Consider the following 57,261-nt stretch of genomic DNA (forward strand, 5'->3'; position numbering starts at 1 on the left):
GCAGTGTGTTTATTTTGTGTTTCTCAGACGGCCAGCAGGGCGGGGCTGTGTATGGGTGCGTTGGGGGCTTTAACGTCTCACTTTGTTTTGCAACTATATTTGGGCCGGGCTGCTCCGCCTGGAGCAGCGAGGGGAGTAGTGGACGGCCGCCGCTCCGCACGCCTTGTGACCTTTCAGCCAAGCCCACGCTCAAACCCCCGCCGCCGCCGCCGCCGCCGTTCCCGAAGGCCAGACCGGCCGACTTCAGCGCGGGGTCCGAAACATTCCCCACCACACCCTGAAACTGCACTGCCCCCCCTCCTTCACCTGGCTCCTGTGTATTACTAATACCCTGAGAACGGCAAACCACACACACACACACAGACACACACACACACACACACACACACACAGACACACACACACACGGCTGCCTGTCTCTCCCCAGTGGGCTTGTGTTGTTCGTTCAGTCATAGAAACGTGACTCCCTTCTTGGGAAATCCAACTATTTGTCATTTTCGCTCTGTTCTCGTTTAATACGGCCAGGAGACGGCAAAAAGGAAGAAGTAGGGGTGGCGTTACGCAGAAGAGTGAGTTCCGAGCGTCCCTCTTCGCTCCGGTTGCTTGGTACATCAGCATAGCGGGACCGGATGTTTGAGGGAGGGGAGGCATCGGCAGCTTGTGTCAGTAAACTGGAGGGCCCACGGCGGTGCAGTGTTTAGTCTAGCAGGGGCCGCAGGAGCAATTAACGGCCTACAGTGTCGCGGCGTTTCCCCGGGGTTTTCACCCTCGCCGCCTCCGCTGCACAGTCCTCCCTGTAGGTCCTCAGACAGCTGCTTTTTCCCTTCATTTTCCACAACGATACCTTAGAAAACATCCTTTTAGTTACACATAGACCCCCACTTAGTCATTAACACCCACGGACCCTCCACATTTTAACATTTTGGGGTCTCCAATTGTAAATATTTTCATTGTTGTCGAATACTTATAGGGAAACATACGCTATATGGACAAAAGTATTGGGACACCTGGCCATTACACCTACAGCTTTTATGACGCCCCATTCTAAATCCATAGGCATTACTATGGAGTTGCCCCCCCCTGTGCAGCTGTAACAGCTTCCACTCTTCCGGGAAGGCTTTCCCCAAGATTTGGGAGTGTCCGTGGGAATTTTTGCCCATTCATCCAGAAGAGCATTTGTGAGGTCAGGCACATGTCGGACGACAAGACCTGGCTCGCAATCTCTGTTCTAGTTCATCCCAAAGGTGTTGGATGGGGTTGAGGTCAGGGCTCTGTGCAGGCCAGTCAAGTTCTTCCAGACCAAACTCACCCAATCATGTCTTAATGGGCCTTGCTTTGTGCACTGGGGCACAGTCATGCTGGAACAGAAAAGTGTCCTCCCCAAACTGTTCCCACAAAGTTGGAAGCATAGAATCGTCCAAAATGTCTTGGTATGCTGAAGCATCAAGATTTCCCTTCACTGGAACTAAGGGGCATAGCCCAACCCCTGAAAAACAACCCCCTACCATTATCCCCCCTCCACCAAACTTTATAGTTGGCACAATGCAGTCAGGCAGGTAACGTTCTCCTGGCATCCACCAAACTCAGACTGGTCCATCAGACTGCCAGACAGAGAAGCGTGATTCATCACTCACCAGAACACGTCTCCACTGCTCCAGAGTCCAGTGGCAGCATGCTTTACACCACTCCATCCAGTGCTTGGCATTGTGCTTGGTGATGTAAGGCTTGCATGCAGCTGCTTGGCCATGGAAACCCCTCCATGAAGCTCCTGGCACACAGTTTTTGTGCTGATGTTAATGCCAGAGGAAGTTTGGAACTCTGCAGTTATTGAGTCAACAGAGCGTTGGTAACTTTTACGCACTATGCGCCTCAGCACTCGTTGAGCCCGCTATGTGACTTTACGTGGTCTGCCACTTCATGGCTGAGTTGCTGTTGTTCCTAAACGCTTCCACTTTTCAATAATACCCCTTACAGTTGACCGTGGAATTTCTAGCAGGGAAGATATTTCCAGAACTGACTTATTGCAAAGGTGGCATCCTATGACAGTACCACACTTGAATTCACTGAGCTCTTCAGAACGACCCATTCTTTCACAAATGTTTGTAAATGCAGACTGCATGGCTAGCTGCTGGATTTTATACACCTGTGGCAATGGGTCTGAATGAAACAGCTGAATTCAATGATTAAGAGGTGTGTCCCAATACTTTTGTCCATATAGTGTAACTAGCCATGGCATAGAGGGGGCAATGATATTAAAAGTTAAATCTATTATTGGAAAAGTCAGTGTTGCACACTCTCTGATTGGGGCGGTTTCTAGTTATTTCAATGATCTTGAGTCACAGACACACGTGTAAAAATCCTCGTGCCATAATCTGTATGTCTTTATGCATGCTCATAATCTGTACGCTTTGGTGCATACCGTAATCTGTATGTCTTCCTGCATGCTCATAAACTGCATGGTGCAGTCCAATTATGGTTTTGTTGGACCTGGTGGGACTCCACAGCTCGATGCACAATTTACATTTTTACTGTGATAGTGAAACCCTGATCAAATTCCTCCATGTCACATTGGTCCAAGTAACCTACATAGAGACAAAGAAATCCCTCGGCAACGGCACGCCCCACTTCAATTCACAAACGCTAAACTAGATGGCCCTTTCGTTTTCTGACTGTGGCTACAGTGGAGTCAGCAGGGACACAAATTGCTCCTGAAAACAAATAATGCCGTCTCGGGTGTCTCGAGGTATATTTGCACACACTCAGGTGTGCTAAACTGTCGCCCAAGGGCTTACAATGCAACACTGAGCCTGTCGACACCGGCTCGAAACAAACACAAAGGAGCCATTGAAATGGGAGTTTTTCTCAGGGAATCGATACTTGCCTGACCTCTGGAAGTGAGCTCTTCTTTCAGAGATCAAGGGGAAAACAAATCCCATATTTAGCTCGACTTAAGTCAGGCTTACGCATGGACAAGGGGAGGCTGGGGGTCATCTGGAAAAGCTCAGGACTTTGCGGCGGTGGATCGGCCGGGGGATTTTTAGGTCACGGGGTCAAATCCTGTTCTCTGAAATCTCTGCTCGTTCTCTAACGTCACAGGACGTATGATGTCATCGCGGCGGGACAGCCAGAGGCCGGAGTGTGTCTTTAATGTGCTCATGCACGCAACAGCTCGGTGGTGCACATGAATAAACATAGCCAGCTGAACTGTTCCACTGCCTGCCGCCAGCCAACAGCTAGGCATTGGGCTGGAGGGGGTCGAGGGGTGGGTCGGGTAGAGGCTCGGATTGAGGAACTGCTCATTTCAATCAAACAGGTTTAGAAATAATATATTTCCATGATAGAAAGAACACGAAACGTACACAGATTTTAGAAGTGAGGCCAAACAGGAGACCGTAAAGGTGAACAACATCATCCGCAGCTGAATGTTGTGCAACTTTTCAAAAGCGGTAACAACAAAAGCATTTATGGCTGCATGAGAAATGAACTCATCTATTTTTATTTTTTTCCAAATATTTTCAGCTGCTGATCAGATTAGAATTGCCACACATCACACACACACTCAGACAACAGACACATGGCATGGTATTTAATTGATAAGAAGAGAGAATCCTTTCTGTACGATACAGCTGAGGCCTTGTTTTAATGAGGGTTACTAGACTTGCAGGAGGGGAAAAAAAAGCATCCCTTCATGCATATTCACACGCGTGTGTGCATGCAGATAGACAAACTGTGCAGGCAGGTGAAAAAAAATTCCTATGAACTTTTAAGGGGAAACATGACTTTCAACTAATTCAGCCGCTAACACACTCGGCACAGCTATAAATGTGAACACAACTAACTGCAGTAGGTGGAAGTCTTACGTAAATCTGTCATCATTATTCAACACGTGTGATACCCCTGAAAGGCAACCTCATAATTACCCATTCACCTTCGGTTAAAACCCGGTAAGAATTTATTACGCTGAAACCAGCAACCGAGGCACGCCCGTAATGACTTTCTGTAAAGCTGCTGGGCCCCTTCATGTAGAAAGCACCCAGCGGTCCCCTGCTCAGAGCTGTCTATACCGCCGTCAAACATCCACAGGCAGGCAGGCAGCCAGATAAGCAGCAAATTGCCAGTCATATGTCACTGAAACACACCTGATGTGCCATTACACTGTCCAACCTTGATGGGAGGCATGCAGCTGTGATGTGGAATAGAACAAACAGGGATTTTACTGGAGTTTCAAATTGTAGGCTGTCATGTTTCTTTCACACTTGCATAATTCACCTCTGCCGGTTCTCAAGGGAAGACACCAGTGTGTTGCTTAACGTCTGCCACAAGCTGCACGCACTGCCAAACCGATATCAGGGCAGAAAAGAAGGAACGAATGAAGGAAACCAAGAAAGTAGCACGCCCTCGTTGTGCTACTAAATGCAGGCGATATCCACTAGCAGTGACACGGCTCCTCTGAGAGTCGCCTTACGGGTGGACCTGGGGGCAATTTGTTGATTTGAAAGTCCCAGCTAAAATCAGATGTCAAGCAGGATTAGGATTACCGAAGGGCTACCGGGCCAAAACAAGCTGCGTGGCCAGATTACCTGTCTACCTTGGCTAATTATAATGACCGCCACCGTCCGATGACGTCGCTTCCCTAGGCTAATCAGAACGCCAACAGGTTATGTCAGCGATGTGACACCCAATATCCAGCTACCGTACCTGTTCTATTTCTAGGTACCGCATGTTCATGAATTTATGATTTTATTTGCTCGATTGCTAGCGACTTTAGTGGACACCGGTTTGAACTCGATGATAAATGATCATGAAAAGGCCTTCCAGCGAGAGCGATTTTCCCAGGTGTGTGCTGACGGGAGGCCTACGCTTTTCACAGCATTAAAAATGAACCAGGCTTCTTGATAATGGTCGATGAAATCTCGGGTTAATTGTGGATCATGAGGTTGGGGGGGGGGACGACAACTTTAACACTATCCGATTAGCTGTTTACATGGAAGTGATGCTACACTTCCTGTTGTTTTGTTGGGCGGAAGTAGTTCACCAAGTTGTAAACGCACATTAGGTGGTCGCTCTTCTATCCATTTGTCATCAAGCCTTTCATTGCTTTGTTCGTGGTATTGCAGGGTGCAGTGGTAGTCCAGAGAGGGCGCGACTACCTGTGGTATCTGCGCCTGAATAAAGGGTAGCCATTTGTGTACTACTTCCTGCACTTCCTGCTGCATCTGTCCTAACCACAATACAGTTGCTGTGCTGCCTGTTCCTAGCACTGGCATCTCGGATGTGCAGGAGATTCTACGCCCTAACTTGCGCAATGCATCTCTCCCTAATGAGATTGACTGGAGTGCTGTCTGATATTAATATAAGGATGTGTATTTCTTGATTATTCGCAGCTAGGGATACCGATTCTGTGGTGGGAATCAGCTGCACCTTACCCGAGAATCCAACCGTCCTGACAAATTCTCCAGACCGGGGGGAGATGAGAGGCATAGGATTGTGAGACACAGGTGTAGGCGGCCCCTGTATCTGTCATCATTGGTGTATTTTGCCTTCAATTTGAACCTGCAGCATTGGTTCACTATCAGCTCCCCTTGAGATCATGGGCAGCTGATTCCCCCCCATTGGATCCTCTGGGCACCCCTGGTACGGGCCCTGCTAAACATTGACAGGTCCCGAGGGGGTCTCCTGTCCTGCTGTGGTGCTTGTGGCCATGGTTGTGTGGGGCATTCGTTTCTCAGATGTCCTATCTGTCTGCATCCCCAGCAGGCCTTCGGTCCATTGTTGGGTTTTCTTCCCGGCCTCCTTCCTCGGGACGGTCCTGCGTGTCCTCTACCCCACCGCCCTTGGTATCCTCTTGAATTGGGAGGTTGTTGATATATGACCATTGGAGGATGTTGCGAGGCTTGTATCCATTTTCCTGCTCCCTCATGCAGGTCAGGGAGTTTGTTAATAAGACCATCCATGTCCATTAATGTCCTTGGAGTGTATGCATGACTCTCCCTTTTACCAACATAGCGCCACTTTCTCCCCCCTCCTCAGGAGAATGACGACTCCAGGCAGAGGGGTCCAGTCCCAACAGCCCAGCCCCCGCTCCACTATCCGATTAGCTGTTTGCATGAAAGTGATGCTACACTTCCTGTTGTTTTGTTGGGCGGAAGTACTTCGCAAAGTTGCAAACGCGGTGTTGGAGAGTGATGACATCCGGGTTGTTTTGTGACTATACAGAGACCAGTTCCCAGATCTGCTTGGACAACAACTCTGTATTGGTGCTGCAAACCACATACCACTACATGTTACTGTTACCCTGAAGCCAGGTTTCCAAAACACTTGGGTTTCTGGGAAAATTACATGGCAACCCTCTGAGACTGGACACTAGCGTTCAGCCATTTCGCCGATCAGCTGATGGTTAGAAATGAACGCCAACGCCAAGTGATCCCATGAGCCAAGATTGGTTTCCAGGCAAGAGACTGGTAGGATAGACACACACTCACATACTGGTCACATAAATATCCTGTGTTTGGATTGTGGTTAACTTGCTCCCTAAACACAGTTTACTGACACGATCTGCCTTTAGACCCAATAGTCATCTGGCTAGGTGGTCAGAGGACAAAAATCTGACCTTTATCTGGCTTTAGTTCACACAGGAAAACTAGCCAGAGGGACTTGCTCTTCAGAAGGGAAATTTCTGGTTATGCAACGGTAACATAGCACGTAATTGTACAAAAATGTTCAAAACAACAGTAAAAAAGATCCAAGTTGAAAAGGAGGAATGTTTTTTCCTGTTTTGCAACACCTTTGTAATCATACAACCATCATAATGCAGTCATGTAACCATAGTAATTTTATTTATCTAAATATTCATCCATCCGCCCACCTTTCTTTACCTGCATAATCCAATTCAGGGTTGCATGTGGCTGCAGTCTATCTCAGCAGGCTCTGAGCATAAGGCCTGGAGGTGAATGATGACCTACATATTGGTTGCCCCCCCCCCCCGCATTTATATAGCACTTTTCTAGTCTACCGCCCACTCAAAGCACTTTACAATGTATGTCTCACATCCACACACACCGAAAGTGGAGGCTGCCATGCAAGGCACCAACCTGCTCATCAGGAGCAGTAAGGGGTTCAGTGTCTTGCCCAAGGACACTCCGACACGCTCTCTAGAGGAGCCGGGGATCGAACCGGCGACCTTTCGATTACCAGATGACCCGCTCTACCTCCTCAGCCATGCTGCCCAAGCCATTTGTCATCGTTTGACTTCTGTCACCACAAATAAACTGAACTAAACATAATCAGTCAACAAGTCTGAAAAGGTGCAATCTGGGATGAAAACCAAGGTGAGCATGATGTGTTTGGTTTTACACGGCGGTAACAAAATGTTGTATCAACTGTATTTCTATTGATTCACATTTGCGTTGAATACAAATATTTAGGTAGTAAGTTTCTCATGCGCTGCAAAAGTCATGCAAGACCGAAGTCACACCCACAGGAGTGTGGCTGTGAGGGAGTGAGTTTGCAGGCACATGCTTGCCTTGTGCAGTGTGAGTGCCAAGACAGCCTGGGGACTGTTTCTATCAGTTTTCGTGTCTTGCATGGGGGAATTTTGTGGGTACTTTACAACACAACGTGCACACGTTTTCCTATGTCTGTATAGACATGTGCACAGTCCAACTGGCTGAAAATCGTATTTGCTCTTCTTTCTGTGTGTTTTTGCGCGTCTGTGGGTATGTGCTGTATTTGCGTGCACATTTGTCTCACACTGTGGGTGTGTGAGTTAGCAGCTTGAATGCAGGAGGCCCGGGGCTGTGCACAGTGAACAGAGGGCTGTGAGGCAGTTTTGGAACATGCCAATGAGGCCAGCCAGCAGCAGTACTGCCTTACAGCACACAGCCAGGCCATGCAGACCCTGCCACCCAACTGTAGGGGGTCACAGGTGAGCTAACCTGTGAAAATCACATTATATCTGTCATTGTTTCGTTAATAATATTAGTAATTATAATGAGGAGAAAATGAGGACATAAAGCTTTTTGCATGAATTGTGCTACCTCCCACATGAGACAACTCAACCCAAGGGTGTGGATGTGTGTTATGACTGGCGAACAACACGTTTTATGATAACTCCATGAAAGTCAGTGCAATCTTCTTATCCATTGTTTGGCTGTGTCTACGTTGAATTCAAGAGCTGATCTGAATGGCCAAAATGTGCTTTGGAGAACTACAACTGTGACCTACTGAGACCGAATGGGCTCCTGAAACTGGCGATTTGAAGCTGCTGATGCATGTTAGACATGCATCAGCAGTCTCTACATTTCCCAGCACCCTGATGTCTGACCAGGTCTACATTTCTCAAACTCTTGGCTATATGTCTTCATTTGTCATAACTTTTCGAGACCTGGGGAAGCAAAAATTTTCCCCCCTTCTTCTCCGTAGAATAGAGCATGGAAACCCTGCTCACAGATTCCAGCCTAGATGAGCCTAGGGTTTTTTTTTGAAATTCGACCTTATAGCTTCTCCCAGAGGTTGATTCAATCCACCATGATCTGGAACAATTGTCTGTGAGATGGTGAATTTGCTGCTTAATTAGTTGAGAAAATGAGGAAATGCATCTTCAGTTAGTTATAGCTGATGCGGAACAGTCACACCCTTGTTAGCCAACAGAGGGGCTGCCACCTCGCATTCGGTCAACCGAGCCAGTGGAGCAGAAGAGGGAACATCGCGTACCAAAACAACCTTCAGATACAGTTGGAGGACATCGGCTGTGTTTTGGATGGGTTGGTAATGAGGATACCAACTGGACACACAGATGACCAGCCACCCCAACCTAAAAACCCAAACCCAAACTGCCAGCCCTGGTACTGTACTTCCATACCGGAAAGCTAGCGTCACAGAAAGCCAGACGGTGTGATGTCATATACAATAGATGAATTCGTTAATAACCCCGCTCTGTTTGTTTCTGACTCGTTATATCGTTCACTTGTAGGAAAATAACACAGCGACAAACATTATGTTCATGTTTAACGTCAAACCTATGGAAATGACAGCAAGCTTTTATGATAGTGATATGAATTTCAAAGTACTGTAGTACAAGTAAACATTTAGTTGACACTACTGCCCCGTTCTGTTCAACCAGAGTAACTGCAATAATACCCCCCCCCGAACTCAAACTGGGTGGCTAACACCGCAATAACTTTTTAACTTTTATCTGCATAACTGAACATTATAAAACAAACGTGATTCAAATGAGCCAGTGCTGAAACTAGAGCATACTGAGGAAAAGGTCCTGTGATGGCTTCATCCGTCTCTTTAGCTCCTCTATCTGTCTCTGCATGTGGTCGATATCTTCAGAAATTTGCCTGAGCAAAGCAGATTGAGTTCAGTATTTACTACCCACAGTTCAACTGAAACACACTACATACAAAACTGTGTGAAAAGGGTTGGACATGATTTGCATTAACTTCTTCATAAATTATTGGGTGACAGATAGAAAATAAGGTAAATTAAAATCAAAATATCATAATCATGAGGATGCAAGGCTATGTGTGTGTGTTCATATAATTCTCAATGTGTGTTTTAAATTCCAAACTAAGGTTTTGATGTGAAGTGTGTGTGTGTATATCTACTACTACTACTACTACTACCACTTCCGGCTGCTCCCGTTAGGGGGCGCCACAGCGGATCATCCGTTTCCATTTCTTCCTGTCCTCTGCATCTTCCTCTGTCACACCAGCCACCTGCATGTCCTCCCTCACCACATCCATAAACCTCCCCTTCCTCTTCTCCTCTTCCCTGGCAGCTCCATATTCAGCATCCTTCTCGCAATATACCCAGCATCTCTCCTCCACACATGTCCAAGCCATCTCAATCTTGCCTCTCTTGCTTTGTCTCCAAACTGTCCGTGCGTGTGTGTGTGTGTGTGTGTGTGTGTGTGCGTGTGTGTGTGTGTATATATATATATTTTTTTTTCTTTTCTAAATAGTGAAATAGTGATAAAACCAGGGTCCTCCTAGTAGGTACTAAATCTACTTTGGCAAAACCTGATAGTTTTTCTCTAACTATTGGCAATTCTACAGTTCCTCCATCGCCTCAGGTTGAGTCTGGGTGTCATCTTGGACAGCACATTATCTTTTGAAGCGCATATCAACAATGTTAATCGGTCTGCATACTTCCACCTACGCAATATTAATTGTCTTCGCCCGTCACTTACATCTAACAGCACTGCCATACTCATTCCCACCATGGTTACATCCCGTATTGACTACAGCAGCTCTGTCCTCTTTGGTCTTCCCCCCCAACTAGCTTCATAAATGTCAACTGGTCCAGAATTCAGCTGCCTGTGTCATTTACCAGAACTCCTTCCATAGAATATCACTCCTGTTTTTCAGCAACTCCATCGGCTCCCTGTTAAATACTGTATTGACTTCAAGATCCTACTTCTCAGCTTTAAGGCCCTTAATAACCTAGCTCCTTCGTATCTTTCTGAACTCCTTCATATCCACTCCCCCCCCCCGCACTCTCAGATCCTCTTCTGCTCTCCAACTCACTACACCATCAGCCCGCTTGACTACCATGGGGTCTAGAGCCTTCAGCCATTCTGCCCCCTGCCTATGGCTCTCTCTCCCACAAGACTTTCACAACACTGACTCTCTTTCAACCTTTCAACATCCCATCTCAAAATGTACCTTTTCAAACTGGCATATTCAGTCTGATCCACACCTCATTGAGTTTTGTGCAGATGATGATTTTATACTTCTGTGTTGTATTAACTTTTTATTGTCTACCCTGCTTTGTTTAGATTTGATGCTGTCTGATACAGTGCTGCTTGTTTTTAACTATGTTCTGTATGGTGACCTTGAGTGAAAGGCGCCCACAAATAAAACGTATTATATATATATAGATATATATAGACATAGATCGACATAGGTACACACACACACACACACACATATGTGTTTGAGATATGAGTGTGCAAGTTTCACATAAACAGTTGAACTAAAACACTTTATCATATGGCCCTTTGTGCATTTGTGATGAAAGCTGCTGCACCAGTATTTGATGGTGTGTAATTAGGATCATGATTATTACCTGTGGTTGGCTTGGGCCTTGTTGAGTTGACAGTGGAGCCGCTTTACGATCGCCTCATGACGCTTGTTCTGGATCTTAGAGAGGTGAAAATCATACAAACACGCGTCCGTTTAAAGAGCTGACATATAAACAGGTAGAGAAGTTATGGTTTCATACAACAGAACAGCTCAGGGGTAGAAAAGTTCTTCTCTCTACATACCTCTATATCTTTCTTTATCTTGAATTGAGTGTCAAGCTCTTTAAGGAGCTTCTCCTTTCTCTCAGCCACAGTCTTCCCCAGGACCGAGATTTCTCTTTGCAGATCCTCAGTCTCCCTCTATTGACAAACATGAATGCAAATGCAAAGTACTGTACTGGATTTAACAGAAACAGAAGTCAGAATGAGGAACTCTGAAAACACAATAAAAGTGGACCATGGTAGATCACGGCTGACAATGAATGAATGAATGATAATTGTGCACCGAAAACTGACAGCTTTCAGCCAAAGGCATGACTGGAATTACTATTATAATAAAGTAGGTCATTCGCTCTGTACTGACACCTTTTCCTGCGGTACAGCTTTGTCATTTGGGTCTTCTAAAGCTTCTTTTCTCTGTTTCAGCATCCTGAACAGTGCTCTCTTCTTCTCCAGCTCCCCGTGGACCTCTGTTTGGCTTTTCGCTTGCAAGGCAGCCACCTTGTGACCCTCCATCTTTTTCCGGTACGTGTTGTACCTGGCTAGCACGATACGGGCGTTGACCTCCTCCTCCTCTATATTAAAATGCAGTCGTGTGTTGGCGTCAGAAACGGATACCAAGCGCGACTGCAGGACCTGCGCGTGCTGCTGCAGATGTTCCAGCTCTCCCTCCAGGGTGAGGATCTGCCTGACTCTGGATTTCAGCTGCAGCTTCACCTTCTCAGCGCTCTTCTCCATGTCTGATAAAACAGTCTTGAGAGGGAGGAATGCACTGTGTAAAGTAAAACAATTGCCCCCCCCCCAAAAAAACAACATTTGGTTCCAATGGGGAAAAAACTAAATTAATAGTCAGACTATAATTATGCATGCTCAATAATCCAGGTAAGAACGTCACAGAAAGTTGAATCAGTTCATCTGTACACAACGTTTATTGAGAGAAACGTGTCACGTTTCATCACTCAGTGATGACCTCTTCAGTCTCAACTGACTGCAGGTATCCCCACCCTTATAAACAATACAGTGGCATAATGACCGAAAACAACAATCAGTTTCATTTGCAAATTGCCGTAACCATTAACTTGAGTTACAATGGCCATGTGTACTATTCAGAGGATTGGGGAATGGTTACAATCACAGCACTGTAACATGGCGATAGATGTACTTTTAGGCCTCCCCACCCTCCGTTCAGTGATGATCGTTCCCTCTTCACATAGATGGCCTCTTTGACTCCTCGTTCAAACCAGCGTTCCTCCCTATCAAGGATGTACACATCCTCATCCTTGAAAGAGTGGCCACTGGCATGTAGATGGGTGTAGACTGCGGAGTCCTGGTCTGACACATTAGCTCTTCTGTGTAGTGCCATCCTCCGGCGATCCTCCCGGCACTTGACAGCATACAATATATTGCTGTTTGTGCCGGGGGACCCGATCCTTGGGGTGGACCAATTTCTGGCACAGCGTGTTTGGGGGTTTGAAAGCATCTGAGACGCAATGTTTGGAAAATACACGTCTCAACTGTTCCGACACTCCCAATACATATGGAATCACCACTGGTTTACGCTTAGGCAGCTGTTGCCCTTCTCCTCCCTTCAATCGGCTGGTCCACTGTTTGGGTGTTTTCCTGGCTTTGACAAATGCCCAGTTAGAATAACCACACGTCACCAGGGCCTGTTTAATGTGGGATTTCTCCCCTTCCTCTGTCGCTGTGTCGGTGGGGACACTGTCAGCTCAGTGGTACAGCGTCCTGATGACTCCTAGTTTGTGCTCCAGTGGATGATGAGAGTCAAACCTGAAGTACTGATCAGTACGTGTTGGTTTATGGTAAACATCAACAATCAAATGTCCCCCATCACCAATTGAAATTTCACAGTCTAAGAAGGCTGACCTGTCATTTTTCACATCCTCCCTGGTGTGCTTGATGTGGTTGTCCACAGAGTTAATGTGGTTGGTGAAATGTGGTACATCCTGAGATTCAGTTTAAACCCAGGTGCCCTCCACAAATCTCAACCAATGGCTAGGTGGTGTCCTAGGACATCAGAGCCCTCTTTTCCACTTCCTCCACATACAAGTTGGCCAGGTGAAACTGGGAACACATAGCACACACATGCCTCTGCCTATAGTACTGCCCCCTGTATGTGAAGTATGTGGACTGAAGACACAGCTTCAGGACCAGTCACACTTGGTCAGTGTTCAGGGTGGACCTATTGCTAAGGGTGGGGTCATTTTGTAATTTCATACGGACAACCTCCACAGCTTCATCAAAAGGAACACACATGAAGAGAGACTTAACGTCATAAGAGACCATTGTTTCATCCCCCTCCATAATGACGCCCCTCACCGTCTTACAATGCTGTGATTGCAACCATTCCCCAATCCTCTGTGAATAGTACACGTTGCCATTGAAACTCTAGTTGATGGTCACGGCAATTTGCATATGAAACCGACCGATGTTTTCGGTCGTTATGCCACTATTGTTTATAAGGGTGGGGATACCTGCAGCAACTTGAGACTGAAGAGGTCACTTAGATGAGGGTTGAAATGTTTCCCTCAATAAATGTTATGTCCAGATGAACTGATTCAACGTTCTGTGAAAAAGACTGGAACATCACACTCAAAATCTCCATCAATGCATCCATCTCAATTAATATTCTTTAGGTATATTTTTAAGTAGGTTGTCCCACCATGTCTATTCAGTAAAAGGGAAAGACTGTCGGGGACGATCTCTTGCCACTTGACCAGCATTGCCAAAGCGATCAGAATTATTGAATAGCCAGGACAAATAGTGTAGCTGTGTATACACTCACAAATACTGTCTTAATCTTGCCAGTTGGCTGTACATGTCTACATGACAATATTACAGTTTTGATTAATATAGGCAGGTTATGGCAGTACAACTGCCCTTGTATTGCATCCTGAGTATTTCTGCAACTGCTAGTACTACTATTTATCATGAATAATGACATACAAACCTCTGTGCAAAGCAATTGTACAGCAATGCAAATGAGTGCTGTAACTAAACGATGACGGTAACGGTGAGTGTAACATGCAATGCATTTCGGCATAACGCTCGTAACACTCGTAACGCTCATAACACTCGTAACGCTCATCACGCTCTTAACGCTCATAACGCTCTTAACGCTCATAACGCTCATCACGCTCTTAACGTTCATCACGCTCTTAACGCTCATCACGCTCTTAACGCTCTTAACGCTCATAACGCTCATCACGCCCATAACGCTCATCACGCTCATAACGCTCATCACGCTCTTAACGCTCATAACGCTCTTAACGCTCATAACGCTCATCACGCTCATAACGCTCATAACGCTCATCACGCTCTTAATGCTCATAACGCTCTTAACGCTCATCACGCTCATAACACTCATAACACTCTTAACACTCATAACGCTCATAACGCTCGTAACGCTCATAACGCTCGTAACGCTCATAACACTCATCACACTCGTAACGCTCGTAACGCTCGTAACGCTCATAACGCTCATCACACTCATAACGCTCGTAACGCTCATAACACTCTTAACGCTCATAACGCTCATCACACTCATAACGCTCATAACGCTCATAACACTCGCCGGAAGTACCTGAAGAGTGCCGAGTTCTTGTTGTTTGGCCTGGAGGGATAAAACCTGGGCATGGCCTCGCTGACTGATGTCTACCAAATTGTTTTTCAGAGCAAAGTCGGAGGGTTTGTGTGGTCCTGTGAAACAGACAAACAACGGGTCTTGAAGTGTTAACGGTCTCCTGCCTAGCGTGTTTCATGAAGAGGCGCACACCCGCCATCACTTAGCGTTAGCGACCGTTAGCTCGCTAGCAAACGGTCGACGCTAGCAGCTAGCAACTCCATTTTCAAATGCAGGCTGGTTAACGAATTTCTCATTGGTGAATGCTGTTATAACACCGTTGTGACGTTATTATTACTAATAACTTACCGAGCGGTTGCTTGGTTGTTTTCCTACCGTCCTCGGGCCCGGCGCCAGACATCTTCGCAACGTCAGTTCAGCGCTGTGACTTGGTTTACCCACCAGCCCTTAGCCTTACCCCTTAGCGTTACCCACCAGCCCTTAGCGTTAGAGCGCGCGCGCGAGAGAGAGAGAGGTCAGTCGACAGCGTTAAAGCAAAAGACAAATAATGTAGTTTTCATCAATAATAATAATAATGTAATAATATAGTTTTAGTTTTTCACACACACGTGTATATTTTAATTCATGCAAATTAATGTTTTCCTCCCGTGTTACCTAGATCGAGTAGCCGGATGTGGGTATGTGTCCTGGTTGCCGCACTAGCGCCTCCTCTGGTCGGTCGGGGCGCCTGTTCAGGGGGGAGGGGGGGTAGCGTGATACTCCCACGCGCTATGTCCCCCTGGTGAAACTCCTCACTGCCAGGTGAAAAGAAGCCAATAGGCGGCTGGCGACTCCACGTGTACGCGAGGAGGCATGCGGTGGTCTGCCCCCCTCCCCGGTCGGCAGAGGGGAGGGGGGCAGACTACCGGGACGGCTCGGAAGAGTGGGGTAGTTAGAACCGACGTTTGCTATGATCCTTTAATCGGACAAGGAAAAGGGAACTTTATTTACAATAATATATTGTAACGTGCATGGATAAGAAGACACGTTGGCCGCTGGCTGGCGGGTCTGACCCTTTGGTCTAGCGGTTAGCGATGTCGCCTGCGATGCGGGCGATAGGGGTTCGCGTCCCGGCCGCGGCACTTTCTGTGGTTGCCTCGTCCCCCGAAGTCGCTACAATGTATAATATAGCATCAATACTACTATCGTGGGGTGAGAGAGAAGAGAGAGAGAGAGAGAGAGAGAGAGGGGGGGTAATGTCTTCTCTTGTTGTGGTTTGTTTTTTGTTTCGGTTCCTCCCACAGTCCAAAGACATGTAGGTCAGGTGAGTGGGCCGTACTACATTGTCCCGAGGTGCGAAGGTGTGTGTGTGTGTGTGTGTGTGTGTGTGTGTGTGTGTGTGTTACAGCAGGGGGCTTGCCATAGTGTGTGCGGGCCCTGTGATGGCCTGGCGGCCTGTCCGGGGCGTCTCCCCGCCTGCCGCCCAGCGACTGCTGGGATAGGCTCCAGCATCCTCGCAACCCTGAGTTAGGATAAGCGGTTTGGATAATGAAAGAATAAATGAATAATGTTTTTTTTTAATCTTTGAAATATCTGACCGCTAGCACAAACCCACTGTGATGTTCAGTATTGGGGGAATACACCTTTAAGGACGCAGGGCATTATGGGATAGCAAACAGAGCAGCCACAGGGGGTGGGAAGGTAGACGGGGGGGGCGGGGTCAGTGGGATTATGTGCGCGTTATGCATGGAGCGAGATAAACATCCACGGCTAACTCCGAACCGGTGTTGCCCTCTGTGAGAGTGAAAAGTAGGCCATTACACCCACCAGAAATCGACGCTCAACCCGGAGCGCTTCACAAGAAGGCCCACGTTTACGGCCCGGATAAACAAAACTACAACGACCAGAGTTCCGCTGGTTCGAGTTCATCAACTTCCGGGTCAACTTCCGCCTACCGGCTCGCGTGCGCGCTCTCGCGTGCCCGTCCCGGTTCGACATGGCGGCGCCCACAAACGAGGTGACGTGACTGTCCCCGATGCCGAGTGTCCCGTAAACACATGTTTTATAACCGCTGGATCAGACTGTGCGCCTCCTGCAGCCGTGGGATGGCGAACAACAACAACGGGGGAGGGAGTGGGTGGAGGACGCCCCCGGGCCGAAACGCCCCGCGGTGTTTCCGAGAGGCTCTGCAGGGGGATGACGCGTCAAGACGCCTTGGCCGCGGCGATCTTGCGGATCTGCACAGGGACGAGGCGGTGCAGAGGCACCTCGCGCAGCTGATGGAGGAGCACGAGGGCCTGACCAAGAGGCTGCAGCATGCCGGTCTCAGTGACTCGGATAGAAGAGACCTGAACAAGAGACGTGCGGAGTTGTCGCCCGTAGCAGACGCGTTCCAGAATATCCGACAGGCTTTGAACGACCTGGAGGAAGTCTTGTCCCTTCTGCGTGGTGAGCGATACTGATATATTGTAGCGAATCCGGGGGACGAGGCAGCCGCAGGAAGTGCCGCGGCCGGGAAGCGAACCCGTGTCGCCCGCACCGCAGGAGACGTCGCTAACCGCTAGACTAAAGGGTCCACGCACGTTACAATATGTTATGACGTCAGGATCACTAACCCCACATGTAACAGAGGTGCACCTACAGGGAACATCTGCTTGGCCAGATGTTTTCATCTTTTGTTGTGACCTTGGCCTTTTTAACCACGCACTCAATTAATATTGAGCGCAGTGCGTTGCATTTGAATGTGCAGAGCATGCTGTATATAAAGTGTGTTCCACTGATTGATGTATTACTATCATTTTGATTTTTACAAGAATTGATTGCCACTGACTGCAGGTACAGTTGGAACTCGAGAGGAAGACCAACAAATGACCCAGCTGCTGAAGGAGGAAGAAGCGGGGATCTCCCATAGCATTTTAACCTTAAGAAAAGATGTAAGAGACTGGAGTTTTATACACCAAGTTTGGATTTGAAACATGGATTTGATTGCATTTCTGAATTTTTGATGTTTATGTGGTGTATTATTTTTTTTTAATTTAGCTGATCAAATCCCTTGTGCCCAGTGACCCACATGACCCCAGTAACATTATTCTAGAAGTGGTATCAGGACGGACAACTGGGGGTGAGTTCACCTGTTGGAAACCTTCTAGTTAGATCTATGAAGTTAATGACACTAATAGCATTGTTGCTAACACATAGAGCCAGATGGCCATTTCCTAACTGAACAAGACATGTTTTTGAAACCATATCATAACTGTATCTAGTTCCGCTAGACTCAGCTATTACCTGTTGAAATGAAATTCACTTGAAACTAATTTAGTGAATTTGCTCACCTTGGCTGGATAATTCAAACGCTGGCCAACCAAATTAGTTCTTAGGAACAAAGTAGTTTTAGGAATGTAATAGCACAGTGATTTACAATTACGCTTGACAAATATGTCAAATTTGAGGACCCATTTGGAAAGAACTTGTTTGTTTTCAATCTTCCTGCCACAATGAGTCAACCAGTGCCATTAAGGTGTGGGAGCATTCAGAAAAATTATTTTCCAAGAAAGATATATTCCTGCAAAATGTTATATCTACAAAACATGCTGCTTACCAGGTGTCTTATTTGTTAACTTGAGAGGGAGGAAATATTTTGTAAAACAAGTTGGTGTGGTGTTTGGTTGGAATGAAGGTCTGCTTACACAGGCTATCCGCCTTTCAACCTTATTCACCAGATTGCCGCAGTTCACCAGAGATGAGCAGATGGTTGCTGTTAAATTAATGCCCTGGGAAAGTTCCTGGATTAGCCACACAATTTGCTCTGTGAAACCACTTCCCCACACAAACCCTTGTAATATGCTTCCCCTATCTCCAGGGGAAATATTAATCACAATTCTTGTGTGTGGAATTGTCTTCTGGCCTGTCACTATGTAACATTGGCAAAAACAGGCATCTTGGCTGTGTTCAGCATGGCGAACAGCATGACGCTCCAGATTTGGGACAAGAGGTTATCAAGTGCTAAAAAACTGAGAGAAGTATGACCTGAGTTTTAAACTTGACCTTGACAAGGGTAGATTTGCGGGGTTGGCTTTTCGCTTGATTGTCATTCTGCGTGTTTTTGCAAGGTCAGGAGTCATGTGTGACATGTATGATGCTCATTCTTCTAATCTGTGGTTTTAGGTGACATCTGTCAGCAGTTCACCAGAGAGATGTTTGACATGTACCAGGGCTTTGCCAGCTACAAGAACTGGGATTTTGAGGTTTTCAACTACACTCCAGCGGAGTATGGTAAAGTTTATTCAAATCCAACTCACGTGACATTCTTTTAGCAAAATGGAGGATGTTTCTTTTGATGTTTGGTCTCCTAATACATATATATATATATATATATAATTTAAACTTGTATAAGACTGATGTAGTTACATCCATTATCCTTAAATCACCGACTGAAATCAGCATTTGTACCAAATCCACCCCCTCAATGCCAAGGCTCTTTGCGGTTTTGCTCGGACGCAAAACATAGACCTGTTTTACTGATTGAATTTGACTGACTTTCTGGGCCCAAAAAATGTGTTTGTGCGATTTACATCTTGGATTAGTGTCATTAAGTTAGCCTTAAAAATGAAGTTCGCTTTAACCGTTGTCTCGTTGTAACCCAGGGTGCTTGTCCATGTTTGCAAATCAGCCCCCAGTATTTAAACATTTCCGCTTCAATTAGAATTTCCCTTTAATTATTTGATGTTTTACACCAGGTGGTTTACACCATGCCGCGGTGAGGATAGCAGGAGAAAATGTCTTCAGAAACCTGAAGCATGAGAGAGGCACGCACAGGGTGCAGAGGATCCCTGAGGTCGGCCTCTCCTCCAGGATGCAGCGCATTCACACCGGGACCATGACAGTCATCATCCTACCCCAGCCCGCTGAGGTACACAATACAAAGTCACTATATGTCTGTTTGTCTTTCAGTCTGTCTGCCATCCTCCACAGTGGTTCCTTAATATCTTTTCTCTGTGACCTGTCTGACTGACTCGGTGTCTTTCTGCCTGTCCATACATCTGTCTGTCCCCTTGCCTGGTTCTTTGTCTCTCTGATTGACCTGACTGAAAGTATGCCTTCATGTCTTGCCCCTCGTGGATCATTTTTAAATGCTCCTTCTTTTGTCTTGTAGCTTGATGTCAGCATTGATCCCAAAGACCTCCGTATCGACACATTCAGGTCCCGGGGTCCTGGGGGCCAGAGTGTCAACACAACAGACAGCGCTGTGCGCATAGTTCATCTTCCTACAGGTGAAAGACATAAACACAGATCTTCAGTATTTGTATATTAATTGTATACAATACAAATCTTAACTTGTATTACACTAAAGAAGAATATATTTTTGATAAATGCATCAAAAATGTTTTGATGTCAGTGTAATGTGTATTGTTTGTGCGATTACTATCAAAGCTGTGTCCATGTTTCGTTTAAAGGTAGATCAGAAAGACTCATCAGGTCCGGGTAGCGTAGCGGAGCGGTCTATTCCGTTGCCTACAAACATGGGGATCGCCAGTTCAAATCCCTGTGTTACCTCCAGCTTGGTCGGGCGCCCCTACAGACACAATTGGCCGTGTCTGTGGGTGGGAAGCCGGATGTGGGTATGTGTCCTGGTTGCTGCACTAACGCCTCCTCTGGTCGGTCGGGGCACCTGTTGGGGGGGGGGGGGGGGGGGGGGGACTGGGAATAGCGTGATCCTCCCACATGCTACATCCCCCTGGCGAAACTCCTCACTGTCAGGTGAAAAGAAGGGGCTGGAGACTCCACATGTATCAGAGGAGGCATGTGGTAGTCTGCAGCCCTCCCCGGATCGGCAGTGGCCGGGATGGCTTGGAAGAGCGGGGTAATTGGACAGGTACAATTGGGAAGAAAAAAAGGGGGGGGGAGGGGACTCATCGGTACACCCTTTCCACCCATGCAAACGTTCTAGTGCCGGTTCAACTTGCAAACCCTCTAAGAACCGGTTTGCTTTTCCACATGCTAGAGAGCCACGTCATCACGTCACTGTATACGCCTCCGCTTTCCCAGCAAGATGAGGCGAGAAATCAACTGTGATGATTTCAAATATTGGCAGTTTTACGAACATTGGTGACGAATCGAAAATTTGCTCCAACGTTTTCGGAGTTGAGAAGCTCCACAAACTGGCGACCTGCCGGCCAGTCACGCTCAAAGACACCGATGTGAGCTGGCTGGAGCTTGTGGTTAGCACTGTGGTTTTGTGCCGTATAACTGTGTTTATTTTTCCTTGCAACGTCATCTCTGCTTTGCTGTAACATCTAATCGGTGTCAGCTGTGTCGTTACTCAATTGCTGTGGTTTACCGCTTCTGTCTACAGGTACGACTGTGGAGTGTCAGCAGTCTCGCTCCCAGCTCAAAAACAAAGACACGGCCATGCACATGCTGAGGGCTCGCCTCTACCAGAGCATGTTGGGTAAAGAGACCAAGCAGAGGCACACAGCACGCAAACAGCAGGTAACTGAAATCTGACTCAAATCTAATGTAAAACAAATGCACACCCGAAACTACAACGTATTGCTAAATGTGCAGCGGGGGATATATCATAAATAGATTTCGGGGTGTCCGGGTGGCGTTGTGGTCTATTCCGTTGCCTACCAACACGGGGATCGCTGGTTCAAATCCCCGTGTTACCTCTGGCTTGGTCGGGCGTCTCTACAGACACAATTGGCCATGTCTGCGAGTGGGAAGCCAGACGTGGGTATGTGTCCTGGTCGCTGCACTAGCGCCTCCTCTGGTTGGTCGGGGTGCCTATTCAGGGGGGAGGGGGAACTGGAGGGAATAGCGGGATCCTCCCACGTGCTACATCCCCGTGGTGAAACTCCTCACTGTCGGGTGAAAAGATGCGGCTGGCGACTCCACATGTACCAGAGGAGGCATGTGGTAGTCCGCAGCCCTCCCCGGATCGGCGGAGGGGGTGGAGCAACAACCGCGAAGGCTCAGAAGAGTGGGGTAATTGGCTGGGTATGATTGGGGAGAAAAAAAGGGGGGGCAATCCAAAAAATAAATAGATAGATTTCCTGCATTAAAGGAATCTAATCTGATAATTGCATGTCTCTCGCTCGACTTCAGGTGGGCACCCGTTCTCAGTCGGAGAGGATTCGTACCTACAACTTTAGCCAGGACCGCGTCACAGACCACAGGACCGGCTATGTCACTAGAGACATTAAGGTAAGATTATGGGAGGAGATTGTGTGTGTATGCATTTCTCAAACAATCACAAAACAAACACATGAGGAACTTTAAAATCGTTATTCTGTTACGTTTTCATGTTTACTTATGTTTCAGTAATTTCTTTTCGAAATTTATTTCTGATTTTCCCCTTTTTCTCCCAATTTAGTAGCCAGTCGATCCCTATTTTAGTTGAAACTCCCACCCTCGTACTGTATGTGTTCGCCAACTGCATCTCTCCGGCCGGCAGTCTCGAAGGAGACGCCTCCCCACTTTCGTGACAAGGCGAATCCAGACCGAACCACTGCTTTTTCCGACACACACAGAGACGCATTCATGTGACGAACACAAGCCGACTCCGCCCCCCTCCCGAAGACAGCGTTGCCAATTAGTGCTTCTTCGAGTCCGGCTATAGTCGGATCTGACGAGACCGAGGTGCGAACCCCGGCCCCCTGTGGGCGACTGCATCGACACAAAGCCGATGCTTAGACCGCTACACCACCGCGGACCCTTATGTTTCAGTAATTTCAAGAATGTTTTCACTTGGGAAATCCAGACCAGAGTCCTCAATTTTGATATTTTGTATAATTTCCAGTTTGTCTCACATTATACCGAATCCTAATCATATACCAAGCGCGCCTTTTGGTTGACCCCAAACCAAAACGAGCAAATTATGACATCAGAGCAATGCATTGTGGGATCATTGAGGATATTCTGGTTGGTTCTAGCTTGCTAAATAGCTACAGAGGAGAAAATATTTAGAAGAAAGACAAGTACAAGATTTATCGTCATGATTTTAGTTCAAACTAGTTTCTTAGGGGTGGCGCAGTGGTTAGCACGGTCACCTCACAGCAAGAAGGTCCTGGGTTCGAACCCCGGGGTTGTCCAACCTTGGGGGTCATCCCAGGTCGTCCTCTGTGTGGAGTTTGCATGTTCTCCCCGTGTCTGCGTGGGTTTCCTCCGGGTGCTCCGGTTTCCTCCCACAGTCCAAAGACATGTAGGTCAGGTGAATCAGCCATACTAAATTGTCCCTAGGTGTGAATGTGTCAGCCCTGTAGTGGACTGGCGGCCTGTCCAGGGTGTCTCCCTGCCTGGTGCCCAATGACTGCTGGGGTAGCCTCCAGTATCCCGCAACCCGAATTTGGATAAGCAGCTTGGATAATGGATGGAATGGATGGATAGTTTCTTAAGACTGAATGCAGACCGACACCCCAATGTGTTGAACTTTTTGGCCTGTTTTGATGCACACCAGAGTTTGCATGATGTATTTGCACCTGTCCAGAAGATCCAAACTAAACGCAAAGATCGCTGATGTTGAGACTCAACATCTAACAAATTCGATCTACATTTACTTTTTCCAAGTCAAAGTTTACAAAGTGCTTTAATAAAAAAGATCCATTCACCAGATTACAAAAGAGGGGACACATTGAACTGAAATGTAGATGGTATATCATATGCAAATTAAGTGTCCATATTAACTATTCTTGTTGTGTCACAGAACACACTGAACTCAGCTGCAGCGTAGACGCCATGACATCATAAAATTAAGTGCATATTAAGTATTCGTATTGTGTCGCTGGACACATTGAACTGAAATCTGTTGAAAACATGAATGGTTTTTTTCAATGTGTTGTTACGAGGGGCTGGAAAATCGATGAGTACCGTGAAATTTTCTTTTGCAATACCGAGCTGTATTGTTTTATTTTTGTGCAGCCCTATTATGAATATCCCCATGCACACACCGAATTTCCACCCACGATGCCTTTACCAATGCCCCAGGCCGAATCAGGCTTTGGTTGATCAGCATCTGTGTGAAGCCCGTGTCCACCCCTTGTATATGTGCCGGTATGCTGTATCTCCCACCTGGACCGGGCGGGGGCCCTGACGGGCCAAGAAACTAGATCAGCTGGCCGACCTCCTTTAACAGACACTCCTTCCGCCGGGGGCCCAACCTCCCACACAGCCAGCACTCCTGGCCTGATGTTCAAGAAGCCCCTTGTAGGTCGGGGAGAGCAGAGGCTGAAGCTGGGCCCTGTGGATTAGGCAAGAGGGAGGGGTGAGACCGGGAACGAGGTGTGGCGGGTGTGTGCTGCTGTGTGGATGTGTGTGTGGTTGCAGGTGTGTGTGTGTGGGTGCATGCATGTGTAATCTCCTTCTCAGAGCCGGGATGGGGCGAACTGCTGGCTCGCCACATGGGTCCTGGGTAGGAAGGGCGAGGTGGTCCCCCACCAGGGTGACGGCCCTGGCCAGGCCCTTAGAACGGTGGCACTGGACCCAGTCACAGGGGGCAGACAGGCAACAGATTCCTTCAGTGCCGCATGGTGGATGATGTCACTGATGTCCTCCAGGCCTGGTTGTAGTCACTATCATGCCATGTCGAGGAGCTGCTTCGCCAGGATGAAGGGGGTTGGCCAGCAGCCTCCAGGCTGAGCATCTTGAACTGGCGCAGATGTCCTTCTGGCGTGAGCCCCACCCGGTCCAGGACAGCTCGCTTGATCGCATTGTAGTCCCCCTGAGAGGACGCTGGTAGCCACCTGCATGCCGACACCAGGCTCTCAAAAATGCCCAGAAAAGCTTCGGGGTCGTCGGCAGATGTCATTTTGGGGAGGGTGACCTGGAGCCGATGAGATGGTGAAGCGGCCAGATCACCCCTGCAGGTAGCTGAAGGGGAGTGCAGCAGCTCCCTCAGGAGAGCCTGATCTTCTGCCTGCTGAGCAGCTAACTCCTGCGGAGCAGCCTTTTCTATAAGTCTTTCTCCATGACTGTGTTCATGTCTGCATCAGTGTCAGACACGGACCCAGCTTCACTGCGGTTTTAAGAAAAGTTGGTTAGCCTAACACACCTGAGGCCGATCACTAATCAGCCTCTGCGTTGTGTCTGCACTCTTGCGACCATCCCCCTTCCATTTGCAGCCCGAGGCTCAACCACACCCCACTACCACAAATGCATTTATTTTATACTTAATTTTTTAATTTTCTACAATGGAGAATCATTCACTGCTGAGATGAACCAGGTCCATCGACTTTCTGAAGCTTTTCATGCAGATGTTGCGTTTGTTCTTGTGTTGTAGAAGTTCATGAGAGGTGGGGACGCCCTCGAGGATTTGATTTCTGATGTGGCTGAACATGGAGACAGGGAGGCCGTGCTGGAGCTGGTGGAGAGCAGCAGCAGTGTGAAGCAGCCCGGGTCTTAAAAGTCTGTTGTGATGCCTGCCAGAACCAGCTGTTAATCTGAAGCGTGGCTGTGTGACCCAGGTCATCTGTTTTTATCCCCCCCCCCTTTTCTACCCAGTTGTACTTGGCCAATTACCCCACTCTTCTGAGCTGTCCCGGTTGCTGCTCCACCCCCTCTGCTGATCCAGGGAGGGCTGCAGACTACCACATGCCTCCTTCGATATATGTGGAGTCGCCAGCCACTTCTTTTCTCTTGACATTGAGGAGTTTTGCCAGAGGAACGTAGCTTGTGGGAGGATCATGCTATTCCCCCCAGTTCCCCCTCCCCCCTGAACAGGTGCCCCAACTGACCAGAGGAGGCGCTAGTGCAGCGACCAGGACACATACTCACATCCAGCTTCCCACCCACAGACACGGCCAATTGTGTCTGTAGGGATGCCCGACCAAGCCAGAGAGGTAACACAGGGATTCAAACCGGCGATCCTGGGGGGGGATCGAACCCCCGACTTCATGAATGTTAGCCTGGTGAATAGTCAAAGAAACAAAGTGTTCTCGGACACCAGATGACGAATCTTAACCAGGACTGCTACTCTACAGGAATGTCCAGCTTCAGTGGCTTATAGGACCAGACATTGAACTGGTATTGCAAATGGAGGTGGACAAATGCTGGTTTAGTGACACCTGACTGAAAGTTGATTTAGTAATGGGACTGTGAAGCTGAGGCACGAACACGAAAGACAGCAGTTATTATAAACTATATATTAGGAGTCTTCTAGGTGGCGCTTTGCCAGTCCGGGCTTGCTGAGGACACCTATCAGCTTAGCACACACACTCCTTCCTCCAGAGCTGACCCACCCTGTGTGTGTTGAGCTGATAGACGGACACTCAGCTGACGAATAAGTGTTTTAGTTACCCTGGTTTGAAAACTTGAACGAGTGTGTATGCTACTGCAATAAATTAACTTGCTTCTGAAATACTTTGTGTTTTGACTTTAGCCTCCCAAAAATGCAGTCACAAAATTCCAGGTTGAGACTACTAAACTGTTTCTACTAGAGCTGGTTGTTCAAAAAACAAAATGACTAGGGATTTTATTTCAATGTCCTGGCATTTAATGAGGCATTCGGTTGTTTAATTTGTCCTTAAGCACAATTTCTTTCATCCTGTTCTGAAAAAGTGTGGTGACCATTATTCATGTCACATGACAGACATTGTGCATGACGATGCATCGCTGACTTCGACCCCAACATAAATAACACAAGTAAAAAAAATAGATATGAGGGATAATGCAAATTATGAAAAAAAAACTATGAACAGACAAAGGCCTTTAACAATTCATCTGTGTTTACTTTGCCTGCGCTTAGCGGACTGCAGGATGAAGCTATTTACAATCAGAATCAGATCAGGGTGTTGACAGAGGATGGTTGCATGGAGGAGAGAATGGATCTACTCTACAAAAATGTAAACGCCTCACTTTGGTGAAGTTCGGCTCAAAAGGTAAGAAAATGTAGACACTTGGTATGGTATTCGAGTTTGTCATCTTAAGTCCTACAGGGCAAAACTAGAGGATGGAAGATGGTAGACAAACATGAACAGAGGAACACGGGGAAAAAAAAACTAACGCGGCATGGCCTCAAGAGACCCAAGAGAAGCATATTGATGATATTTTATCTTTGAAAATGTTTCTGTCTACCCCCCCCCACAAAAAAACAAAACAAAAACAAAGAAATATTTAAAAAAACATTTTTTTGGATACCCCCCCCTTTTTCTCCCCAATTGTACTTAGCCAATTACCCCGCTCTTCCGAGCCGCCCCGGTCGCTGCTCCACCCCCTCTGCCGATCCGGGGAGGGCTGCAGACTTCGATACATGTGGAGTCGCCAGCCACTTCTTTTCACCTGACCCCTGACCGTGAGGAGTTTCGCCCGGGGGACGTTGCGCGTGGAAGGATCACGCTATTCCCCCGAGCTGGCGCCCTGACCGACCAGAGGAGGCGCTAGTTCAGCAACCGGGACACATACCCACATCCAGCTTCCCACCCGCAGACACGGCCAATTGTGTCTGTAGGGAGGCCCGACCAAGCCGGAGGCAACACAGGGATTCGAACCGGGATCCCTGTGTCGGTAGGCAACGGAATAGACCGCTACGCTACCCGGACGCCCCTAAATTGAAAGAAATCTTAACATAGCCCTGTCTTCTACAGAATTCCCATTATAAACCAGCTGCAAATTTGATTAAAAAGGTTATCCATTTTTAAAAGTTAATCGTCCGAGGCCCTCTGCCGGAGACTCCTCGATTTGCCATTCTGTGTCTTGCTTTTCCTAAACGAAGCGGAACCGCCCTCATCTCCGAGGGAGGTGATGGTGCGCTCCTTGAACTTGGGCTCGGGCTCTGGAGCCAGTTCATCTGGAGCACTGGAAGCACTGCCCTCCACCTGCGGCAGCTGAAGGTCCACGTTGGCACTGGAAAGCAAAGGAACGGTACAGATTATGTACAGTCCAACGGTGCATTTGGGGTAATGTGTAGTCAAGAGCACTGGGGGAATTGTGGGGAAACTTTGTAGCTTAGGTTTAAAGTTTTATGGCTCAAGCTAAATTCCTGCAGCATTAACGCAAAACAAAAATTTCGTTTTTGATACTTTCTATCGCTGGTTTATGAAAGCCTACGTCACAAATATCCAAATCTCAAACGCTTTTGTAGTTGCTGATTTTTTTGGGGGGGGATTTCCCCCCGTTTTTCTCCCCAATTGTACCTAGCCAATTACCCCACTCTTCTGAGCTGTCCCGGTTGCTGCTCCACTCCCTCTGCCAGTCCGGGGAGGGCCGCAGACTACCACATGCCTCCTCTGATACATGTAGTGTTGCCAGCCGCTTCTTTTCACCTGACAGTGAGGAGTTTCGTCAGTGAGGATGTAACGCATGGGAGGATCACGCTATTCCCCCCAGTACCCCTGAACAGGCACCCCGACCGACCAGAGGAGGTGCTAGTGCAGCAACCAGGACACATGCCCACATCCGGCTTCCCACCCGCAAACACGGCCAATTGTGTCTGTAGGGATGCCTGACCAAGCCCTCCGGAGGTAACACGGGGATTCAAACTGCCAATCCCCGTGTTGGTAGGCAACAGAATAGACCGCTATACCACCCGGATGCCCCATGTAGTTGCTAATTTTAATGGTTTCTACCAGTTTGGACTTGCCCTAGAAAAATGATATCGTGCATAGTGTTATTTTTTTCACCATAGCAGCCACAAGTGGAAGAATAAGGCAGGTTGGGTTGAGTTTAAAGAAGAAGCGCAGCTGTTGTGGCTAACACGCAAATTTCAAAGACCAAGCCCATAGAAAACCTTTGATGACAGATCCTACGATACCATAACTAAAACCCACGTGCAACAGTTTTGGACTAAAGCTCCTTGTTTGAGGATGGGCAACTTACTATGGGTCCTCCTCTATCTGGATCTGTTCCCAGGTCCCGTATGGATTTGCTGTCTTCCGCTTCTTGGCCTGTGTCTCTTTGTTCGCCTCCTCTTTCTTCTCCTCAGGTTCAGCAGCTGTCTCCTGGGCCTTGTCCTCTCCTTTCTCCCCATTATCATCCTCACTGTTTTTGTCACCCTCAGATGTATCCTGTCCCTCCCTGTTTGAGGGCTCTGCCTCCACTTTCCTTTTCTGAAAATGGTCAACATGGAAATTGGTTCTAAGTGTCATGCTGATGATATCATTGATAAAAACACCGATTTCTGGAATTACATGGTCCATGCTAGACTGTGGTAAGTGCACCCTGAAAAGACATTTGCCAGCTCCATATCTTGACCGATACTCATTCATTGATATGGGTCCTCTCACCCTGAAGTGGATCTTCGGGATTTTGGGCTGTTCCTCACTGGATGATTTGGCGCCATCGGAACTCTCCTCTCCCCCCGATAAAGGCTCCGGCTGAGGACTGGCGATTTCCTCCTGAACTTCTTCCTCTTTGCTCGAACCAGATCCAGATCCAGCTCCAGATTCCTCCTTAGCTGGAAAATCAGCTGGCCTCTCCCAACTGGACTCTGTAAGAAGCAAGCAAAGAGGATGGCATACATTACCATGTAGTAATGCCAGAGCTAAACCCAAGAGAGCACAGCATATCATGAAGGATAAATGATAAAATGAATAATAAAAAATTATATATATATATATATAAAACAATTCTTTTCAAATAAGGTTATGTGGTTATATATATGACGCTTATCCTTTTGTAAAGAAAAGCTACTGAACTCCCCTCCATTCTTTGTGTTGTAATAGTAGGTATAACCCTCGGAACTGACAGCCTCCATCCAAGCACTTGCTGAGGAAGAGTTCTGCAGAGATACATAGTGAGTTAAAACTACAGCTGGAAGAGGCTGCACCTTTACACTTAATACACGGAGCTTCAAATAATTAACACTTGTGACAAGATGGTGACATAATGATAATAAAGGAAAATATACAAGGTAATATGTAACAACTTAAAATTTAATTGAAAGTACCTCACTCTGTCCGAGCTCTATAGAGCCCGAGCTTTCTCCCTGGAAACCCTCTGGCTTCTCCCACCGAGATTCTGTAGCAAAGACATTAAACAAAATAGAAAAAATCCAAAGTCTGGACCACTGGGGACAGAGATAAAACTGTAATACGTTTGACCTGTAGGCATAAATAACTTTATTTAAAAGATGTAAAAATTATTCAATGTAATAGCAATTAAGCGTTTGTGTCCTTAAGGTTTTCCTAACCTCCAGTTATTGAGTTGTAGTAGTATGTATGTCCGTCGTCTGTCTTTCCCTCCAACCAAGTCTCTGCCTCTTTGGGCTCTACAGATTTCTTCTGCTTTTTCTTTTTAGGCTCTTCTCGTTTTTGAGACAGAGGTTGTGCCTGGGCTGTTGTTTGGCCTTGTGAACCTAATCCCAACAAAAGGAGGAGAAAAAAAAAGGCCTTGTATGAATTCGATCATAACCCATACATTTCTCTTTAGTGGAACCTTTGATCATCTTCATTGACCTTGAAGACATATTAGAGTAGATTTTTAAAGAAAATGTTTAGTCCTTTACCTGATTCTAGCTCCATCCTCCTCATGTCTTCTTGATATGCCTTAAGCGCAGCCTCCTCCATCGCTGCAAACTCTTTGGACATACGTTCGTCTTGCTTTGCCTTGTCAATGCTCTTCTTTTTAATCTTTAGCAAAAAAGAGGGGGAAAAATGATTGACGGGAGGCTATGACCAATAAGGAGATAGCTTCAGGTTTGGCGCGTTGTGTCTGGACCTTATCTCTCATGCCACTCGTCTGAAATGTGCCAAGACACTCGAGTTGTTCAGAGCTGTGAGTTTACCACATGCCTGGTCAGTACAACAGAGACCCCTGTTGATAAATTACTGTACTAAGTTTCATCCCAAGTAAGTACATTACAGGCTGTATGCCACCCACAAGGCCATTTTCACATGGCTGTGTACACTGCTGAAGTAAAGTGAAACGCAAGGGCAGGAGAGATATTTTCATTTTAGCAAAACGAAAATGATCTTGGCTCTGCAGTTGGAGCCGCAGATAAAATACAAGGTGTGTCACTGACTGTCGACAAAGTCAGCAAAGCCAGCAGTTCGACGGACACTCGACGAGTTGAGCAGAAGTAATGCACACATGCAACATACAGATCTAACTACCTCGGCGTGCTTTTGCTCAACTACAGTCGATCAGAGGTTGAATTCACAATCTGTTGACAGTAGTCAGACCTGTCGCCATACGGAGGGGAGCAGCGAAACCAGTACAGTACAATACCTCAGCAATTTTAGCAGCCACATTTTCTTTGTGGTTCTTTCCTCTTTCGTGGAACTCGATGCTCTGTCGGAGAAAACGGGCATATGAGGTGCTTGCAGTGTAAAGTCAAGGCTTGCAAGATAACCGTCACGTTTTCCACATCTCGGGCTACTACTCACAGGCTTGTTGTCCGCTATCCAGCACTTGCAGTACTGACAGAATTTCTTCGGCTGCGACTTCCAGTAGTCGGCCCTGCAAAAGGGTTACACACCGAGTACATTTTAAATAAGTTACACATGGCCGACCACGTGGGGGGAAACCTGCGTGACTGTATTTACTTACATTATGAGTGTTTGCCCGAGTATGAGACGGGAAAGCCTATTGGAAACTTGAGGCAAAGGCTGTGCACATTTCACCAACAACACTGTCCATTTCTGATGACGTCATAACCAGTCGTCGGTGAAATAGTTGCTGCTTTTGTCGTTCGCGTCTGAGTGGTTTAATCCGTCAGGTGTCGGTCAAAAACTGCTCAAGAAAACATGTTGTCTCACATTTTATTATCTAATCGAATTAAAGCGGAAGGTACAGACATGCGCCATTATTGTGTACTTAACCCTATTGCTAGGCGAGTGCACTCAGCTCCCATATGGTCTAGCGGTTAGGATTCCTGGTTTTCACCCAGGCGGCCCGGGTTCGACTCCCGGTATGGGAACAAATGTTTTAGGTCCTTTATTCAAGGAATGGCTCCTTTGAAGACGTAAAGAGCTTCCCATGCAGAATCGATTGATCTGGAATCGGTTAGCGCGTTCGGCTGTTAAACGAAAGGTTGGTGGTTGGAGCCGGCTCCACCCAGGCGGCTCTGTTTCGACTCCCGGTATGGGAACAAGTGTTTTGGGTTATTTATTCAACGAATGGCTCCTTTGAAGACGCAAAGAGCTTCCTATGCAGAATTAATTTATCTGGAATCGGTTAGCGCGTTCGGCTGTTAGCCTGAGCTTCATCCAGAGAGCGGACTGTCCTGACTCTGGACAGCTTCAGTATCACTGGGGTAGGTAATGGTGCAGATGAGACGGTGAATATACCACGACTTGGGCAGCGCTGGGATAGGTGGAGGGCTACAGAAAGCCTGCAATACCTGGATACATCCTAGCATGGACAGGGAAATGCTGAATGGGCTGACTATGGCTGGGACGGCCCTCTGGGTTATTTTGCCACTGTGATCCTCAAAACCAAGAGATTGACAGGGGCGCAGTTGGCTGCGTGTTTTGCGAGACCCTGCCCACTTTATAAACACCGGAAGTGGTTTCTGCATCGTTTGTGAATGGTATGCTCGACTGCCAACTGGAAGGGTTGGTGAGATGGCGTCTTTTCATCATGCCAAATGCCAGTTTGGAAAACAATGACTGACACAACAATCCGTCAATCAACGTGCGCGCGCGCGCGCGTGTGTTGTTAATGGTGAAAGACAGATGGATGGACACTAGGTATAAACCAAGGAGATTTAAATCAACTCAACCCGGCCGGTGGGGGTAGGGGTGGGAGCAGAAAAATTAAGATTTATCAGCGGAAAAATGAAAAAGAAAATAAAGAATGCGAAATCAGAAGAGCAGAAAGGCAGCTCAAAATAAACGTATACACCGGAAGTTAACGCGCACGGCAGAACGAACAGGACTCGCGGCGAATGGTTGTCACGTCATCACAAGTGGCCCGGGCCAGGATGACGTATAACCGCGGCGACCGCGGCGACCGACTTTGACAATACCCCAGGCGGCGCGTCGGCCGAGTCCTCCGCAGAGCGCGTATGAACGGCGCCATGGCCGCGTCTTCCGATCGGATCACTTTGGGGCCGCTGGTCGCTGCCATCGACCAGGGCACAAGCTCAACTCGGTTCCTGGTGAGTGTTTTGGTTTAAATGGAGACAAATCGCGCGGACGGGGACGGGGGCGGGGACGAGGGGCGTCCCGGTCGCCGGTACAACAGATTTAACGTCAGCTGTTCGGCCATGTCATCTCCCCTCACTTTGCGTTACCATCGAGCAACAAGGGGCTGGAGCCGCGACCTGCTGTGTGCTCTTTAGCTAGTCATTTATCTTGCTTCGTATCCCACCGACGTTGGTCTCTTTCAAGGGCGAATTTCAAATATGAGCCTCCGTAACGGTCCCACACCGTGTCAACTGCGTTTCGCCCGCGTTTTTCGGCAGTCAAGATAACACGAGCGTGTGACGAGGTTAAACCTGCGTTTACCCCCCCCCCCCACCCCTGAAATGACCACCCAGCACGCACCCCCCCCCCGGCTTACCTGTTTACCCTCCTTTCAATACGAGAGAGCCTGTCACGTCAAATGCACGTGTACAACCCGATAATGTAATACATTCCCAATAATGTAACAACCCCGATAATGTAATAACCCCCGATAATGTAATAACCCCGATAATGTAATAAAAATCTGCTCTTGAGTCCATTGAAATTGCAATAAAACCTGATAATGTAATAACTACCTGATAATGTAATAAAGTGCACGTCCCAATAATGTAATACACTTTTGACCAATAATGTAATAATGTGTGTTACATTAACGTTATTAGGGTTAGGGTTTAGGGTTAGCTTTGCGATAGAAGGGTATCAGCAAGAGTTAAAGGGAAAGTTTACAAGATGGTTGTGAGACCAGCTATGTTATATGGTTTGGAGACAGTGGCACTGACGAAAAGACAGGAGGAGGAGCAGGAGGTGGCAGAGGTGAAGATGCTAAGATTTTCACTGGGAGTAACGAAGAAGGACAGGATTAGGAACGATTATATTAGAGGGACAGCTCAGGTTGGACGGTTTGGAGACAAAGCAAGAGAGGCAAGATTGAGATGGCTTGGACATGTGTGGAGGAGAGATGCTGAGTATATTGGGAGAAGGATGTTGAATATGGAGCTGCCAGGGAAGAGGAGAAGAGGAAGGCCAAAGAGGAGGTTTATGGATGTGGTGAGGGAAGACATGCAGGTGGCTGGTGTGACAGAGGAAGATGCAGAGGACAGGAAGAAATGGAAACGGATGATCCGCTGTGGCGACCCCTAACGGGAGCAGCCGAAAGTAGTAGTAGTAGTAGTAGTAGTAGTTTAGGGTTAGCTATGATATATAGTTTATTACATTATCGGGAAATGCACTTTATTACATTATCAGGAAGTTATTACATTATCAGGTTTTATTGCATTTTCAACGGCCTCAAGTGCATTTGTTTTATTACATTATCAGGGTTAGTACATTATCGGGGGGGATTTATTACATTATCGGGGGGGGGGTTATTACATTATCAGGGTTATTACATTATCGGGGATTTATTACATTATCAGGTTCTCCACCACGTCTCTAGCAGCTTCAGTGTGCCGTCACACAGAACGTGAATGCCACTAGTCAGGCAGGAGTGGCGAGACGACAGTGACGTACTATACATACTCGAGTATAATGCATGACATTTAGACGGCCTCTTAAGTAACTGCAGGGAAATGCATCGTTGACTTTTGCAGGGAAACTAGATCATGTTATTGTATGACATATAACAAAACCTTCGCACCTCAGTGTCTCCCCTTTTGTGGCAGTAAACATTAGAATGAGCGGTCTTTTTTTTCTTGCAAACTGGGCAGTTTTTACCACCTAAAGCTCAACCCCATCACCCTGGTATCCGTGTCATGGTACCAGTGGCAAACTTCTAGGTAATGTTGGTGCTGTTAAGGTAATTAAATTAACAGGGATATTTCTGGACATAAGTGCACCAGGAAAACCAGACACTGACCTATAATGCCTAGTGAAGTGCAAGTCTTGCTGCAGTAGACACTTGGCAATATGCAGCCTATCTACATGGAGTGGACACACTGCACGTCTTTTGATTTAATAAAGTTGGTTTGAGGAAAAATACAAATTTGAGCGATAGGACAATATTAACTGGCAAGAACATGAACTAGCTTGTTCTTTCGTGACATACTGGGATGGTTTTGCTTGTTGATATGCCCTGAAAACTAAAAAATTAGAAGTGTATTAAATTGGAGTAACTTTATTTTGTTAAACTTTGGTTCTATTTGGACTGTCTAATTAAAATTGGTTGTAAAAAATGTTGGTGTCCAATGGATACACTTCAAAAGCCTTCCATTTAAACTCCGTACAAACACATGTCCTTATTGATACTTTGTCACTTGTGTATTTAAGACTGTAGTTAATCCGAGAATATCAAAAATTGCTCATTTGAATGTTTGCTGCCTGTCTTTCCTGTGGGGAAAATGACAGTGCATAGCGTTTTACATCCTGTTGAGGGATCCTCAGTTACATCTGTCGTTTCTAAAATGGTTTGTTGATCATTGAATATAATCCGAGTTCTATTCATTATTTTGATTTGAGTGCATTGTTTTCCTCCTTAAAATAATGGAAAAGTCATTAACAAAATGTTAATTGTACATTTAATTGGTTCATTGACAGCATAATTTTATATGTTCAATTCTGGCAGTGCCCTCTCACCTCTGCAGGTGTAAGTTTGTTAACTTGTAATTGCTAACGGTGCCTTATGAAAAAGTACTACCATTATTTATTAACAGATTTACCTATCTTAGCCAGTGTGAATGAAATGTTCTAAAAATTCTGTTTGAGTAAGGTTGAATTTATTCTTGCTCATTGTTTTTGCTAAATCTTTGAAGGTGTTCAACTCAAAGACGGCTGAACTACTAAGTCATCACCAGGTGGAGATCCAACAAAGCTTCCCCAAAGAAGGGTATGTGGGGATGGGGGGGATGGGGGGTCAGAGAGGGGCAGATCGTGAAAGCCGTCCTGAAGGACATTCTTGTTTCTTGGTGGCTATACTACGTACGGTTCATGTACAGTGCCGTGAAAAAGTATTTGCCCTGTTCCTGATTTCCTCTATTTTTGTCACACTTAATTTTTTCAGATCTTCATACAAAATGCAATAAAAAAAATGAAGAGAACCCGAGTAAACACAAAATTCAGTTTGTAAATGATAATTTTATTTAAGGAAAAAAAGTTATCCAACACCCACTGACTCTGTGTGAAATAAGTAATGACCCCCTTAGTTACTCAAGCAACCAATTAACCAAATTCAGTTGAGCATTGGATTCAGTTAGAACAGACACAAGTACAACCAGACTTGATTACTACCAGCCCTGTTGAATCTAAACATGACTTCTATAGAACCTTACCATCAGTGTGAACCATACCATCAATGGGGCTACAAGGTCTCAACAAGCAGCACATGATATGTATCAAAAGAAATTGCGGAAGAGATGAGAAAAACGTTTGTTGAGATATCTCGGTCTGGAAAGGGTTACAAAGCCATTTCTAAGGCCCTGGGACTCCAGCGAACCACAGTGAGAGCCATTGTTTCCAAATGCAGAAAAATTTGGAACGGTGATGAATCTTCCCAGGAGTGGCCAGCCAACCAAAATTCCTCTCGAGTCCCAAAAAAAAAAAAAAAAAGAAAAAAAAAGAAGCCAAGACAACATCTAAAGAACTGCAGGCCTCTCAAACCTCAGCTAAGGTCATCGTTCATGATTCGGCAATAAGAAAGAGACCAGGCAAAAATGGAATCCATGGGAGAGTTGCAAGGTGCAAACCACTGCTAACTAAGAGCTAAAAGAAACATTAGTGCCATCTCATATTTGCAAAAAAACACACTGATAACCCCTAAGCCTTTTTGGATAATTCTGTGGACAGATTAATCAAAAGTGAGGCTTTTTGGAAGACACGGTTTCCGTTATGTATGCCGTAAAGCAAACAGCATTTCACAATAAGAACGTCTTACCAACAGTCAAACTTGGTGGTGGTAGTGTGATGGTGTGAAGATGCTTTGATGCCTCAGAGCCTGGAAGACTTGCCATCATTGAAGGAAGCATGAATTCTGCTCTCTACCAGAAAATCCTGAAGGAGAATGTCTGGTCATCAGTATGTGATCAGAAGCTGAAGTGTAATTGGGTTATGCAGCAGTACAATTATCCAAAACACAAGAGCAAGTCCACCTCAGAATGGCTCAGAGGAGACGAGTTCAGGTTTTGGAGTGGCGTAGTCAAAGTCCTGACTTGAACCTCACTAAGATGCTGTGGCAGGACCTTAAATGACCAGTTCATGCTTGAAAACTGTCCAATGTTGCTGAATTACAGCAATTCTGAAAAGAAAAAGAGTGGCCAGAATTCCTCCATAGCGATGTGAAAGACATATTCAATTGTATGAAGTGTTTGGTTGCAGTTGCTGCTACTAAAGTTGGCAGTTACTTTTTCACATGGGTGATATAGTTGTTGGATAACTTTTTTTCCTTCAATAAATGAAATGATCATTTAAAAACGGTATTTTACTCAGGTTCTCCTTGTTTTATATTACATTTTGTATGAAGATCTGAAACCATTCAGTGTGACAAATATGCAAAAATAAATCAGGAAGGGGGGCAAATGCTTTTTCACTGCACTGTACCTGCAACAGTGTGGGTTAAATAATTTCTCTCTCTCCATCCTTCTTGTCTAGTATTTGTGTGGTGCTTTTCAGTAAGTCAGATATGCTTTAAAGCAATAGTTTTCAATGTTTCATTGTGATTCCAAAAGCTTTAAAAACAAATGCCCCAAAAAAAAAATACACAAGATCTGTGGTTTATCGTTCTCACACCTGTATCTGCCTCAGCTGGGTGGAGGAGGACCCCAAAGAAATCCTGCAGTCGGTGTATGAGTGCATGGAGCGCACATGTGAAAAGCTCACCCAGCTCAACATTGATATTTCTAATATCAAAGGTAGGTATGCAGATGCATGCACACGTTGCACATGTGCTGCAACCCACACCTGTTAGTAGTACTGTGTCATCATGCATCATCTTGAATTTTGTGGCGTGTTTCTTGACTTTTTTGTTTTGCTGTCTGTGTCCTTTGCTTCTCTGTAAAGCAAGTAAAATCTTGAAAGCACATTATAAATATATTTTATTTATAAAGTATCAGTAGTATCAACATTCCACTTTAAATATATACTTTTTTTTTACATGCCATTTCCATAGAGCTCAACTACTTGATTAGGAGTTTTCATACTTATTTTTTTGTTTTTTAAAGCACGACTTATTTACCGTCTGTAATGCCTACATTGTCTTGGTTGAACTTTTCTAGCTATTGGCGTGACCAATCAGAGAGAGACTACACTTGTCTGGGACAAAGAGACAGGGGAGCCCCTCTACAATGCTATCGGTAAAGTTTTGAGTCTGTATTCTAAAAGTACAGTTAAATGGTTTTTATACCCATCCAGGGGGGCCTGCCAACATACACACCACACACACCCAGATACACAGACAGGTAGACTTCAGCAGCAGGTCAGCAGTCACTGGGGGCGGCATGGTTCAGGGGGTAGAGCGGGTCGTCTAGTAATAGGAAGGTCGCTGGTTTGATCCCCGGCTCCTGCGGAGAGCATACCAAAGTATCCTTGAGCAAGACAGTGAACCCTTAACTGCTTCTGATGAGCAGGTTGGCACCTTGCATGGCAACATCCACCATCAGTGTATGAATGTGTGTGTGAATGGGTGAAGGTGAGGCATACACCGGTAAGCGCTTTGAGTGGTCGGTAGACTAGAAAAGTGCTTATATGTATATATATATATATATATGTATATATATATGCACAATTTCTCTCTTTCCCTAGTTCATTGTATCGTTCAAATGCTCACTTACCCAAATGCTTCTGTAGCACACTGTCCAACTATAAGTACATCCAAAGTCTGCACTGCCTGTTTTTGTACATGTATCTTGTTCTTGCACTTTGATTAATTACTCCAAGTACTTTCAGAAGTACTTTTATTTCCCACTTGTGTGTTGAGCCAGCAAAACAAGCATTTATGAGGAGAATAAAATTGCATTCATATATGAATGCCCAGAACCAATTTTATCAGCCAGGTAAGTTAGCACAAGCTTAGAATTTGATTTGGTCAGGCGTTGTATAAGGAGTAGAGGTAGGCAACAAAGATGGAAATCAAAATAAGGACGTGGTTATTTTACATACAATCTCCGTATCTTGTTCACATTTCTCTGAATCACTCGCTCTTTCAGGCTCTTAATTCACTCATTCTCTCACTCACTGTCTCTCTCAAAGAGTTGGTGTTGCTTCCGGTTGTGTTGGAAAAGCCTGACAGGTGTTTATGTTTGCAGTGTGGCTGGACCTGCGGACCCAGTCCACAGTCGAACGTCTGATCAACAAAACACCAGGCAGGAACAAGAACCACCTCAAGGTGAGTGTCTCTCTTGCTCCTGTCACTGCCCTCCCCTTTCCCCTCTCCCTACCATTTTGTCCATTTTGTTTTTTGACCCCCAAGGTCAAAGTACAAGGTCGGTTTCTGTGCGCAACACATTTTTAAAAGGAAAAGCGGTCAGAAGATGAAAACACAATACATAACTGAATAGTGATTAGTATAAGTCATGGTCATTTAATAATTTAATTGGTACAGCGGTTTCTGCAGCAGCAGCAGTAGTAGTAGTGTCAATTATTTTGTTTTGATTACTAACGTCTCCTTGTAGCACAAGACAGGACTTCCCATCAGTACTTACTTCAGCGCGGTGAAGCTTCGCTGGCTGATGGACAATGTGGACGAGGTTCGTGACGCTGTCCACTTGCACAGGGCCATGTTCGGCACCATCGACTCCTGGTTGATTTGGGTGAGTGAGACCAGTAGATTTCAGTCCTGACAGTCGTAAAGATATTGTAGGATACATGAACGTTTTAACAAGCTTTTTTCTTTTTCTTTTTTTTGGTGTGTGTGTGTATGTGGCTTGTTGGAAATTCACCAACTGCTGTGTCTTGTTTGCCATCCCCCAGTGTTTGACAGGTGGGAAGTCGGGAGGGGTCCACTGCACAGATGTGACCAATGCCAGCAGGACCATGCTCTTCAACATTCACACCATGGACTGGGACCCGGAGCTTCTCAAGTATGACAGCTGCATTGAACTTCAAATGTTAAAAATAGTTTATGAGCATACTAAAATGACTTTGGCATGCTAGCAGCAGGTGGTTTACAGAATGCCTTTAACCAATGCTAGCGGAAATTCAGTTAGTTCAGACAAGGCTGATGTCCGTTGTTGTATGATACATGGGTGCCAGCCCCATCGAAGAGTTCATAAAATTCTTAAAGAGGGAAATGTACAGCATGTATGGGTACCTTTTCATGAGAAAAAACTGCGATAATATATTTGCGCTAGATCCATTTGTAGTGCCCATTTCTAAGGAGAATTTCACTTTGGATTTTGCTATATACATCATGAGATTCTCCAAGTATGACGATGATGCTCAAACACAAATGATAATGAGCTACAATCAGCGAGACATCTTTTTATCTTTCACTCTTGCACAGCTCAACCTGTACCGTTAATTTATGGGGCAAGAATTGACACAGAACCACTCTTATTCAATTCAATTCAATTTATTGTCATTAAAAACAATGTGCAGGCACATGTTAAAAATGAAAGGAGGGCTGTGGCTTCAACAAACAGTGCAAGACAGACACAGACAAACACAATATGAGATATACACACATGAAGACCAAAAGCTAAAAATAAGTTAAAAGAGAGCTGGAGTACAAAATATTTAAAAATATCTACAGACATTCAGTGGGTAGCCAGGTTCAGGTGGGCAACAGCTTGTGGAAAGAAGCTGTTTTTGAGCCTGGTAGTACGGGCTCTGAGGCTCCTGTAGTGCCTCCCAGAGCACAGGGGGGAGAACAGTCCATGGTTGGGGTGGGTGGGATCTCTGCTGATGCTCAGACCCCTTCGAAGGCAGCGTTTGTGATAAATGTCTTTTATGGCTGGGAGCCGGGTACCGGCGATATGCCGGGCCACCTTGACGATCCGCTGCAGAGCTTTCTGGTCTACTGAGGTGCAGTTGCCGTACCACACTGAGATGCAGATGGTCAGGATGCTCTCTATGGTGCAGTGGTAGAAGTTGGTGAGAATTTTGGGGGGTAGACGGGCGCTCCTCAGCCTCCACAGGAAATGCAGGCATTGTTGGGCCTTTTTCAACAGGGCCTGGGTGTTGGATGTCCACGAAAGGTCCTCGCTGATGTGGACTCCAAGGAATTTTAAGCTGGAAACACGCTCCTTATGTAGGCCACTCGGTAACTAATGCTGCACGACAGCCTGACAACTCATATAAGCTGCGTACTTGGGATCAATACTTTTTTTTTCCTAAGACCCCCCCCACCCCCTTTTCTCCCCCCGATTGTATCTGGCCAATTACCCCACTCTTACAAGCTGTCCTGGTCGCTGCTCCACCCCCTCTGCCGATCTGGGGAGGGCTGCAGACTGCCACATGCCTCCCCCGATACATGTGGAGTCGCCAGCTGCTCCTTTAAACCTGACAGTGAGGAGTTTCACCATGGGGACGTAGCACGTGGGAGGATCATGCCATTCCCCCCAGTTCCTCCTCACCCCTGAAACAGGCGTCCCAACCAACCAGAGGAGGCGCTAGTGCATCAACCAGGACACATACCCACATCCGGCTTCCCACCCAGAGACACGGCCAATTGTGTCTGTAGGGACGCCCGACCAAGCCGGCGGTAACACGGGGATTCGAACTGGCGATCCCCGTGTTGGTAGGCAATGGAATAGACCGCTACGCTACCCGGACGCCCACGATCAATATTTTTTGATAAATGTACTGCTGCTTTAAAGTATATTTAAGATCTGCCGCGTTACTGTTATATCTACTTTAAACTATTAAATCAGCGGGCTATTGATTACAAAAACGAACAGGACCTCTAACTATTATTCATCCCTTTCCTAATTTCTATAAGATACTTTGATATTCCAATGGAGGTCTTGCCAAGAGTGAGGAGCTCCTCCGAGATATACGGCCTTATGGTAAGCTTGTCTTTTTCCTTCTGATGTCATGTAAATGTCTTAGTATTTTGCCAAATAAATCTGTTGGTTGGTAACTAACCAAACCGAAGCCATGCCTTCAGTGTCACTTTCATAATGTGAATATGCTAATTGTTGTCTAAGTAATTATCATGGTGATATGTCATTGCCGTGTCTAGTGTGAGACTAGTGTCTGTGTTCAGAAACTGTAATGCCTCATCCTGCAGGCTGCTTAGAGGATAAAATGGGGGTTTTTGTTTGTGGGCTTTCAAGTGGTTTTTCAGCTGCATGACGGTTGTTTGAGAAATTGTTTTAGGCATTATTTGTGTGCCATGTCTGTCTCTTTTCTCTCATTGGTAGAAAATATGTTCTAGTCTGGTAAGTGATATCTACCATCGGTGTTGATCATCTTGCAGCATAACTTGTCCTACCTTGCTTTTCCGTGGCTGAAGTGACTAGTCCGTGAAATAGTGCATTTCCAGGTCTGGTACCAGTATAGAATTTCCAGTTGTTGCTGAGCTGCTATTGTAGTTTACAAGATTTGATATTCCTGTTGATATTGATTTTAATAGATTAGATCATTTAATTATGTCATAGGAAAATCGAGTTACCACAGCTGAATATGAAATGTTAGTAGGAATTAATATAAGAAATTTTACAAAGCATAATTTATGTTAAGACAAAAAAGTTACAAAGTTGCAGAAAAACCCAGATGTATACAATGTAGCAGTACAGCATGCTGTAATCAAAGCGCTAATACCAGAGCGCTAGAATCATGTTAAACAGCACATACTGACTGTGTGGATGGAAGATTGATAAATGTATACAAATTACAGCATCTGCTGCATGCAGCCAACCGCACTATTGATTATTACAAATACATAAAGGTCATAGTAACTGATACAATGTGAAAAAAATAGGTGTCAAATGTATGGGGTGAACCGCCAAATAACTTTTTTATGTGTTTAAACTGGCAGCATGGTGGCGCAATGGTTAGCGCTGTTGCCTCACAGCAAGAAGGTCCTGGGTCCGAACCCCCGGTGTTGTCCAGCCTTGGGGGTCATCCCAGGTCATCCTCTGTGTGGAGTTTGCATGTTCTCCCCATGCCTGCGTGGCTTTCCTCCAGGTGCTTCGGTTTCCTCCCACAGTCCAAAGACATGTAGGTCAGGTGAATTGGCTGTACCAAATTGTCCCTAGGTGGGAATGTGTCAGCCGTGTGATGGACTGGTGGCCTGTCCAGGGTGTCTCCCCGCCTGCTGCCTTATGACTGCTGGGATGGGCTCCAGCATCCTGTGATCCTAATTAAGATAAGCAGCTTGGAAAATGGATGGATGGATGGATAAACCTCTGAAAAGTGAATAGGAGTATCCTAAGACTTCTCAATTGATTATTGGGCCAAGAATATTTGTTAGTTGACAGGTTAGATATGATGATATACTCATCTTGCAGCCACTCCTCAAGCTTCAAAAGCATTTGTCTTAGTTGGCCGTGAATAACACCGTCTTAAAATCAAAATGGAAAGACAGAATAACCCTAACTCAGAAACACACACGCACACATATATACACCCATCTCTTAAAATTAATCTCCTTTGGCTGGAAATGTACTGGATGGTCATTGTCCCTCATTGCTTTCATTGTGGCATGTTGCTCCACTAACCAACCGGCAGTGATTTACTCATAACGGCTCACAGCTTGCCCAACGAGATCGTGTTTTATTTTATGACGTCTCCCTTAAATCTCTTCACTCCTGGGCAGTTTTATTGTTAAGGCACAAATGCACTTGTTTCATACTATCTTACCAGAGACAAAGTCTGGTAGGGCTATAACCAACGCTGTGTGTCTATCCGGGCCTGTCATGTTTCCTTACTTGAGTCGATTAGGAGTGAAGACATTTGACTTGTGCACACACAACTGCTCTGGTTTTCCCTTGTATGTTTTTAGAATATATTTCATGTCCAACGCTGCTGTAGAGTACAACATTTCTGTTTTAAGGTGCAGTTGTTAGTAGGCTTTGTGTTGTGAATTATTGTGTATAATGTTTTATTACTTTGCATAGTTCTGAAATTCCTTTATATTTTTATTCTAAGAATATTCTATACAGATGTGTTTTTGCCAAAGGGGACAGGTTTGGGTCGTGACTCATGAGTCATGGTTGAATGACATGTCTGCACCAAAGACTAAATGCATCTGTTCACATAGAAGTATCCCGGGGCCAAAACCCGTCAACGAAAATGAAAAATGCAAAGAATTCCCATGTCATGATCCACATGATCCTGAGCTTTCAGTGTCAATTTAGATCTTACCAATTAAAATGTCTACGTGAATTATCTTGAAACAACACGGTTTTTGAGTTGCAAGCAGCCTCAGTCCAGTTAGTCCCTCCCCTTTTTCTCCCCAATTGCACTTGGCCAATTACCCCACTCTTCCGAGTCATCTCGGTCACTGCTCCCCCTCCGGCCGATCGGGGGAGGGCTGCAGACTACCACACGCCTCCTCCGATACATGTGGAGTCGCCAGCCTCTTCTTTTCACCTGACAGTGAGGAGTTTCGCCGGGGGGACGTAGCGCGTGGGAGGATCACACTATTCCCCCCAGTTCCCTCTCCCCCCTGAACAGGCGCCCCGACCGACCAGAGGAGGCGCTAGTGCAGCGACAAGGACACATACCTGTTGGCCCTGTGATGGCCTGGCGGCCTGTCCAGGGTGTCTCCCCGCCTGCCGCCCAATGACTGCTGGGATAGGCTCCAGCATCCCGCAACCCTGAGAGCAGGATAAGCAGTTTGGATAATGGATGGATGTTTTAGCAATAATTTTGAAATGGACGTTAACACACATTGTGCTCGCTAAATGTACCGCAGTAACTACATTACAGTGATGCAGTGGACTCATATGTTAAGAATCCTGATGTTCACGGGTGGGAGCCTGTGGGGGTAAGTTACCCCCGCTGTTATGATTACTGATGGCTGCAGGTAATGGGGGCCCGGACCGCTGTGGGTGCATTTGGGGGGAAACGGTGTGTGCCTCTGCATGTTTTCAATCCTTCATAGAAACCTGCAGGTGAGAAGAAGTGGTTGGCTGGCCCCACATGTCTGGCAGAATGCACCTTAAAGTCTTTGCCTTCCCGCTGGCTGTCGGGGTTTTGCATTGGTGGAAGAATAGGGAATGGGACATACCGAAGTGGGAGGAAAAAGGGAGACAGACCCGTTTTCATTGTGTTACAGTGGTGATCAGAAATATTTGGGCATTTTCCTCTGTCCGTTGCAGCTTTTAAGCGTTTGCAAAGTAAGTGCTGTACATCTTATTTAAATGACGTGAAGTTGCGCACTGGCTTTAAGTAGATTCGGCTCAACTTGAAACAGAAAAAAATAGATGCTTGGAGCCCATGTTTGAACAACTTTTCAAACTCGTCTCTTGACAGAAATCGGGCGCTCTTACGGGTATACCCATCTCAGGGGTAAGTTTATGAAGGTTTTCTTTTGTAATTCGTTGACGTTGTCTCCTGTTGTGCATGCTGCTTTGAATTTGGCAGTTGTTGATTTTGACACCATCATATATGAATTTATATTTTTTAAACACAGTGTCTTGGGGATCAGTCAGCCGCACTTGTTGGACAGATGTGCTTTCAGGATGGGCAAGCAAAAAATACGTAAGTGTGAGTGTGTGCCTGTAAAAACTGTGTGTGCATGCATGCATGCATGCGTTTAATCTCATGAAATCGTGTTAGTAAAAGCACAAAAATTGAAATCACCTGTAGAAACATAATTTTTTTTGCAGTTATAAAGAAGTTGAGGTTGCTTAGATGAGCTGTACTTCATGAGATGGTTTCAATAATTTCCAGCCTGATAGATTGGGTTGTGTTACATCTATGTGATGGTGAGCTGTTTGTGCCTGTGGCAGAAGCCAAAATGTGGAGCAGATTCCGTGTTTTGTTCCAACTCTGGCACCCGATGTTATTTATTGAGTGGAAATGTGATTCTCTGTTTGCTTGTTGTGGTTTCAGATATGGGACCGGCTGCTTTCTGCTGCGGAACACTGGAGCCAAGGTACTTCAATAAAAATGAAAATCTATTTTTTTCCTCCTATTTTACACTTAATAATGGATGTTTATAGCCTAAAGTTTTGTCAGTTGAAGAGGAAGTAGAGCGCAGCACATAGTGATTGCTGTGGCTGCTCATCAGCAAGCACAGAAACTTTTAATGCCTGCTTTCTCAAATTGTTCTTGGTTATTTTGGGGTTTTTGCAGCCTGTAATGTCTGACCATGGTCTGCTGACCACTGTTGCGTACAAGCTCGGCCGAGACAAACCAGCCTGTTATGCACTGGAGGTATGTTGAAAAACACAGAAGTCTTAGGAGACGTTTTCCTTTGTTTGACTGACACACTAATGGTGAAGAAGAAATGTACCAAGTAGGGATGCACGATATTGGATTTTTGGCGATATTCGATATGCCGATATTTTCGGCCGATTGCCGATACTGATATATACACACCTTTTTTTTGTTTGTTTGTTTGATTAAAGAGAACACCAAGTCTTTCCTGTACTAGAATTAACATATTACTCTTATTGTGTTGTTGTAGATACAGACGTAAAACATTTCCTTTAATTCTACCCTACGTGTATCTTCCACCGTGCTGTAGCGCTGGTTATCAAGAGCAGCACCTTTAGTTGGTCGTCACTATATTTCTTAGTTTTGTCAGATGACTGAAGTAGAGGCTGCTGACGGGTCTTCGCTGGTGCCGTTTTTTTCTTGCCTACTTTTCAGAAACTCTTCGCTGTGATCAGGATGACGGATTGTAAGATGCATAATTAGATAGGTTGTATTAAACAACTGAGGTTTCACCCCTCCTTGCATCACTGGTGCTTTACAAGCGTTGCAAATAGCAGTTTTGTTATCTGACTCAGATACTTTGAAATACATCCGTACTGATGACTGCTGACATGTTGAAGGTTTTTGCTGGCGCTCATAATTTAACAGTTAGCATCGTCACGTGCACATAGTTAATGCTTCACCTTATCGGCAAGGCACATCGGCAGAAATGTTCATATCTGCAGATAATTAACTTAAGTTTTTATTGGCTGATACCGATATATTGTCGATATCATCGTACAGCCCTAGTACCAAGTAATGGGAGTCATAGGACATTTCATCAACTTTTAGGCCCTGGCACAGAACCATAGAAGAGCTCAGTATCACAAGGCTATGGCTAACGCCTGGTCACTAGCATGGAGTGCAGCATGCAGAACAAAGGAAAGGATAGTAACAAGGTAGCAGCTATTGGTTTCACGCTGGTTATCTCTGATGCTCTGATTTCCGTTTCTCCTTTTTCATAGCCAGAGCGGTCCTCTCCTTGAGCAATATATTTTTGTTCTTTCAGGTTCTGCATTTACTGGCAAACTTAATACATTGAAGAAAATTATATTTATAAAATATAACAGTTTTTATGCCATTTTCATGAGCCAGTCATTCACTTTGACCTCTTTTCTGTGTAACCCTCTGAATTAATTGCACGTTGAGAATAAATGAAAGTTAACTGTTGTAGATGCAGTCTTCATCTATGAAGCTCTAAGCTGTTGCAGCTATTAGATGTTTGATTATAGATGTCAGTTAATTCACACCTCTGATTGGTATGGCAATTAAACTATCATCCTTGATGTGATTTTTGCCCTTAATCTGTCCTTACTCTTGCCAGGGCTCTGTGGCCATTGCTGGAGCGGTGGTTCGCTGGCTGAAGGACAATCTTGGCATCATCCAGAAGTCAGAGGAGCTGGGTACGTGCTACTGGTCTTGGAGTAGACTCAGTTGTGAAGTACAAGACAAATGCTTTCAAATTACTCTGGCTTTGAAACTTCATAGAAATATGTAAGATATTTCTAGGTCCTCCAAAAGTATTATGGCTAAGAACATCTCAATTTAAGGCCTTAAAGTTGCAGTCCTGAAGATTCTGGTTTTTATATAAGTTGCTGAGAGTGATGGTGATGAATGACAGTGGTGTTTTAGCTGAATATCTGATCCACTGCAAAGGAAGCACAGTGGCCAGTACTGTCAGCGCCTTCCCTACTTCTAGACAAAGAATTCCTTGATTTTAGATGGATTTTGGCTGTTGATGTATATGAGTTGATAGATGTCTTGGATGGACTTTATCCTCTATAGCTGCATGTCAAACACAGCTTTGCCTCCTCCTCAAACTCGCTGCTGGCTGCATTCTTTCACATGTATCTGCTAAACTTAAAGATTGAAAGCATGGGTGTCTGGGTAGCGTGGCGGTCTATTCCGTTGTCTACCAACACGGGGAACGCTGGTTCGAATCACCATGTTACCTCCAGCTTGGTTGGGTGTCCCTACAGACACAATTGGCCGTGTCTGTGAAACCGGATGTGGATATGTGTCCTGGTCAATCGCAGCGCCTGTTCGGGGGGGGGGGGGGGGACTGGGGGAATAGCATGATTCTCCCATGCGCTACATCCCCCTGGTGAAACTCCTCACTGTCAGGTGAAAAGAAGCGGCTGACGACTCCACGTTTATCGGAGGAGACATGTGGTAGTCTGCAGCCCTCCCCGGATCAGCAGAGGGGGTGGAGCAGCGACCGAGACGGCTTGGAAGAGTGGGGTAATTGGTCGGGTACAGTTGGGGAGAAAAATTAAAAAGAAGAAAAGCGTCATGTTCTTGGTTCTACCTTGTGGTAGTCATTAAAATGAATAACTACAAAAGAGTTTTGGATTTTTGATCGGTATTGGCTTATGAGCTGTGGTCTTACAGATGCCAGCGATAGAAAGCATCAAAAAAGACTTTCATTTGCATGTAAATGTTCAGGATTTTAACTTAAGAAATACTGTTTCAGATGTTAAACCATGGTAGGTCAGACTTCTTTTCTTTTTCTTTTAGGAAAAAAATGGTAAATGTTACTCCTGTGCAACCTCTATTAAAGTTTTTAACGGGCTTTTCAATAAACGTTGTGTCCAGATGAACTGATTCACCCTTCTTTGATTTTTAACAGGCTTTTAGGTTTTGTGTTCCAACCCAGTGATTCACCCAGACTTAGTCAGATTTGATTTCGTCAGTCAATTTTATATTTCACAAAATGCATGTGATTTATTAAAGGTGGGATTTTCCTTTCCCATCGCAGATGTTAGCAAATGGACGTAGCAGACTTGTGCGGGATTGAAATTGCTGATGTCCTCAATTTGTCATCTTCAAGTCCCACGCCGGCATCTCTTTAGATACAGAACCACTAAAGTTGTGTGTTCTCCTGTCTTATCCTCCTCTCTTTCATCAGTTTGATCCTCTCCCCCCCCTTTTTATTCTCTCAACACAGAGAAGCTAGCTGCATCAGTGGGAACCTCCTACGGATGTTATTTTGTTCCTGCGTTCTCTGGTCTGTATGCACCCTACTGGGAGCCCAGTGCACGAGGGTAAGATTGCTCTGTCAGGCTAATGTGCATCAGCAGCTTCTTTTTTTCCTTTATAAAAGCAGAGAGCACACTCTGCAGTCATCTGTACTGTAGATATGGTTAAATATGTTGGAGAAAAACATTCATGCACAACATATTTCTGTGATATTCTTAGCTCTGACACCGCATTACTCTCGAAAGTGTAAATTTCTGTCGTTTTATTGAGTTTCCTCTTGAGAGCCAACTGGATATCCCCTTCTGGCACGCCAGAACGTTGCTCTTGTTTGATGAGACCGAAAGTGGTCAGGGCCCCTGATGGCCGCCGCTACCACAATAACATCTGTTGTCGCTTTAGTCCAGGCGGTCGATAACTATTAACATGTCAGGTTTCAAACTTGTGTTGTAAAAAACACTGTACGTTTAACATTTATAGATGTAATTTTTTTCCTCCATATTTGGCCACCTCAAGAACAAATTTTTTCTCTTTTTTTTTTTTTTTCCTCTTGCATCTGTCTGTGTTTCTTAGGATCATTTGTGGGTTAACTCAGTTCACAAACCGGAGTCACCTGGCATTTGCTGCGATGGAAGCGGTCTGTTTCCAGACACGTGAGGTATCTTACCATTTCTTCAAAAAATGTTTTCCCTCTATTTTGGGCAATAGACAAGTGAACATAAAATAGACCTTGAATAACATCTCATAAAAAGAGGAAATAAGCTGCTTGCTGTAGTATTAAGAAACCAATAACCTTTTGAAAATGGACATATGCATTTGCATTGGGCAGGATTATTGTGGGCACTTGCTAAGATACGGGTATTGCACACATTTTATTAAGATGCTGGTATTGTATGTACTTGACAGAGAATGTATTGTGATACAATATTGTAATTTTAAGTACTTGGGATACACATGTTTTTATCTTTCCAGTGCAGGTATTTGGGCTGATGAGTATTTGTTTTGACGCAGATTCTGGACGCCATGAATCAGGACAGTGGCATCCCACTGACTCAGCTCCAGGTCGACGGCGGGATGACGTCCAATAGGCTGTTGATGCAGCTGCAGGCTGACATATTATGTATCCCTGTCGGTAAGACTTCCATGGACTCGTTTTTTTATTTTGATTCATTTATGTGAAATATTGCTGCTGTCAGGGGAAAACATGTCTTTCTCCCACACTTTGAAATTGCCTATCTGCTCTAGAGGTGCTGCTCTTTAACTGACCTTTGACCTCTTCATAAAGGACTGGAAGCCAAAAAAACAAAACAAAAACAATCTTCTTTGCAGTTTACATTGTATCACAAAGTACAATTAGTATCATTGTTATCCATATAAATTATTATTGTTATCCATGTCAGATTTTATCCACGGTGGCCCAGTGGTTAGTGCTGTTGCCTCACAGCAAGAAGGTCCTGGGTTCGAACCCCAGGCTGTCCCAGGTCCTTTCTGTGTGGAGTTTGCATGTTCTCCCTGTGTCTGTGGGTTTCCTCCGGGTGCTCCTGTTTCCTCCCACCATCAAAAAGACATGCATGTTAGGGTTAATACTCCTGTCTGTGCCCCTGAGCAAGGCAATGGAAAGAAATAACTGGAGTTGGTCCCGGGTGCTGCACAGCGGCTGCCCACTGCTCCTAGCTACACAACTAGGGTTAAATGCAGAGAGCAGATTTCATTTGCATGCATGTACAAAATGACTAATAGAGTATTCTGTTTTATTCTGTTCTATTCTATTTAAACGATGTGACTGATCCAGTGAAACCGTCCATGCCTGAGACCACCGCTCTTGGGGCAGCGATGGCAGCAGGAGCAGCGGAGGGGGTTAGTGTATGGAGTCTTAAACCTGAGGACCTGACAGAAGTCACCTCGGAGAAGTTTGAGCCGCAGATCAACCCTGAAGGTAAGGCACAGCTGCATCCCAGCACACCAGAGAAGTGGAAGACTGTTGTTTAACCTGTTGGTAGGGAGGTTTTGCCTTTCTGTGGGTGAAAAAGGTCTTTCCTCTCTGTTGGTGCATTTGTAGAAAGCGAGTTTAGGTATGCGCGGTGGAAGAAGGCCGTACAGAAAGCCATGAACTGGGAAACGACACAGCCCGTTGGTAACGGAAATGGTAAGCACAATCACGCCAACACACATGGATAAGTTCACTTTGTTGAACCCAGAGCTCATTAAAATATTTTCAGGCATCATTTAGGATCATACAGACAAAAACTTCATTGATTGCTTCAGTATTGAGAATCTTACCTCTTTCCTGAATGTCCTCACTTGGCTTCAACACAGTCCATTGTATAACATACACGTTGCATGCAAACAATTTTCTGTTTCTGCACCTATGCACATCCGAACAATATGCAGTTGAGTAGCTAATGCTAATAAATGGTGTATTAATTTTACTTAAACGTTCCTCTCTCTCTTCTCTGTGCCTCCCGAACCGGGCTGTGGTTTGCACAACCGTTAGGAGAAACCAGTATCTTCAGTAGTGTCCCAATGGGCTTCTATATTCTGGGTAGCATGCTGATGTTGGTTGGAGCGAAATACATCTCAGGTCAGTGTCTCTGTTAGTGTGTATGGGGCAGTGAGTTCTCCTTCGTCAAGTCAGAAAGAGTGTGTGTGTGTGTGTTTAGATATATAATTTTGATGGTTTTAAGTTTAATGCCATTGAGTAGACTATCTCTGTTTACACGCACTCAGCTTTTAACGGTAGCTTTAAAAATGTTATTTTTCCACCAGGCAGTGGTTACATTGCACAAGAGCAGTGTCTGTAGTTCTATTAATCGGTTATGTATTTCATTGAAATTTCAGTTAGAAAAAGACCAAAAGCAACCAAAGATGAACAAAATTTCATCAACACTTTCAAACATTCAGTCCTTTGAATAATTAAGAACTGCAGCAATATGTTTTGTTTTCTGGCAAAACAGATTTTTCAGAAAAGTGCAAGTGTCTGATGAAGGAAAAAATGAGTTTTCACTGATTACAGATTATCCTAATGATCACTTGATTGATCACAAATGATCAAAGTATGCGGCATGATGGTGCGGTGGTTAGCACGGTCGCCTCACAGCAAGAAGGTCCTGGGTTCGAACCCTGGGGTAGTCCAACCTTTGGGGGTCATCCCGGGTCATCCTCTGTGTGGAGTTTGCATGTTCTCCCCATGTATGCGTGGGTTTCCTCCGGGTGCTCCGGTTTCCTCCCACAGTCCAAACACATGTAGGTCAGGTGAATCGACCGTACTAAATTGTCCCTAGGTGTGTGTGAATGTGATGGCCTGGTGGCCTGTCCAGGGTGTCTCCCCGCCTGCCGCCCAGTGACTGCTGGGATAAGCTCCAGCATCCTGCGACCCTGAGTTGGACAATGTGTGAATGGATGGATGATCAAAGTACAGAAAATACAAGCAGGCCTGATCAGACTCCTTAAGGTCCTGACAACAGCTGCTTAAAAAAGTGTTGAGTGATGTAACGTTTAGCGGAGGTTTCTTCTTTCACCTCTTCTAACTAAAGTTGATTCAATTTGGCAGTGATTTAGCCATTCCTCATTTGCCGTTCCTCCATTCAAATCATGTTGACAATCCATGGAGTGTCCCCAAACTGACGAAATTCAGCAGGCATGCGATGTTGGAGAAAATATTCCAAGTTTCCCCTTTTTTCCTGTCAGAAATGCTTAATTTTCTTTTAACGGCAGCCGCTGAATAAACAAACCTATAACTGTGTGATCCCGGTTCTCGCTTATCCCTCACCATTAGGACACAAGTAGGGCCAAGACTCCCGGAGGCATAAAGACAAGAGGAACGTGGAAGCAGACACTCGCCACTTTTTCCGAACCAGCCAGCTGTACTTTTGGCCGTGCTGCTTTCCAAAACGGGCATTCCAGAGGAGAGAAGTTTCCAGACTCCTATTCCATTTTACTGTTTGTTGGAAAATCAGGGGCTATTGCACTGCAAGAGTAAGACCACCAATCCAGTTTGGAACTGGGTTACGGGATGAGGACTTACCCAGTAGGATTTTTTTTTTCTTGTTTTTAAAATTATTTTTGTTTATTTAATGTGTGTTTTCCACTGCAGCAGACTAGTTATGAGCTAACAATGTGTGCACTACTTTTTTCTTTGAGGTGTGTTTTCTCCACGCTTTGTATTTATGTAGAAATTCAACTGATGATACTTGGTTTTTTGTTTTGTTTTGTTTTTTTGCCATGTCAAGGTCGAGGGAGAGCCACTGTCTAATTTGCATTCTTCACAATGTCTCACGTCGCTGTTATGGTCCTCTAGCCGTCATGTTGTGATGTGACGTTGTTTGACACCTCCATGACCTCCAGGGCGAGATGTTGAAGCACTTTATGGTTTTTGCTATTTGTCTTGTCTTTGTGAGCTGTGTAGTGAGAGGTGTGTGTGTGTGTGTGTGTTTGTGTGTGTGTGTGTGTGTGCTGTTTTTGTCTAAACAGCAAAAACACAAAGCGAAGGATGAGTTAAAGGTATTTATTGATCCCACGGGTTTGATTTTGGTTGACTAACACTTTTGTATCAATATTTTGAATGTTCCAAAGCAGTGAAATATGACTAGATATGATTAGTATTGTCTCATATTCAAGCGTGTTTGGCTGGGCAATCAGAATAATGCAAACACATTCAGACTTCTGTGTCCACACCCAGTTCATCCATCACCAGAATGAATTGAGACAGATTATGAAAACCCACCTCAAATGATATTCCCTAAATCTTCATAGGGTTTGGTCAGTGTTTGTGAAAGTGAGAAACTGTCTCAAGTTTTTGGAACAGAGAACCAAGACTTTCTGCTGTAATGTTATCGGGGGGGGGGAACCTGGAGCCACTCCACTGATTGTAAATTGTTCTGCAAATAACGAGTTTTAAACTGTCACATCCCTCCAACTGTCAGCTTTTCAAAGGTTACAAAATAATTTTGAGTCGGCACCAAAAAGTTCTTTACTTGCTACACAGTTGTCCTATAATACTACAGCTGCTGACTGTATGTTGCAAATGTTGCATGTATTTTCAGAGGAAAAATACTGAATTGACTTGACTTGTGACGTTAGCTGTAATAACTACTGTATGTTGAGAAACTATACTGCCCTCTACTGGCAGATGTAAAATTGAATACACATTCCCTGATTCTTTTGGTTTGATGGACTGGGTGGTACTCTTTCCTCATTTGAATCTTCAGAAATTCAGGATTGCCTCATGTAGTATGAATATTTGTTATACAAAAACAAATGACAGTCATAGTACGTCCTTTTGAAAACCTCCTTAAAGTCGGTTCAACTGCATGGACACTTTGGAGTCCAGCCTTTTTTCCCCCCGGTTTTAGCATTAGCATATTGTTTATTTTTGAATATGTAGTGTGAATAATACATTAATAGAAACAAAATGGAACTGGAAATTGTTTAGACTGGTTACGGTTTCCTTTTTAATAGGTTAAAGGTGTTGAAGAAGCAGACTAGTCGCAGCAGAAAGTGAATTTCAAACATGTTAGCTGTTGTTGGTGTTTGCTAATGTTCAACGCTGGGCGCGATTAGCTTGCGGAGCCATTTTGCTGTTCACTGTTCCGCTTGCTGGGGCTCGTTCTGTTTGCATCGTGACTACAGACTGTTATTGAGTTAGTTTTTCTCTTCATTTACAATAGCAGTTCTTGAGTCTTGAGATTTCATGAACGTGGAACTCGGTATCAGAATCGTGTTTATTGGCCATGTAGGTTTGCATATACATGGAATTTGACTCCGGTTTCGTGGCTCTCTGTGTACTTCACATAGAATAACAACACGATATATACACAAGGATTGACTTATACAGGCGAAATAAGAGGTGATAAAGTGCGAAGGTCGCAGGGAAGGCCACTGTCATCTCCACTGTTTTGAGCATGTTCAACTCCAGGTTGTTACTGCCGCACTGCAACCTCCCGTCTATATGCAGACTTGTCACCATCCCGGGTAAGGCCAATGATGGTTGTGTTGTCTGCAAACTTCAGGAGTTTAACCGATGGGTCAGCTGAGGTGCAGTCATTTGTGTAGAAGGAGAAGAGTAGAGGGGAGAGCACACATCCCTGCGGGGCGCCAGTGCTGATTGTCCGGGTGCTGGATGTGATTTTTTTTTTTTTTTCCCCAGCCTCACCAGCTGTCTCCAGTCTGTCAGAAAGTTTTTAATCCACTGGCAGATGGGGGGCTGGTACTGTGAGCCGGGTGAGTTTTTGGAGTGGAGGATATCTGAGATGATGGTGTTGAACGCTGAGCTGAAGTCCACAAACAGGACCTTTTTGGAGTCGAGGTGTTGGAAGATGTAGTGCAAGCCCATGTTGACTGTATCCTCCACGGACCTGTTTGCCCAGTAGGCAAACTGTAGGGGGTTGAGCAGGGAGCTTGTGGTTTCCTTCAGGTGGACCAACACAGGTCTGTTGAAGGATTTCATGACCATGGACATTAGGGCAATGGGCCTGTAGTCATTTAATCCTATGATATGGGGTATAACCGTTGTACATTGAAGAGTGTGGGGAGAAGGGAGTGTTTTGATTGAGAAATGGTGAATATGTTGAGGGTCGGTTTTTCTTTTTTTAATTGCTTTCTAGTGTTTATGCAATTTATTTATTGAACTATTTGGCTGCTGAACCATTTTGAAAGTTTCTCAAATTGAAGTGTCTGGTGAGATGAAGCAGAGCATGCAACAGGCTGGTTTCAGTTACTGATGGAATGAACACATGGGAAAAAATGCAAGAGTTGTTTCAGTCTAGTCACTTGCTGCACTCAGTGGTCCATATTGAAAAATTAAAGATTGAAGGTTGTCTTTTTCCAAAATGAGATGTGTGCCGTTTAAAAAGACACTTCTTGCAGGAGTGAGAGGAAAGTATATCACCGGTTACTGTCATGTATGATCATCTTCAGACCTTTGACTATTAAGTAGTCCTATTATTAAGGATAGTCATTATTGTTTTGGAAATGGGACAGGAATTTCAGCAAGTAACACTTTTCCAAAACTTGTATGAAATGTTGAAATTAAACCCCTCTGCAACTCAACTGAGTAATTTCTCTTTGCTTTGTCTCTACGTGTACTTTCCACATGTTCATAAGTTTTTTTATTTTTTATACATAAAAATGCAATCTGCTTTCGAGTTCAAGGGAAGAGCCAAGGGCAAATCATGAATTTTCTATGCACTGATTTCCATAGATTGATTTTGATTTGTGAAGACAAAACAGGAAGCCAAAAATCGTCTCGATGTCTTTTCACAGACTCTCCCTGGAGCTTCCGTGTCAACAAAAATGTGGGCATGCTGTATCTTATCTGACTGCCATTCCCAAGTAAGTAAAGGGTATTTAAAACAGTTTCACTTTGAGGAAAAAAAAGGGTGCTATGTGAGGTTTGCGAGTGAGGTGGGAAATCCTCAATGCAACATAACCGGTTTTGGCTGTGGTTAGAGTTTTGATACTCATCCCAAAACTCTCGAGATGTCTCAGAAAATAGTCTCTGCTGTGCGTTCTTCAGGATGCAATTGGTGTTGAGAGACCATGCGAGGGTGTCTATGATGTGTAAACCAAGAAATCTTTACTGTCCATAATTTCAACAGATGACCCATAGATGAAAATAGGAATGCAATGTCCTCTGATCTCTCAAGTCAACAATGATTTCTTTTCTTATGGACATTTAGAGAGGTTTTTGTCATGGCACCATATAGTTAAACCTTCCACTTCCCTCCTACAGGCCCTCTCGGCACTGTTGCTTAGTCCAATCACTGTGGTGTCATCTGCGAATTTAATGATGCTGTTGTCATATTTGGCTACATAGTCATGTGTAATTAGACCGTACAATAGGGGACTGAGACAGAAGCCCTGAGGTACGCCGGTCCCAAGAACTAATGTGGATGAGTATGTTTTACCTATTCTTACAGTCTGGGGCCTGCCTGTCAGGAAATCAAATAGCCAATTACAGATAGAGTTACCCAGACCAAGACCTCTGAGTTTCAACACCAGTTTGGATGGTGCAGTTGTATTAAAAGTAGAGCTGTAATCAATAAACAACATTCTGACATAGGTATTTTTCTTTTCAAGGTGTACTAAAGCAGCATGCAGAGCAAGTGAGA

At 45.3% G+C, this 57,261-nt stretch overlaps 4 protein-coding genes and 1 non-coding gene across 7 annotated transcripts; 3 read left to right on the top strand and 2 right to left on the bottom strand.

Moving 5' to 3' along the window:
- Window positions 1-9,247: 9,247 nt before the first annotated feature.
- LOC130131749 (coiled-coil domain-containing protein 122-like) lies at window positions 9,248-15,249 on the bottom strand. Its single transcript, XM_056301547.1, has 8 exons — window positions 15,198-15,249; window positions 14,850-14,965; window positions 14,646-14,781; window positions 13,427-13,500; window positions 11,609-12,001; window positions 11,273-11,389; window positions 11,074-11,147; window positions 9,248-9,344 (listed from the first exon to the last, which is right to left on the bottom strand). The coding sequence occupies exons 1-8, from the start codon at window positions 15,247-15,249 to the stop codon at window positions 9,248-9,250; spliced, it is 1,059 nt and encodes a 352-aa protein (XP_056157522.1).
- On the top strand, window positions 11,675-26,172 carry mtrf1 (mitochondrial translational release factor 1). Of its 2 annotated transcripts, none has more exons than XM_056301363.1 (9): window positions 11,675-11,773; window positions 17,664-17,761; window positions 17,868-17,949; window positions 18,993-19,100; window positions 19,565-19,737; window positions 19,981-20,098; window positions 21,181-21,317; window positions 21,933-22,031; window positions 25,102-26,172. In XM_056301363.1, the coding sequence occupies exons 2-9, from the start codon at window positions 17,696-17,698 to the stop codon at window positions 25,222-25,224; spliced, it is 906 nt and encodes a 301-aa protein (XP_056157338.1). In that variant the 5' UTR covers window positions 11,675-11,773; window positions 17,664-17,695; the 3' UTR covers window positions 25,225-26,172. The 2 variants fall into 2 exon arrangements, with proteins under 2 accessions (XP_056157338.1, XP_056157337.1); XM_056301362.1 differs by lacking the exon at window positions 11,675-11,773 and adding an exon at window positions 16,804-17,276.
- Window positions 26,173-26,308: 136 nt separating this feature from the next.
- wbp4 (WW domain binding protein 4) lies at window positions 26,309-31,362 on the bottom strand. The gene is made up of 10 exons (XM_056301401.1): window positions 31,305-31,362; window positions 31,142-31,214; window positions 30,984-31,046; window positions 30,262-30,385; window positions 29,947-30,111; window positions 29,704-29,774; window positions 29,457-29,535; window positions 29,042-29,244; window positions 28,635-28,864; window positions 26,309-27,662 (listed from the first exon to the last, which is right to left on the bottom strand). Coding segments are annotated over exons 1-10 (1,212 nt in total). The 5' UTR covers window positions 31,307-31,362; the 3' UTR covers window positions 26,309-27,460.
- A 240-nt stretch (window positions 31,363-31,602) lies between these two features.
- trnae-uuc (transfer RNA glutamic acid (anticodon UUC)) lies at window positions 31,603-31,674 on the top strand. Its single transcript has one exon. It is a non-coding gene; the product is annotated as a tRNA-Glu (tRNA).
- Window positions 31,675-32,708: 1,034 nt separating this feature from the next.
- gk (glycerol kinase) lies at window positions 32,709-56,188 on the top strand. Of its 2 annotated transcripts, XM_056301008.1 has the most exons (21): window positions 32,709-32,856; window positions 35,632-35,705; window positions 37,616-37,722; window positions 38,086-38,163; window positions 39,115-39,194; window positions 39,481-39,618; window positions 39,779-39,888; window positions 41,748-41,814; window positions 42,172-42,189; window positions 45,230-45,265; window positions 45,390-45,457; window positions 45,812-45,854; window positions 46,055-46,135; window positions 47,502-47,580; window positions 49,125-49,221; window positions 49,727-49,811; window positions 50,165-50,285; window positions 50,946-51,089; window positions 51,213-51,299; window positions 51,648-51,734; window positions 52,929-56,188. In XM_056301008.1, the coding sequence occupies exons 1-21, from the start codon at window positions 32,764-32,766 to the stop codon at window positions 52,937-52,939; spliced, it is 1,704 nt and encodes a 567-aa protein (XP_056156983.1). In that variant the 5' UTR covers window positions 32,709-32,763; the 3' UTR covers window positions 52,940-56,188. The 2 variants fall into 2 exon arrangements, with proteins under 2 accessions (XP_056156983.1, XP_056156984.1); XM_056301009.1 differs by lacking the exon at window positions 42,172-42,189.
- The last annotated feature ends 1,073 nt before the right edge of the window (window positions 56,189-57,261 follow it).

Source organism: Lampris incognitus, chromosome 21, assembly GCF_029633865.1.
Source record: "Lampris incognitus isolate fLamInc1 chromosome 21, fLamInc1.hap2, whole genome shotgun sequence".
Lineage (NCBI taxonomy): Eukaryota > Metazoa > Chordata > Actinopteri > Lampriformes > Lampridae > Lampris > Lampris incognitus.

Coding starts and splice junctions, on each gene's coding strand:
- LOC130131749 (XM_056301547.1), bottom strand. CDS start 15,249: ATGTCTGGCGCCGGGCCCGAGGACGGTAGGAAAACAACCAAGCAACCG. Junction 14,966..15,197: donor AACAACCAAGCAACCGCTCG/GTAAGTTATTAG, acceptor TCTGTTTCACAG/GACCACACAAACCCTCCGAC. Junction 12,002..13,426: donor CCACCCTGAACACTGACCAA/GTGTGACTGGTC, acceptor CTCCCTCTCAAG/ACTGTTTTATCAGACATGGA.
- mtrf1 (XM_056301362.1), top strand. CDS start 16,886: ATGTTTTATAACCGCTGGATCAGACTGTGCGCCTCCTGCAGCCGTGGG. Junction 19,738..19,980: donor TCCTACCCCAGCCCGCTGAG/GTACACAATACA, acceptor TTTGTCTTGTAG/CTTGATGTCAGCATTGATCC. Junction 21,318..21,932: donor ACACAGCACGCAAACAGCAG/GTAACTGAAATC, acceptor GCTCGACTTCAG/GTGGGCACCCGTTCTCAGTC.
- wbp4 (XM_056301401.1), bottom strand. Junction 29,536..29,703: donor TAGAGCTCGGACAGAGTGAG/GTACTTTCAATT, acceptor GTATCTCTGCAG/AACTCTTCCTCAGCAAGTGC. Junction 27,663..28,634: donor CAGATAGAGGAGGACCCATA/GTAAGTTGCCCA, acceptor TTTGCTTTCCAG/TGCCAACGTGGACCTTCAGC.
- gk (XM_056301008.1), top strand. CDS start 32,764: ATGAACGGCGCCATGGCCGCGTCTTCCGATCGGATCACTTTGGGGCCG. Junction 35,706..37,615: donor CAAAGCTTCCCCAAAGAAGG/GTATGTGGGGAT, acceptor TATCTGCCTCAG/CTGGGTGGAGGAGGACCCCA. Junction 45,855..46,054: donor TGCGGAACACTGGAGCCAAG/GTACTTCAATAA, acceptor GGGTTTTTGCAG/CCTGTAATGTCTGACCATGG.